Source organism: Erinaceus europaeus, chromosome 19 (assembly GCF_950295315.1).
Source record: "Erinaceus europaeus chromosome 19, mEriEur2.1, whole genome shotgun sequence".
Taxonomy (NCBI): domain Eukaryota; kingdom Metazoa; phylum Chordata; class Mammalia; order Eulipotyphla; family Erinaceidae; genus Erinaceus; species Erinaceus europaeus.
The window spans coordinates 19,058,762-19,130,850 of NC_080180.1; the positions used below are offsets into that span (position 1 = coordinate 19,058,762).

A 72,089-nucleotide genomic window follows, 5' to 3' on the forward strand; every position below is an offset into this window, starting at 1 on the left:
TCTCTATCTCCCCCTTCCCTCTCGATTTCTGGCTGTCTCTATCCAATAAACAAAGATATTTTTTTAAAAAAGGCAGTAAGCTATAAAGCAGGACAAATTACTTAATAAATAGGAACCTAGAGGTAGGAATAGAGCAGATGAAACCAGGGTTCTTCATGTACAAAGAAGCTAAGAAATGTATTTTAGGTATGTTCCAAGAGGCCCATGACTTCAGCCATTTTTGCCTGAGTGTAATAACTAACATGCAGGTGGGCTAAAAGTATTCTCTGGGAAGATGTCAGAGTTTATAATAGCATTAGAAAGCTGTATTAGGGCAGAGAGCAGCTCCTAAACATGAGGAAAGTACATAAATACCGTTAACTGTTAACCCCATCAGTCTGACCCATGTCTATTCATATTTAGCATAGGAGCCTGTGTAGCCTCTGAATCCTGTCAATCTGAGCTCGAAATCCATGGTCACAGCTAGAAACATTCTAGGCTGCACTCATTCCAGGACCAGTCTCCCTTAAGTGACAGAGTAGACTGACCCTCTTCAGGGAGTGGGACAGTCCCTGTCATTGCTGCTCTACAGTGAGGGCAAGGTCTTGGTGAGGCCTGCAGGAAGAATTAGGGTTAGGAGCTGGCACTATGAATCCACCACTCCTGGCAGTGAATTTCTCTCTCTTTATCTGGTTTTTGTTTTTTCTAGCAGGGGTTTAAACCTGGGTCCTTGTGCTTGGTAATGCGTGTGCTTAATTGGGTAAACCACTATCCACCACCTCCCCATCCCCTAAATTACTTCTTAATGTTAGCTAAAAACATGAAATGAACATGAAATTGGCCCAACCCTTGTGGAAAACAATCTGGAGAATATCTTACTGCCTTTCAGCCACCAAGTTGCAGATCCTACTATGATTCCATCCTGACTTCCCTGGGCAGACAACCTCACCAGTGTGTCCCAGAACCTCAGCTCTCCAGAGCTCTACTCCTCTAAGGAAAGATGGGACAGGCAGGGGGTATGGATCAACCTGTCAATGTCCATGTCCAGCAGAGAACCAATTATAGGAGACAGAGCTTCTGCAGACGAAAAGAATTTTGGTCCATACTCCCAAAGGGAAGAAGTGATAGGGGAAGATGACCAGAGGGCTCTGAATCCCAGTTTCACTGGGACTTAGAACATTTGTCACCAGGGGTCTTTTTTTTAAAAAAAACAAAAATTTTAAATATTTTTATTTATTTATTATTGGATAGAGACAGAGAGGAATTGAGAAGGGGAGGGGGAGATAGAGAGGGAGAGAGACTGACAGAGACACCTGCAGCCCTGCTCCACCACTCCTGAAGCTTTCCCCCTGCAGGTGGGGACCAGGGACTTGAACCTGCAACCTTGCTCACTGCAATATGTGCACTTAACCAGGTGCACCACCACCTGGCCCTCGGGTCTTTTGTTTTTATCCCATCACTGAAAGGGAAGTGAATTTGGAAAAGACCAGAAGAAGCCAGGTACTATTTCATCTATCTGAAAAAGAAGAGGAAAAAGGAAGGACACTTGGAAGTAGTGATAGGAGTTGGTGTGACTTTCAATACCATTGAAGTGAACAAAAATGGACACATACACACACACACACACACACACACACACACATTCAACCTATATCTATGATCTTGGAAGAACTATTGTAATTTCTGCTGGAAAGGGGATGGGGACACAGAATTCTAGTGATGGTAACAGTATGGAATTATATCATTATTATTTTGTAAATCACTATTAAAAAGAATGTTTTAAAAAGAAAAAGAACAGTCTGTTGACTTTTCAGAACACTATAAATGGACCTACCTCCTGGGGTTTACCCAAAGGAAACAAAAATACCTGTCAGAAGTATCTATTCTCATTGCATAATCTTTAATAGCCAAAACTTGGAAGCAACACAGATGTCCAACAACAGATGGCTAGAAAAACTGTGGTATACAAACACAGTGAAATACTACTCCACTGTTAAAAACAATGTCATCTCCTTTGCATCATCTTGGATGGAACTTGAAGATATGATGTTGTAGTCCAGGAGGTGGCGCAGTGATAAAGCTTTGGACTCTCAAGCCTGAGGTCCCGAGTTCGACCCCTGGCAGCACATGTACCAGAGTGATGTCTGGTTCTTTCTCTCTTCTCCTGTCCTTCTCATAAATAAATAAAATATTTTTTAAAAAAAGAAGATATGATGTTAAGTGAGATAAGACAAAAAAAAAAAGACAAATACCAAATGATCTCATTTATAAGCAGGATTTAATCAACAGGGACAGGGAGGAAGGACGAACACAGAGTGAACAGTGGACTGGATATGGTGACCTGCACCAAGCAAAGGACTATGGGGAAGGAGGCGGGGGAGCAGTTAAGGAGAACCTTGGGGTCTGGTGGATGATGATGTAAAAGGACTTGGTTGTGGGTGAGTGTTCTGTAGAAAACCTCCACAGGGAGGTGAGAAATTGTATCCATACATCAATGACTGCACTGGAAACCATCCCCCCCAATAAAAATGATAAAAAATAAAACATGAAGTTTTGGTTAACTTCAATATTTATTCTTTTCTTAAAAGAAATTAAGCTGGCTTCAAACTCTTGATGTCATATAATAGCCCTAGATCTATTATCAAAGTGGAGTCAGAAATTACCCAAAATATACCAGAGAGCATTGTTTGGCAGCTACAGATGTCTCGAATATTCCACTAGTGATTTTTAATTTAGTATTTAAGAAGCAACAAGTCCCTTCACTTAACCAAGTTAGTTCTCAGCCAAAACAAAGGCCAGAAGTAAAATTAATTTAAACAAAGATTTAATTGAGTGGGCCTGAGGAGTTTTGGGGTTTTTTGTTTCTTTGTTTAAAAAAAAAAAGTCACACTGGGGCCGGGTAGATAGCACATCTGGTTGAGTACACATGTTATAATGAGCGAGGACTTGGGTTCAAGGCCCTGGTCCCTATCTGCAGGGGGAAACTTTACAAGTGGTGAAGCAGTGCTGAAAGTATCTCTCTGTCTCTCTCCCTATCTCCTCCTTCCTTTCAATTTCTGGCTGTCTCTATCAAAACTGCCATTTGATTTTATCACTGAGTTGCTGCTAGAGCTTGGTATCTGCATAGCTCTGCTGCTCCCCGTGGCTACTGTTTCTTCTCATCTTATACAGAGAGTCAAAAGATGGAGAGGAGAGACAGAGATAACATAGCACAGATTTGTGGAGCTTCTCCCTTCCATGTGGTGGGGACAGGATTAGAACTCAGGACCTCATACATTGTAATGTGTACACTCCACCAGATGAGCTACCTTCCAGTCCCCTCCATCTTTAATTATGCTTGAATCCTGAATTCATTTCCTTAATAGTGACTGGTAAGGTTACATAAGTGTTCATCCCCCCCACCCCCCGACACACACACACACAACCCTCCTTTTAATGCAGTGCCAGAGATCAAGCTCAAGGTCTCATGCATGCCCATTATCCAGCCCAAGTTAAATTTTTTTTTCAGAATGACAGTGTGTAAACCAGTCTAACATCTGTGGACTACTTCTTGCTGCTTCCATGGAATAAATGGAAACTGAGCCTGGGCCCTCGTGTGTGGGACACAGGCACACTACCACTGAGCCATCTCCCCAGTCACAGCTTATCTAAACAGTCCGATAGCTCTCTCCATCTGCTCCTGAACTATGCCAAGAGTAACATAGTATCTAGAGCCATTTCTCTACTTGTGTGGAGAATACTGCTTTTAAAAAAAAATTATTTATTTATTTACTTCCTTTTCGTTGCCCTTGTTTTTTTTTATTGTTGTTGCAGTTATTGTTGTTGTCACTGTTGGATAAGTCAGAGAGAAATGGAGAAAGGAGGGGAAGACAGAGAGGGGGAGAGAAGGATAGACACCTGCAGACCTGCTTCACTGCCTGTGAAGCAACTCCCCTGCAGGTGGGAAGCCGGGGGTTTGAACCAGGATCCTTACTCCCACCCTCGCGCATTGCGCCACATGTGCTTAGCCCACTGCGCTACCACGACTTCCGCTGTGAGGGGCTGTGCACATGGAGGGTTACTGAGCCACATCCCTGGTTTCTCTTCAAGTTGTGAGGGGAAGAACTTAAAACTCACTCTAGTACGGTCCATGTTATGGGAGGTAAAACTGCTCCTGGCTGAAAACCACTGACCTAAGGTCAACCCTGTGGTGTCTTCACTTCCAGAACAATGTCTGCTCAAGTTCACTCCCTGTTTTCAGTGCTCAACCCCTTATGGTGAGAATTACAGACACCACTTCATACAGGGAGAAAATCCAGATGCAGGAAGATAAAATGACTCCAGTCAATGTTGGATCCAAGATTTACAATTAGGTCAGACTATAAAGTTTTTCATATAGACCTTTTCATAAAGCCCCCAGACCTCAGGGACTCAGGGGGTGGGGATGAAAGGGGGGCATAGCAGAAGCATTAACAGAACCTGTAGGACTTAGAACCATTAAAGATTTTTACCAAGTGCACCAGTAGTGAGTCTTCGTAGAGGGCAGGCCACTTCCTGCCTCTGCCTAGTTTTCACCCAATACTCCTTCACAAGTGACAATATGGACTCTTGACTTAATGTAATTACCAGCAAGGACTTTTAATACTTGAAGTTGGACTTTAGCACCCTAAGATCGCTTTGCTGATTCCCTCCCCTACCTCCTTCAGGTTTTTGCTCTGTGGTTACTCTCACCTGCTAGCCTCTTTATTTTCCTGCCTAGCATCTAGCCTACCTTACTTATTCTGATGTACTTATTCTGATGTTCATCCAGTTACACTGAAATTTTATTTTGTTTTGGTTTTTTTGCCTCCAGGGTGCTCAGTGCCTGTACCACGAATCCACTACTCCTGGAGGTCTTCCCCCTACCCCCTTTGTTGCCCTTGTTTTTTTATCATTGTTGTGGTTATCATAATTATTGTTGTTATTGCTATCGTTGTTGGACAGGACAGAGAGAAATCAAGAGAGAAGGGGAAGACAGAGAGGGGAGAGAAAGATAGACACTTGCAGACCTGCTTCACCGCTCATGAAGAGACATCACTGCAGGTGGGGAGCTGGGGGCTCAAACCGGGATCCTTGTGCTTCACACCATATGCGCTTAACCCGCTGCGCTACCACCCACTGCCCTACACTAAAATTTATGAGAACATATTTTTCTTCTTTATCACTTAGAATAGCAGTCACTGGAACATGATGGCAGAGGAGGACCTAGTGGGGGTTCAACTGTTACGTGGAAAACTGGGAAATGTTATGCATGTACAAACTACTGTATTTACTGCCAATTGTAAACCATTACTCCCCCAATAAAGACATTTAAAGAATAGTGCTCATCACATATTGGGTACTCAGGTATTTTCTCTGTGGCTTAAAAACAAATGGAACCAGTGCTTATAACCATGTGTAGTGATGGCTATTAATAAAGCATCTGTCCAATGTGGTGATCATTCTTCTATCTATCTATACACACACTCGTACTGTAAACTAATACATGTTAAATGTTGTCACCAAAAATGAACGAAACAGAAAACACACACACACACACACACACACACACACCAATGAGATCTGAATTAAGGACTTGTGGGAATTAATGGATCTTGAAGGTTTATTCAGTAAAAGTGAGAGACCAGACCAAAGTTAGGGTTGATTTCCAGCACAGTATGTACTGGAGTGATGCTTGTGTCTTATGTGAAACTCATATATGTAGTAAATTTTAAGAGAAAAATTAAAAGAAAGAAATGAACCCTATCCACTGAACCACCTCTCATCCACAAGAAACTACAATAATCGGTGGATTGTGATTAGAGGTGACAAAGGAGAGTCAAGAAGAAATTAATGGATCACGTGGGCTTTAGGACAGTGTGTCTCGTGTTGTAATGCGCCCAAGCTATCGTGCAGAAATGTAGCTTCTGATTTAGTACCAGAGGGTGGGTCTGAGATTCTGTGTGTCCAGCACGTTCCTGGGTGATGCCAAAGCTGCAGATCTAGAGTGTTGCCAGGCCCTCGACAGCAGAATGAGTCTGGGTAGAATAAAACAAGTTGATGGGGCCAGGTAGTAGCACAGCAGGTTAAGCGCACATGGCGCAAAGCTAAAGGACCCGCTTAAGGATTCTGGTAAGGGTCCCCACCTGCGGGGGGGTGGGGGGGTAGTTGCTTCGCAAGCGGTGAAGCAGGTCTGCAGGTGTCTTTCTCTCCCCCTCTATCTTCTCTTCCTCCCTCGACTTCTCTCTGTCCTATCCAGCAACAACAACAATAATAGCAACAACAATAATAACGGCAACAAAGGGGGAAAAGTGGCCTCCAGGAGCAGTGGATTCGTGGTGCAGGCACCGAGCCCCAGCAATAACCCTGGAGGCAATAAAATAAAATAAAACAAGTTGACTCCAAGGTGGGTATCAGATCTGTGGCAGGCCAGCTAGATGAGTTTCTTGCTAATGACAAGCACAGGTGTACTTCTCTGCACTGCCTGCTAGAAGGCAGAGGAGTTACTAGGAAGACCTCATGAAGAATCTGCAAGTCACAGCACTGGATCATCTTTTACACTTACAGGGCATCTTTTTCATAATGCAGTGATCAGCTGTATAAGTCTTGGCTTGTTTTGGGAGCAAAAAACTGAAATATTTAACATGAATGTATATTTAGCTTAATTTCTGTCGATCATATGAGCTGTTAAGTGGAAAATACTGATGACAAATGTATGAATTTAGCAGATTAGCCAAAGTTTTCCTTTGTTTAAAAAATTACTTATGAGGGGAGTTGAGCGGTAGCGCAGTGGGTTAAGCGCACATGGTGCAAAGCACAAGGACCAGTGTAAAGATCCCGGTTCGAGCCCCCAGCTCCCCACCTGCAGGGGTGTCGCTTCACAGTCGGTGAAGCAGGTCTGCAGGTGTCTTTCTCTCCCCCTCTCTATCTTCCCCCCCTCTCTGGATTTCTCTCTGTCCTATCCAACAATATCAATAACTACAACAAGAAAGCAACAAGGGCAACTAGCATGAGGTCATACCTCAGGCGCATGACTCCTTGAGCTCTACCTGCACCACCGGCACGCTGTCCTCTCTGCGAGAATCACTCTGCCTCGAAGCTGCGCAGTGCAGCACACACAGTCTCCGAGTTTAGAAGTTGGTAGACTATAAACAGTTGACAATTATGAGGCTAACAACAGACAATGGAAGAAACAGCAATACATTCCAAGTTCAAGACTAGGCAGCTGACCTTTCAATTTGGATAGTAATGTAATCAGGACCCAAGTGAAGAGACACAGTAGGCATCGCCACTTCCTTCTTTACCATTACACTTACTTTCGAGTACCTCTGCAAACAGTAAAATGCTCGATTTTATTACAAAAGGCAGTTTGAAGGAAAACCAGGGAAGTATAGCTATGAAGTCATCAAAACATTCACTTAATCTCTTCATAATTCAAAATCAAGTGATACTCTATTTACAAAAGAGAAAAAAAGAGGACTAGGCCAGTCGCTCAGCCTGTCAGAACACAGAACTCACACGCCTGAGGCCACAGGTTTGTTCCTGGCACCACTGTCTGCCAGAGAGGAACAGCGTTCTCTTCCTCCTCTCTCTCATGATAAATAAGTCTAAAAAGCATTTAATAAGTAAAATATTTCAGAGAAAACTAGTAACCCTTGCAGACTCATTTATGGTACACGAGTAAGTTGCAGCTAATGGTTCATAGTAGTAGCAGAATTGTCATTTTTAGACATCCATTTCCAAAGTATAAACTATACTGATGACTTTATTCAAATACACCAGTAATCACCTACGGGAAATTACTCCATGTGCTCACAATATACTTAATATCTAATCTCTATCTTTCAGAAAATATTTCTAGTTTCAGTTTTTGAAAAGAAAGAAATCATTGACTTCACCCTATAAACCCAAATAATCGCTATCTAACATTTGAAAGTCCCCGAAGAGTTGAGACACTGGGAGATCTTGGTTATGTCTTATACGATCACAAATTTAAAGCTTATACGATCACAAATTTCAGAAATTACATGTTCTGTGAGGCTCAATTTTCTAGGTGTTTGTCAGAAATGAACTTTTTCAAAAGTCAAGTCAAGTCAGGTTCAGGCACTGGTATGCTTCCAACTGATAGGCTAAATTTCTTTCCTTTGTCTTCACAATTTAATAGCTCTAAACACATTAATCTTATTTATTGCTGAGCAATGTCCCCACCATCTGCTCTGGCGACTGTTCCATGTGAAGATATAATTCCTTTTTATCTATGTTGGGTCCTAGTAGTTATGTGTTCTGAGTGTTTTATTAGAAGGCAGGTACATGAAAGAGAGGAAGATGCGGGAATAAGCCCGACCATCTAGATAATTATTTATGAAAGTGTTATTAAGAAAATGATTAAATTACAAAAGGCAGTTCTACAGTTATTTTGAATTTCTGCTCTCATATTCAGCTGCCAAAATTCCAACTGATATTTCAGTACTAAACATTCTTAACAAACAGTACTTTCCTATCGTTCAGAGTGTTTTTGTACTTTAGTTCCAGATGGAGTATTGATTCAGTTGGATACTTGACTGAATATTATGCAGTGATAATGTTTTCCTTTCCTTTTCTTTTTTTTTTAAACCAGAGCACTGCTCAGCTCTGGCTTATGGTGGTGCGGGGGACTGAATTTGTGACTTTGGAGTCTCAGGCAGGAGAGTCTCTTTGCAGAACCAGTACGCTATCTACCCCCCGCAGATATAATGTATAAAAGTATAAAATATAAAGTATAAAAATGCCCATTACTGGGAGTCGGGCTGTAGCGCAGCGGGTTAAGCACAGGAGGCGCAAAGCACAAGGACCGGCATAAGGATCCTGGTTCGAACCCCGGCTCCCCACCTGCAGCGGAGTCGCTTCATAAGCGGTGAAGCAGGTCTACAGGTGTCTATCTTTCTCTCCTCCTCTCTGTCTTCCCCTCCTCTCTACATTTCTCTCTGTCCTATCCAACAACGACAACAACAATAAAACAACAAGGGCAACAAAAGGGAATAAATAAATTAAATAAATATTAAAAAAGAAAAAAAAATGCCCATTACTTATTTGGTACTTATCAATCAGGAAAAAATTTATATCACCAAATTCCATGGAAAGTTCTGAGATTACTTCATAATTATATACAACCAACTCTACAAAATATTACTTGCACACTGTATAGAATTCCAATTATATACTTAATGAACGGACAATATTTAAAAGCTTCCCATGATAATTCTCTACTACCTGATATTCATGCCTATATATATTTTGTTTGTTTACCTCCCGGGATATGGCTGGGACTTGGTGCCTGCACTACCAACCCACTGCTCCTGGAGGCTAATTTTCCCCTTTGGTTGTTTATCATTGTAGTTGTGTTATTGCTGTTCTGTCGGATAGGATAGAGAAATTGAGAGAGGAGGGGAAGACAGGGAGAGGGAGAGAAAGACAGACACCTGCAGACCTGCTTCACCACTTGTATAGTGACGCCCCCCCCCCCGCCCCGGGGGGGGGGGGGAGCCAGGGGCTCGAACCGGGGTCCTTATGTGTCAATCCTTGGGCTTTGTGCCATGTGAGCTTAACCCACTGCGCTACCACCCAGCCCCCAAATTTTCACTTTCTATTACAAACTAGTTCTTTGTGGGAGTGCTTTTTCTTTTTTCCAAGTTAAGATATTCACCTATATTGCATTACAGTAACTCAAAATTTCAAGTTTCAAGAAAGAAAAATGTAAACATTCTTATTAGAAATAAGACATTCCTTTTTCTCTCATCTGTTCCTAAATACTACCTTTTCACTGGTCACGTACACTAGCATATCACCGACAAAAAGCTTTCACTAATATTCCTTTTCCCTCCTCCTTCAATATTTCAGAAGTTTAATAATAAAATCAAAGAATGAAAACAAAATGAAGTAACTTAAAAAGTTAAATGTAATAGTTTCTCATTATTCTGAAAGCCCATGTCGGTGAGCTATACTAAAACAATTTTAACACGCTTGTTGAAAAATAGTTACAGAAGTGAAAAGTAGTACAATGTAAATTTTTGTTTGTTTGAATGTACTTCTACAGTGCTGAGTTTTGCTTGTTTTGAGTGTTGTGCTTATGACTGAGCAAAATGTTGTGTTAAATGCAAGTATTTTCATTCCTGTACCTGACCCATTTGCTAGATGAAAGCTCCAGGCTTGCTTTCTAGTCTTTACTAAGTGCGTTTGTTGTTTTGGGCCATGAAATAAGAAACTGCAGCCCCAGAAATTATTTTTCTCATTCCATGCTAAAGTAGTCAAGGTCACGGGTTGTCTATTCATGGAGACCCACAAAGGTACCCATTTACAGTTCTCATAGTTCTCTAGTGAGAAGCAACTCTCAAGTGTTTGTATTTGGTTTCCTTGTAGGAAGAGCCTAGCTTATGTGCAACTGAACATAGAGTATCTAAAAATGTCACTTCCAGACTTTTAGTAGTTGTATTTACACCCAAGTCTAAGGTTAAGGCACTAACTCTCAATTAAAACTTTAACTTTCCAGTAAGTAATGCTTAAAAAACAATACTCTTATTTACAGAATGAACAAATGAGCCGGTCACATGCGAAAATTAAACACTTTTCAAGGCAAAACTTAAAATAATTATTAGGGAGTTTCCAATGTTTTACAATCACTCACACTTTTCCTTTGTCTTAACCCAATGTACTTGTACTGGTATGCTTTTTTTTTAAGTGAGTTGGGGATGTGGATTCAGTTTTTATCTTAGTTCTTATTTTCTGTACATATCTGAATACATACAGCAACCCTGCAACTTTGACTGTTTTGGTAAGAAACTTTATCCCATGAAGGTTGTGTGGCCTTATGAGTTACAAAAGACAAGATTAAATATATAAACACAAAGATTAGCCATCTTTTTCCTAGATTGGGAATGTAAACAAAAGTTCACCAGTTGTCTGTTTAGAGTTATTTATTAATTATTCCAAAACAGTACTAAAGTTCATACCAAAGTGCCAAAGGAAGCCTGAACTGAAAGGCAAGTAAGTTTTTTTTTACACCCTTTCAGTTAAGCTTTTCAGAATTCACATGAGAATTGGAATACATTTTATATTCTTCCCCACTCCCAAGACCTAGTATTCCCTTTCTTCTCCATTCTAAGAGTTGTTATTTCGCGTAATACATAATTCCACTCACACTGCTCTTTTAGTCCTCCAAAGCACAGGTAACAAAATTTCCTGTTTTGAATAAAAAGGCCCAAGCCACATTTTTTGCTACTTTTCTCCATTTCTCAAAAGATACTTTATATTTCAACATATAATATACTCTGCAAGACTTATCTTGCAATGTATTTCAACCTAATCACACATGGGATATATTAAATGCTCTTAATGTTCTTAAAAACCCAGCATTACCATTTCCAGGTTAAAGAAGGTGTGGGTTGAGTGTGTGATTTCATTTTTATTCATATAGTTCTATCTGAAGCCATTTCTGTGCAGCTAAAGAACAACAGTAATTGACTGCAGTTATTATTAAGTGTTAACTCATATCTTTGTTGACTGAAAATACTGAGCTACTGTCAAGACGAGCATCTCTTTGGTACTTATTATCGAATGAGAAACTGCAAGGAATTTTAAAGTCTATTCAACTTATTTGACCATCTTACAAAACGCCACAGCTCTACGTAGCCACAAGTATATTAAATGCTAATTAGTTAAACTGCAGATGAAGTACTCTTAACATTTCATGTAATTTTAGGTTAGGCGTTGACAATGTCAATTAAAATTTGACTAGCTAGACATTTCTTCATGGTAGGAATTCTTAATCTGGAGTCCATAAATGAAGAATTTATCCAGGATGCAGGGGAGTCTTGTAAGCTAATACACTGTCTGATCTTGTGTGCAGACATATTTCTACAAAAGTACGGAGTTGGGATGGTGGTGGTGGTGGTGAAGGGGGACACTTTTCTATCATTAGCTGCTCAAGGAGTATGGCCTAAAAATGTTAAGGCAGTTTTTCCCTAGAATGAGTCAACATAAAAATAATCTACTTAAGTTACGTACTCTCAAATAGAGTCAGTACTTTTTTTTAAAAAAAGCAAACAACTTTCAAAACATATGCCCTCTTTATGACTAAACTCAGGATTTTTTTTTCAGAAACACACACACACATGTATTTATAAAGGGTATGGCAAAGTATAAGCAAATGCTATATTCATGGTAATGATCATTTAAAAATTAAGGACATAAAAGTATTAAGTGGAATGAACACATTCTTCCTCAAAACCTATCCACTGAGAACATCTCATAAAGGGTGCAAACCACCATGAGTCTCTCGAGTATCAGGAGGGCTTCCATAACAAACATCTGTGGGCATTTCTGATGTAACCTCGAGCACAGCATGATGCATGTGTCATAGCACTAACAAAGGACTGTTGCATCACATTTTAAAAACGGAGCCCTGGCATTGTGTGTCATAGGAAGCACGTGGACCATAATACCCAGAAAATCACAGTTTTCAGTTTACTCTACACAAGAACTTATGAACTGGGAAACTAAGGACTGTACGTCCTGACAAGGTGACACTGCTCAACATTACATACACACCGTCATCCAGTTCAGGCTGACGTGCTACTAATGGCAATCACCAGAAATGGGGGGCAGGGCAGGGCTCTGCTTCTCTCATGTGGTGACACGGAACTAAACGTAAAGGAAGAAACACATCATTGTAAGCATTTTTTTTAAATATTGAAAAACATTGTAGTATTCGTTAAGGATAAAGACAGACATTTAGAGGGAAGGGGGAAGGTAGAGGGGGAAAAGAGGGGGCTGGGTGGTGGTGCATTTGGATGAGCGCATGTTACAACGTGAAAGGAGCTGGGTTTGAGCCTCTGGTCCCCACCTGCAGGAGAAAAGCTTTGCCAGTGGTGAAGCAGTGTTGCAGGAGTCTGTCTCTCCCTATCCTATCCCCCCTTCCTTCTTGATATCTGGCAATCTCTATCCAATAAATTAAATAAAGATAATTTTAAAAACGGAGGGAAAGAGACACCTGCAGCACTGTTTCACCACTTGTGAAGCTTCCCTCCACCCCTTGCAGGTGGGGGCCAAAGACTTGAACCCAGCTCCTTTCACGTTGTAACATGTGCTCCCTACCAGGCGTGCCTAGTAACACTGAAAATATTTTAAGCACATTATTTTGTAAGATCATATTCAGACATACACTTTCCACAGAAGGAAAAGAAATGGCTAGGTTAAAAAATTACTGTGTCTGTGTCCATCTACAACAGAGAAATAAGTCATCTGTGCAGAGAAACTGGGTTGGATTTCAATCAGAATCAGTGACACTCTGCCTAGCACTCTTGTTTGAGAAAATGATCTGGGCAAAGGAAAAAACTAATTTACCATTGCTAGGCATATATATGGGCGCACACACTGGCATTCCTCTACAGTGAAGTCCATGTCTGTGCATAAGACACTCATCATTTTCCTCCATGGGCAAAGCATCCACGATGTAGTCTGCCTATCCTTTAGTATTTCTACTACCTCTGACAAAACTCACCATTTGTGGTCACTCAATTGCAGAGCACAATTTTAACATTTTCTATGGTCATCTACAACTTTTTCTCTATCTTTAAAAGTTAACACATTCACTTATAGGCACCATTTCTGTCTCTTCAATACTCACTAAGTCAGCTCTTTCCTTCTGAAATCTATACTTTTAGATTTTTTTTAAAAGCTAACCATGACATGATGACACTTCTACAAGTATTCAGGACCATGTTTTGTGTGCCATTCTATTAATCTATTACAATCTCTTTGAGACAAAAGGATGCACCTAGAACCCAGGTACTGGGATGTGATTTTAAGTAGTCTTAATAATTACAAATTGAAGATCTCTCTGAAATAGTATTTAGACTGGTTAGGCCAATTTTAGTAAAATGTTCTAGCTTAAAGGAATATTAGATTTCTATTCCTCCCACATAGCACCAACACAAGGAAAATATTCAGCCAACATGGAACTCAACTTATAAACATGAATTCTCTCTCTCTCTTTTTTAATTACAGGTCCCTAAACTTCACTGATATCAACAGTTTATGAAATGTTACCAGAAAAGTTCTGAAAAATGTGACTGTGTATTAAGTGATATTCTCCTTTCTTCCATTTTGTGATTAACAGGTCTTTTATTGGTAGTAAACTAGAGCAAACAATCAGAATAATACATATGCAGTATTCAGTACACACAATAAAAGTTAAAGAAATTCAAAACCTGCGTAAAACAAAACACTGGAGAAAAATCATACAGCTTAAGAGATACAGTGGCAAAGGTCCTCTCCATCCTCTTGATTACAGCTTGTACTCCTGTACCAATAGAACTTACCGCACTTACCAAAATAATACAGACTTTTTTTTAGTGCTGAGTGTATTTAAGAGGATTAAACATATTTTCTAAGAATCTTGCAGTGAGAAAATGGGTGACCCTTTAGCTGGTAATGCAGACTTAAGGGTGGAAAGTGGGGAAAGAAAATTAACTAGTATTTTGTAACCATTTTTAATAATTTCTTATTTTCCAAACACTGCTTTCATAACAGAAGTGTTTTACACTTGCACAATATTAATTACTTTATTATACATGGAAGCCTGTGGGAGGCTGATTACACAATAAGACTGCAAACAACCAGTGGTACTTTTCTGACGCCAGAAGAGTACATAAGACTGAAACATCACCAAAAGTACATAAAAAACTCATCAGCATAAACATCAAAGTACATTAAAAAATATAATCAGGAAAAAAATACAATTGCTAAAAAGTGGTTTAGAGCAGAGCCACTGTCTATCAGTAGCTTCAAATGGCAATTAGCATTCATAGCAAGTTCTGATGACTTTACAAGACCCCTGTACAATACTGACTAATGCATCCTTTGAAAATGTACATTAAAGGGTGCAATTTCACAAAGAGGTTCTGATGTCATGACTAAATGCAGACACACTCTTATCCCTCACACTAGCTCTGTCACCAGTCCAAATCATCTTATTAATAGCTATAGCTCTAACCTGTGAGGTTTCATTATACATGGAAATCTGTATGGGCTTTGTTTAAAAAAGAAAAAAAAAAAGTAAAAGATAGGGAGAGGATGTGTATCCTATTGTTTAGTATTTGGATGCCCAAAGGCATGTAAAATGCATAATACATTACCTACTGGAATGTAAATCACTCTAAAATCCAAACTGTCAAGACAGGGAGAACAAGGAACAAGGCAGACGCAGAACTCTAAGAAGGTAGGTTAGAACAAGAACATAAAAAACAAAAGTGTGGGCTATATGTAACAGCGTAAGCAAGAGAACAATTTTTTGTAGGCCATGTATAATAAATAATGCATACCCAAATTCCAGAGAATTATTTCATTCCAACTTGGTTCTAATACTAGAACCGACCAACCACTTGGGCTTCAACCATGGTGCTGGATGTCAGCAGCAAGACTCTTAATGGAACTACGGCCCTGTTTCATTGGGATAAAGAGAGGATTTTGTTCTCCCTTTTTCTTTTATTAAAGCTATCATTCCAGGCTTTGATCAAAGATCCAAGAATATGTGTTCTACCAGGCTGGAATGAATGTAGTTTGGAAGTTCAGAGTACATTTAAAAAGCTGCAACACAATACAGGTAGCCAACATCTCCGAATTTTGGATCAGCCCAGCTGGAGACAGCAATTTGAAATGTTTTCGATCCTTTACGAAAATGATGAAATGTATTATCAGCCCAAAGAGAGCAATTTGAAATGTTTTCAATTCCTTACTTAAAAATGTATACCATACTATCTGTAAATTGGATATTCCAATACAGTGATAACGTACAGTTTCCATGCGTTATTACACTTTCCTGAGAGTAAAACAATTAAGTTTACCTTAATCCTAGCAATGAAGTTTTTTTGTTTGTTTTTTTTTTGTTGTTGTTGTTGTTTTGTGTTTTTTTATAGGTTTTTTTTTTTTTTTCATTTAAAACTTTTGGGCTATTCCCTGACAATCTATACATGTAAATTTGATTGCTAAACATTGTCACTTTGAATGTCAAACTATTTTAGTCTATTGATTTTGATTAAAAATCATAATACAAACAGAGCTAACATCACGCTAACAAAATAAACTAAATATGAAAAGTTGCATTGAAAGGGCATTACATTATTCTTAATAGGATCGTGTAGAAACATTCCAATGGCAGTGTTCTCGAAATAAAACAAAATTACATCAGAAGACCTCCAGCCTGGTCGCTCTGGGGACCTTACCTGTAACTCTGGCTGGTGGGCGTCTTTACTCTTGTACTACATGGCTCACTTACATCAGACATCATGTTTGTGTACCCTGAGAAATCTGACACTGAAGTCCTTGCTCTATGGTCCACTTCTCCATTAGAGTTAGTGATAAAAGTCATTGGCACCCTGCTGCCCGACTTAAACTGAGAACCGAACGCTTGTGCAAAGTTCTCAATCTGGTACGTTGTTCTAGGCTCTATGTCTTTCTGAGGATCTATCTGGCTAGCTAACTCCTGAGATGGAATCTGAAAGCTTGTTGAGGACTCTAAGTTTTTCTGCTGTTCCTTCTGGCCAGCCAGTTTCTGAGATGACTGGAAGGCTGATGAAGTCTCTAAGTTCTTCTGCGAATCTATCAGATCATCCAGCTCCTGGGAAGGTGTCAACTGCTGATGTGTAGCATCCAAAGCAGATAAATAAAGACCTGGTTGAGATCCAAACAACATCCCAAAAGGAGGCTTTGGCAATGACGATGGCAACACTGAGGTAACAGATTGGCCGAAACCACACTCCAAAGGAGACGTAGTGTATATCTGTTTTTCTGGAAATAAAGTGTGGTTGTGGAGAGGTGAGGACAAACCGACAAACTGGAAACTGTGTCCAAGAGAAAAACCTGCATTGGAAGATTTTTCAAAAGCCTGTTGGAGGTATTTGGAGTATTCTTGCAGCACGACTGCCTTATCGTTTGAAGGCGTTTGGGCGCCCGGACTCAAATTTCCTTCCTGAACCAGTTCCGAGTGTTCTCCTGAGGTGTGTAAATCCACTCGTGGTTCCGCTATGTTGAAAGGATCCTCCTTCTGGTTTTCGGTCTTGTTGGAGTACTGATCCAAAATACTTTGTAAAACCTCATCAGGAATTCCAGACTTGTCATGACAAGACTTGATCTCAGCACTGAGCGCTGAGGAGTCAATAAGTGACAATGGGGCCTCATTGTCCAAAACACTGACACCTGCAGACTGAATGACGGACTGTTGGGAGACCATGTGTCCTACATTTATAGAAAAGGCACTGTTGCTGCTGGCAGTTGGTAAGTATCTTCTTTTCTTTGAGAACTGCATGGCATCATCATAATTACTACTCATTTGACCTTGCTTGCCGCTTGTACTTTGGAGAAGACCGACGGCCTCCACGCTATTATTTGAGCCGATGCCAAGTGAGCCACTTGGCTTCCCAGACAAGGACTTCTGCCCAACTATCTCTGGCAACGGCGACACAAAATTAAGGTAGCTTTTATCTGTATTCTTTCGGCTCCCTTTCTTAAAGATCAGTTTTGGCACCCTTTTCTGTAGTTCATCGATGCCGGTGCCAAGGATGCCTCCGCTGGAAGACACGGTGGGCATCTCCACGGAGTAACTCTGCAGGCTTATGTTGTTGGCCAGTTGCGATTCGTTGGCTTTCCCAGTCTTATGCTCCTTGTTTTCAACAGCGAGGCTTTTCGACTTCGTCTTCCTCCTCGAAGAACTTGTATTTCCCTGAGACAACACAGCCAGGCTTCCCATACTGGTATGGTTTGATGACCCGGGTTCTGCACCAGCGGCTCCTTTAGCTATGGCTTCACCACACGTGCGCCTGTGCTTCAACAGCCGGTCAGTCCTTGAGAAATACTGCTGGCAAGTGTCACATTTATATGGCTTTTCTCCACTATGCGTCCTCTTGTGTCTCTCCATGTGGTACTTCTGGATGAACTTCATGCTGCACTGGTCACACCCGAAGGGCTTCTCGCGGCTGTGGATCTTCTCGTGCCTCTGCAGCAGGTATTTCTGGATGAAGCCCATGCTGCACTGGCTGCACTGGAAAGGCCGTTCGCCCGTGTGGATGAGGACGTGCCTCCGCAGGTGGTAGGAGCTCCGGAAAGCAGCGCTGCAGTGATCGCAGATATGAGGTTTCTGGCTGGGCGAGAGGATGGCCCCGTCTCCCTCCCCGCCCCCGGGAGGTTTGGAAGATGCGCTCGGCTTCCTCTTGGCCTTGATTCCCTGAGATTCTGGCTTTGGCCTCTTTGCCTTTTTGACGCTGGCGTCCTGCTTTGGCTCGTCGGGGCCAGGGTGCTCCTCAGTCCGGCCGCCGCTGCTCAGCAGCACGTCGCGGGGGTGCGGGGCGGGCTGCTGAGGGGCGTGCGGGTGCAGCAGGCTGAGGTCCTGGATGACGCCGTGGCCGCCCCCTTCCCCGCCTGCGAGGCCCGGGGAGCGCTCCTCGGCCCCGGCGAACAGCCCCCCGTAGTGGTGGTGGTGGTGGTGGTGGTGGTGGTGGTGGTGGGCCTGCGGCTCGTCGGGCTCGGCGGGCTTCTCCTGCTTGATGCTGGCCAGGGACGGCAGGAAGCCCCAGGAGGTCCTCTGCGCCGGGAAGGCCGCGCCGGGCGCCGCCGGCTCCTTCTTGAAAGTCATGTCCGGGGCCGGCGGAGGGGGGGGCTCGGCGGCCGGGGCTGCGGAGGTAGAGGAGGGCAGCACGCACTGCGGGGGCGGGGGCGGGGGCGCCGAGCCGGCCGGCCGGGTGAAGCTGGTGACCGGGGGGAGCCGGTGGTTGAACATGACCATCCCCTGCGGGAAGCTGGGCTCCATCTCTGCCCTCCTGCCGCCGCCGCCGCCGCCGGAGCCGGAGCCCGAGCCGGAGCCGCTACCACCGCTGCTGCCGCCGCCGCCGCCGCCGCTCAGGAACCCGCTGCCGATTTTCATACCCCGGAGGAGGCCTGGCTGAGGAAGGAGCGGGGAGAGGGGAGAGGGGGAAGAGGAGGTGGGACCGGGCCCCGGGCCGGGACCACCGCGGCGTCCGGGACCCCGCCGCGCCGCCGCCCTGATCGCAACGCGCCCAGCACCGACTCCCTGCCCGGCCGCCTCCGGCAGCGGCGCGCATGGCCCTGCGGCTCGTCCCCGGCCCTCGCCCGCGCCCTCTGCGACCCTCCGGCCACACTTACGGGTACCGCCGCCGCCGCAGCCGCCGTCGCCTCCAGTTAATAAAAATAACGCCGTCCTCTCCACAATGGAATTAAAAGCCTCCCCCGGACTGCGCAGCCGCGGCGCGGTGTCTGCCGGGAGCCCCTCGACCCGGCCGGAGGGGAGCTCTGCGCCTCCAGGGCGCCTGCGCAGCCGCTTCCGCCCGGCCGGCCTGTCAATCACCGGGACGGCTGGGTTGGGGGAAGGCCCTGGACGCGAGGGGAGGGGACCTGGAGCCCCTCTAGAAAGAATCTGCCGGGGCGACTGGGCGCGATTGGTGGGCCGCCTGAAGGAGGTGGACGTGGGTGAGGGCTTTGGAGGAAAAGACGTTGAGGAGGTGGACCCCGAGGGGCGGGAAGTTCCGCGGGACGGGGCTGCAGCGTGGCGTGGGAGCTGCGGTGGGACAGGGAGGGGGGACACTGAGGACTAAATACTGGGGCTTTCCTCCCTCTGCAGATGGCAGCCGGGTAGTGAGTGGATCGGAGTCCGAGCCCCAAAAGTGGATCGCTTAGAGCCTTTGCAGTCTCCATAGAAGCACTCAATTTCCAGTGCTCCACATTTAATCAGAGCAGATTGCCACTGTTCCCCCTCTCTCAGTTTGGAGACATTTTTAGGGATGAGGTGGGATCCTCTTGTAGAAGAAGCCAGCTTTGCAACCGCAATCGAGGTACCGTTGCAAAAAAAAAAATTGTCTTACTGCCAACCTACCTGAAGGCTACTGGGAAAGGAAACCGCGTGTAATCCAGGTGCAGCAGCCCTGTAAAACACACCCCCGCACATATCAGCAGGTATTTAAATGTTCTAATGAGTCTGGTTAACATGTTACGTGGGTGCTTGGCCTCTCACGTTAATTGTCAAAAACTGACCTCCAGGTCCTTTGTAGCATCCGCCTTAGGATGCCCTTTTCCCTCCCGCTGTGTGCACTAACTGGGATATGTTGGCAAAAGTACAAATGTTTCTCTAAAGGGGAAATTACAGTTAATTCTTACAAGTAAAGTCAGAGCAACAAAAAAAATGAGCATTTATTCAGTGCCTAGAGTACACAGGACATTCACAGTTACAAATCGCCTGCAAAGAACCTAGCAGGCTGGGGAGATACATAACAGACAAAAGACTTTCGTGTATGAAGCTCCAGGTCCCAAGTTCAATCCCTAGCTCTGCCATGAGCCAGAGCTAAGCAATGCTCTGGTCTCTCTGCATCTCCCTCATTAAAATAAATAATAAAGTTTTTTGGTTTTTTTTTTTTTTTTTTAAAAAAAAACAACCTATAGCTGTGAGATACTTGCATCCTTAATGAAGATGCCAGTCAATTTTCTCACAAGTTTTCATAGTAGGTAATAATTTTTCTGAGAAATTACATAGTTGAAAACATAAAGATTATTAGCTAATCCTTCTGAGCCTTTCCTGACCCTGCTTAAAAGCTTAAGAAGATGATGTTTTATGAGCATTTTAAGATAGGAAGTTTTAATGTTTTTCTAACTTCTTGCAACCATACATAAGCGTTCCTCCTCCTGAAGTCTGAAACTCCAACAATGGTAAAAAGTAAGACAGAAAAAGCCAAAAACTCGAGGCAGTGATAAAATATTAGTCATTGTTGCTTATGAGAAATGAGACTGTCTCTTTATTCATGGAGTCAGTGTTTAATGTAAGCTGGGATGCATATAAGCTAGCCCAGGCTTGAAGGGCAGTAGGACACTCATGTGAAAAGCCAACTTTGTTCCTCAGTTATCAAGATAAGAAACCTGTCATTTCTCTCCTTCACTCTGTCAGCCTTGAGATCTCCAAGCAGGCTTACCTCTGTGTTGAACATCCCATATATCAGGAAGATGAAGAGACCCTGTAAAAGAAAATGGAAGGGGGAAGCTGTTAGTGATAATCATTTAACAGTAGAAATATCTGGAATAAACTTTCCTGGGAACAGACAAAAGAAGACACACTTCATCAAGGTCAATTTCTTTTTCTATTTTTCAACATTAGGAGCCATACCTTGGATATCTGTATGGTAACATACCCACACATCACTTAAAATGGTTGTGCTATTCAATTTTTTAGACATTGAAAATAAAGATGCTGTCCCAAATACATAGAATATTAATTAGAAAAATCATTATGTCTGTCTCTGGAAAGTAGCTGGGTAATGAAGAAATTAAACTCAGAATGGGTTAACAAAGGTTAATCCTAAGAGGTTAATAAGTAGCCCTAAGAGTTGTAGTTTCTAAGCATTGCTATAGCAGTTAGACTAAAATATGGTCTTCAATGGGGGCAATTATTTTTTTTTAAATGCTCTAAAATATAAGTAAAAGGATAAGCTTAGGATAATGAGTATTTTGTTTATTTATCTTTATTTATTTATTTATTTTTATTAGAGCACTGCTCAGCTCTTATGGTGATGCTAGGGACTGAATTTGGGACCTCAGAGCCTCAGGCATGAAAATCTTTTGCAGAACCATTATGCTGTCACCCAGCCCAAGTGTGAATACTTTATTTTATTTTATTATTTACTTATAAAAAGGAAACACGACAAAACCATAGGATAAGAGGGGTACGACTCCACACAATTCCCACCACCAGAACTCCGCATCTCATCCCCTCCTCTGATAGCTTTCCTATTCTTTATCCCTCTGGGAGTATGGACCCACGGTCATTGTGGGATGCAGAAAGTGGAAGGTCTGGCTTCTGTAATTGCTTCCCTGCTGAACATGGTATGTGAATATTTTAAAATAATATTTAAGGTTATCAATTCAAGTTAAGGTAGAATGTCACATTGTTAGCTGTCATATAATCACACTATCATCTCTTCTGTAAAGTAAATGTTCTAATGACTTATTCTTTGTCTTTAGTTATAGAAAATGCTTAACTATAAATGTTTAGCAGTAGTATTTAAGATACCAAATCTCACTCTTAACCTGAAATTTTAAACTTAAAGCGAATAAGAAGGGCTGGGTGGTGGCACACCTGGTTGAGTGCACACATTATAGTGTACAAGATTTGGGGGTTCAAGCCCCTTGGGGTCCCCACCTGTAGGGGGGAAGCTTCACAAGTGGTGAAACAGTGCTATAAGTGTCTCTCTTATCTCTGTCTCTTCCCTCCTCTCTTAATTTCTCTCTGTCTCTATCCAAAATAAATGAAAGTATTTTTTTAAAGTAAATAAGAGTGATATGGCTTAAACTTTGACAAAAATAGTCTCCATGAGTGAGCAAGATAGACCGGAGTGCAGTTCATCTCTGACATATGCCAGAGCCAGGGATTGAATGTGGAACCACCGAGGCCTCAGGCACGCAAATCTGGTGTGATACTATCTCCTTGACCCTGGCTTAAACTTACTGGAGGTAATATAAGAAACTTTCTATGTTTTGTTTTTAAGAATGGGAGGTAGCATAATGGGTATACAGAAAATCTCTCATGCCTGAGCTTCCTAGGTCTCAAACTCAGCCCCTGGCATCACCATAAGCCAGTGCTGAGCAGTTGCTGTGGTAAAAAAATTAAAAAATAAATAAATAAGAAAGAAAAATCTCCATTTAATTTTTTCCGTACAGAAAAAAAATATATATATATTGTATTATTCTTGTTAGGTATCAATAAGTTAAACATCAGTTTGAGATTTAGACTAAAATTTGGAAATGGTTCTTAGGAGTTAGGTAATAGACATTTTCAAAGAGTCATATTATAGGAGTGTTACAGGGGCCAGGTGGTGGTGTACCTGGTTGAGCTCACATGCCACAATGCTCAATGACCCAGGTTCAAGCCCCCAATCTTTACCTGTAGGGGAGAAGCTTCACAAACAGTGAGGCAAGTATGCAGGTGTCTCTGTGTCTCTCTCCCTCTCTACCTACCCCAGTTCTCTCTCCTCTATCCAGAATAAAGAAATAATATATTTTTAAAATATTTATTTATTTATTCATTCCCTTCTGTTGCGCCTGTTTTATTGCTGTAGCTATTATTGTTATTGATGTCATTGTTGTTGGATAGGACAGAGATAAATGGAGAGAGGAGAGGGAGGCAGAGTGAGAGAGAAAGATAGACACCTGCAGACCTGCTTCACCGCCTGTGAAGGGACTCCCCTGCAGGTGGGGAGCCGGGGACTAGAACCGGGATCCTTACTCTGGTCCTTGCGCTTTGCGCTACCGTGCGCTTAACCCGCTGCGCTACCGCCCTACTCCCAATCTTAATAGTTTTTAATACCACCATATCATTTCAGGGACCAAACCCATATCAGTGTGTGTATTAATATTAGTAAAAATTAATAAAGAGTTTTGAACAAATAGGGGTCAGTCGGTAGCACAGTGGATTAAGTATACCTGGCGCAAAGCACAAGAACCGGCATAAGGATCCCAGTTCGAGCCCCCGGCTCCTCACCTGCATGGGGGTCGCTTCACAAGCGGTGAAGCAGGTCTTCAGGTGTCTGTCTTTCTCTCCCCCTCTCTGTCTTCCCCTCCTCTGGATTTCTCTCTGTCCTAACGACAACAACATCAATAACAATAATAATAACCACAGCAGTGATAAAACAACCAGGGCAACAAAAGGGGGTAGGGGGGAAAGAGTTTTGAACAAACAAAAAATTTCAGCTTGGTCAGTCACCTTTAAAAATTCAAGGACTGAGAGGTTTTTCTCCCACTGTGTAATTTAATGTCCCAAAGCTCTCCACTAATCCTCCATCTCATCATTCAGATAGCCTACAGAGTGCAGAATGAATTCAAACTGCTTGATTTCATTACTATTTTTTTGTTTGTTTCTATGCTGAGGATCGAACCTATTTTTTTGTTTGTTTGTTTGTTTGTTTCTATGCTGAGAGCCCTATATATGCAAACCATGTACTCTACTGCTGAGAAACCCAAGTGGTGGTCATTTTATAGGATACATGTTTATCCCTATCCTGGATGACTCAAGAAAATAACATTCTCTGATTTGTAAAAAAATAAACTGTAACAATTAGAATGTTCTCTTTCATTTAGTGATTACTTATTCTTTATTTCATGTTATTACATAGGTCTGAAATTTTATTTTGTGTAATAAATTAGTTCCTGGCTAAGTGAAATGTTTCTTGCCCTGTGTGCCAGATAATTTCTTCATGTTGAGGAACTCAACTGCCTATAATCTATACAGTGCTTTGATAATCAAAGCACATTCTATAATGTGCAGTATGTAATCACTACCACAACTTAACGTATTTTAAGTTTGGTTTTCTCTATCTTTCCTTGGTATATATATGTTCTGATACTTTTTCAGAGAAAGTGAGGAAAATATGAGTATGCCCATTTTTTTAAAGATTTATTTATTTATGAGAGAGGGTTTAGGAGAGAGAGAGAAGACCAAAGCATCATCTGGCATATGCAATGGCAAGGATTAAACCCAAAATCTCATATTTGAGAGTCCAAAGCTTTATCAACTGTGCTGCCTCCTAGGCCACTGGCCAAATAATTTATCTGCTTTATTTTCATGTTACAAATGTTAAAATTTAATAAATTTCACCCTTTAAAGTACTATAAAGTAGAGAGTCAACAACAGAACTCCCTTTTGAAAAGAGGACTGAAACTGAAAAGAGATTTTAAATACAAGTAACTTCCATCTCAAAATAGTTTCACCTTCTCCCTTTTCTTCAATAGATGTACAACTAAGCATATTACAAACAAGTCCCTAAATGATGACTTCAAAGACCCTGATAAAATCTGAAACTTGAAATCACTCCTAAGACTCTCTGCCTTTCTTTCTCATGGACTGTCTTGTCTACTTGATGCCCTCATAACCAGTTGAAAGGTAACACACTAATGATAATAATTAATCTACTTGTATGTTTCGAACACAGTGACTTTTTCCTCCCCACTGATTTTTACCAGCTATTGACAGTTGTAATAATTTAGACTTAACTCTAGGATTTTATAAACGGTTCCTTACTGGTTAAAAAAAAAAAAAATCCGATTTACTTTCTCTTCCAAAAGGAAGAATCAAAACAGACATAGTTGAATGTAAAAATCTGAATGAAAACTCTTATCAAACTGTGAGCCATTTGTAAATCCTTGCAGAGAGAATACCTTTAAGAACAGCTGGAAGGAACCAAATGCCAAATTTCAACTGGCACTGAGGTTTCTGGAACTCCTTTTACCCACACTCTGTGCTACCAAAGACGTAATTCTGAAAGTATACCATGTTTCTGAAATGAACAAACCCTCATGTGTTAGACAGTTTGAGCTCTCCATTCATAAACATAGCCATCCGTAGCATATATATGAAGTATGTATCTGTAATGGGCCAGTTTCTCAGTGTTTTGGTCACAGGAGAAATACCAGTAATTGGGCAGGAAGCATCCCAAGGGTAGCTGGGTTCCTGCAGCATGTGTGTGCTTTATGAGCAAGAGCCAGGGCTAGGAAAGAACGCCAGGATATTACATCTGATACTGTACAGGGGTTAAAAATAGAAACTTAAAGGAAAGAGCAGGAGGAGGTGGTGTCGAAATCAGACTCTTATTATTTTACCCTCCCGTACCTATGAAATCTCAAAGCCTGAGCCAGCTTCGCAAATGTTTTCACCGTTAACAGAAATTCATTGAACAATATCTGTCAGTAGGTTCAGTGGCTGGCACCGAGTCTTATTTTTATATTGGTTATTCTGTACTGTCACCGTGTACTTCTTGGCTGTTGTGAGGATAAGTGGTGATATGTTCCTGGTGATACAAGGATCACCAGCTACACTGCCCACTCACTGTTAATATCAGCAATGTTAATACACATGTAGTTCTCGCCAGGCACCTTCATTTACATAAGTCCATTTCCTCCTCACTACAATACTGTAACATAGATAGCAGGAATATTGGCAGCTTTTATTCTGGATGCGGGAAGTTTGAACTGATTCAAAGTGCTGCAATGCTGACAAGTTGGCAGAGCCAAGGATTATTCGTTTTCTGACTCCTGGAATAATTAATGCTCTTTCACACACATACAGTCTACCTTCAGTAGGCACTTTCAGAACTCTTAGAGCACCAATTTCAGTAATACAGGGCTGGAGAGAGAGCTCACTGGGGAGGGTGCACGCTTTGCCATGTTCAAGGCCTGGCTTTGGCCTCAGCACCACATGGGTTGTGTTATGAGCCTGGCAAAGTTCTGGTGCTGTGGTGTCTCTCCTTTCCTTCTCCTCCTCCATCTCCTCCTCTCTCTCTCTCTCTCTCTCTCTCTCTCTCTGAATGAAAAAGCTGGCTGGAGCAGCAGAATCAATCATGGTTGAGGCCCCAGTTCAGAAAGAGAAAAAGAAAGAAGAAAAGAATCGGAAAGAAAAAGAATGTAATTGGTGAGGCCTTTCAGAGGTAAGGTTTGTTGGAAGCACATTGCAATGTGATTAGCTCCTAAGACCGGGTGCTTAGTATCTAGCAGGAGAATACCAAAGAGCCCTGGTCCCTCTGTCAGTCTCAGAGGGCCTAACAGACAACAGGAAATGTGCTTTGCAGCAATGATCCTCAGCTGCCATGTGCTAGGTTCTGTCTTTTGTACTTTCTTTACCAATTCTCATTCAAAAGATGTATACGTGCTAGTTGCTGGGAGACATATCTTTTCTCATCAAAAGGCTGCTAGGCAACCACATAGCCTGATATTCTTGTCACAGCTATCTTTTGCTGCAAGTCTTTGAATATATAGCACTATGCGGTGTGCTTTTGTTGATTTCTAAACCATTGTGCTCCAGCCTACCTTCTGAAACAGTTTCCATCTAGAGGATTAAATCCCAGAAAAACTAAATCATTAATGTGCAAGGGTGTGTATGTGAGAGGCTGCTTGTTGCAACACTTTGTGGAAACAACCTGAATCACTTTTAGGATAGGGATGGTCCAATAAATTCTGGTGTCGTCCCTTAGGATAGCAGGCAGCTAACAGAAGAAGTTAGAGCCGTGTTTATTACCCTGGGGAAATGTCTATACATTGTTAAATAAGAAAAGCAAGAGGAAAAGTCCCATGAACTCTAGATTCTTTTTGTTGTTGTCTTGTTAAAAAAAAAACAAAACAGAACAACAGAATCCTTCCTTCCTCCTCCCCAAATATAACTGATTAAACAGAAGAGAGGTGGTGAGGCCTCGCCACTGGTTTCCTGGTGGAAAGGAAGAGAGGGGAAGGCAGTCCTGTCAGAAACAAGTGAGACAGAAGCAAACCTGAAAAACCTGTATGATGTTATCAGCACAAGAGGGGGAGTGGAATTCTAGAGGGCACGTTTTTTGGTAAATCTCAGAAGACAGTCTGCACACAGGATAAGGACCCAAATAGAAGATGGCCAAAGAAAATAATGGTTTGGGGACAAGGCAATGACTGTTTTTTTTTTTTTAATCCTGTTGTTATATTTATTTATTTTTTGCAGAGCAGTGACCTTGTGCATGTGTGATCACCTCACTCTGGGTCATTTTTTTCATTTCTGTAGATAGAGAAGCAGAGAGAGAGAGAGAGAGAGAGGGAGAGGGAGAAAACCTCACACTGGAGCGTCTTCTGGTGGCATAAGGCCTCCCATGTAGTGAGGAGGTCTTAACCTGAACTAGGCACATAGTAAGGCATGTGCCCTAGCCAAAGGTAGACTTACCTCTCTGGTAAGTCCTGCTATTTTTAATATAAAAACTACAATAGATTTGAACAGAAAAGATGTAAATGAGTTTTTTTAATTTTTTAAAAGATATTTATTTATTTATTATTGAATAGAGACAGAGAAATGGAGAAGAGAGAGGGAGAGAGAGAGAGAGAGAGAGAGGAGAGAGAGAGAGAGAGAGACCTGCATCCCTGCTTCACCACTTGTGAAGCTTTCCCCCTGCAGGTGGGGACCAGGGGCTTGAGCCCAGGTCCTTGCACACTGTAATGTGAGTGCTTAACCAGGTGCACCACCACCTGGCCCCCATAAATAAGTTTTTAAGTAAATTTATTTTGTTTAAAATTGTATCTATGTATGAAAGAGAATCAGAGCATCACTTTGGCACATGCAATGCTGGGGATGGACACTGAGAATTCATGTTTGAGAGTTTGTTTTATCCCTTCCTGAAGCTACAAGTACATTCACTTTTAAGTAATGTCTCAGCAGCAGAGCACAGGACTTGCAACATTGGATCCTCAGTACTGCATATGCCAGAGCTGAGCAGTGATCTCTGCCCTCTCTCATACCCTCTTCTCTCTCGTATAAATAAAGTTAAAAAATTTAAAGTATATAAATATATATCCACTTTAATTTAATTTTAAAATATATATATTAGATTCCTTGTGATAGTAGGCTGAAAAAAAGTCATTTTTACAATAAAGCAGTAAGTTTTGCCAGGGCGAGAGGGTGAATCAAGGATGGACAACTAAAACTTATCAAGCAATTGCTTATTTACGCTGTGCTTTTATTTGCTACTTTTCTGAAAATCCGATTCCTGAAAGTATAGAAAGAATGATCAGAGAAACAGATGGGTAAGATGTAGCAGAGATAAAGACTGAAAAAAACACCCGGGCCTTGTGAAAGCACAAGCTGTCCCAGACACCCTGTGAGTTGCTCGGAATCACTGGAGCAACTGGTTTTCAAGTGAGACGGGAAAACAGATGAAACCCGAGAGGGGGCAGGACCAGAGCATGAAAGGTCTTGCATGTCCTGTCAAAGAATTCAACTGTGCTTCTCTAGGAAAAAGGAATGGTGACAAAGTTTTAATTGAGAATATGATGGCATGAAACTTTTTCCTTTTAAGTAGCTCTAGCTAGCGTGGGAGATGGATCCAAACAACACAGGCGAGAGGCGCTGCAGCAGGACATCAAGCTCCAGAGGAAGAGAGTCAGAATAAAGAAACAGCTGGCAAGCATCTGCAGACTCTTAGGAGACTGTCAACTGGATGCCAATACAAGACCTGGAGAGCAATGAAGAAAGCCAAGTCCCAGATGATTTCTAGATTTCTGGCTTCAGGGATTGGGGGGGTAATGGTGGTACCATTTCCAAAAACAGAGAATTAAGGAGGCTGGATGGTAGTGCACTGAGTTAAGCACACACAGTGTGAAGCCCAAGGACCAAAGCAAGGATCCAGGTTCCAGCCCCTTGGCTCCCCGTCTGTTGGGGGCTGGAGGGGGTCACTTCACAAGCGGCAAAGCAGGTCTATCTTTCTCTGCCCCAGTCTGTCTTCCTCTTCTCAATTTCTCTCTGTCCTGTCCAACAATAACAGCAACAACAACAATGGAAAAAAAAGATGACCACCAGGAGCAGTGGATTCATATTGCAGGCACTGAACCCCAGCCATAACCCTGGAGGAAAAAAAAAACCCAGAGAATTAAGTGGGGGAAGAAAAACCCCAACATATTTGATGGGGAAAATGAAAATGCATTCTTTATACATGCTGGAGGTGAGTGTGGTCTGGTTAGCTATCGGGCACAGAAGTTAGAATCTTTAGATGGATATTTGGGACATACATGTGGATTTGAAAATTGGCTGAGTTTGGAAAGTGAAGTTATCAGCCAGGGAGTGGTAAAGTAAATAAAGGCAGGTATCTTGGACAGAGTTCTAAGAATGCCATCTCTGCTTTAGAGGTGAACAGAAAAGATAAGAAGTAGCAGAGAGAGAGGTTAATAGAGGGTATTTCTTTTATTATGATTATTATTTTTTAAAATATTTTATTTATTCCCTTTTGTTACCATTGTTGATTTATTGTTGTAGTTATTATTGTTGTTGTTGAATAGGACAGAGAGAAATGGAGAGGGGAGGGGGAAGATAGAGAGGGGGAGAGAAAGATAGACACCTGCAGACCTGCTTCACCTCTTGTGAAGCGACTCCCCTGCAGGTGGGGAGCCAGGGCTCGAACCAGGATCTTTACCCTGGTCCTTGTGCTTTGCACCACCTGTGCTTAACCCACTGCGCTACAGCCTGACTCCCAGTAGAGGGTATTTCTATAGAGGCCAATAGAATGGAGTTTCCACGAAGAAGAAACAATTAGCAGCAAGCATAGACTCAAGGCTTAGACTCAGAAGCTAGGCTGCCTGGGTTCTGGACCTAGCTTTGTCACTGTTGAACTGTGGGAACTTGGGTAAATTACTAGATCTCTCTGTACCATCTCTGTTCCCCCTCCTCATCTATAAAGGATACACAGTAACTATAGGTGTCTCATTGGGTTGTTGTGGGAACTAAGTTATTATTTGTAAAGTGCTCAGAACAGCACCTGGCATAAGGTAATTGCTTTACAAATAGTCTATGGATTGTTACAGGCAAGTCAAATAAGAAAGGCCCTGAAAATGCCATTGAATATGGAAGTTCTTTGTTCCATGTGTATTTGAATGCATACTATATGTCAGACATTAAGGACATGGTCATGAACAAAGCGTTGACCTTGTCCTTGACGGAGTTCCAATTCTGGTGATTAGTGTTTACTGGCTATGTACTGAATGCATTGTTCTAATCACCCTTCAAACACTCCTTAACCCATTCCTCACAATTGCCCTGAAATGTAGGCTCCATATCTCTGTTTTACAGACAAGAAGATTTGGGGGGCAGGGGGGTAGAGGGCTGGGTGGTGGCACTTGGTTGAGCGCATATGTTACAGTGTGCAAGGACCCAGGTTCGAGCCCCTGGTCCCCACTTGCAAGGGAAAGCTTTGTGAGTGGTGAAGCAGGGCTGCAGGTGTCTCTCTGTCTCTCTCCCTCTCTGTCTCCCACTTCCCTTTCAAGTTCTGGCTGTCTTTATCCAATAAATAATGATAATTTTCAAAAATTAAAAAATAAAAGATGCATATAAAAGACCTTTTTTTTAAAAAGTCAAGTTTAAATGACGTGAATGATGATAACTTCCTTGGCTGCAAATGACAAGCCCAGTTCAAACCACATCAAACAAATAAAAGGGGAGCTTTATTGAGAGAATACTGGGGGATTGATTAGAACTGAATGGGTAGTTGAATAATGGAAACTCAGAGTGGCAAGAAGAGCAATAAACAAAGAATTCTTTGCTTCTCAGCTGTTCTACCAGATCATTTCTTTCTGGTGTGAGATAGTGTCAGAAAGGCCCAGGCTCTCATTCTTACAGTTCCTCTGTGTAAGGGTGAAAAAGGACTTTCCCCCTCTGTGGTCCTGGTGGTCGTGAAACAGGTAGAACATGGGGTGTGAGGTTCAATCTCTCTCATCACAGGTACTAGAGTGATGCTCAGGTCCTCTTTCTTATTTATTAATGAAATTAATGGATAGATTTTTTTTAAAAATGACTTTTCTCCAATAGCAAAATTTTTTAATTTTCTGGTTTTTATTGCCACCAACGTTATCTCTCGGCCCTTATGTCTGTACCACAAATCCTCTGCTTCTGGAAGCCATTTTTATCCTCCCCTTCCCCCTTTTATTTGATTGGACAGAGAGAAATCGAGAGGGGAGGAGGAGGTAGAAAAAGAAGGCGTAGAGACACCTCAGGGGCCAGGCGGTGGTGCAGCGGGTTAAGCGCACATAGTATGAAGCGCAAAGACCCTCGAAATGGTCCAGGTTTGAGCCCCCGGTTCCCCACCTTGTGTCGCTTCACAAGCGGTGAAGCAGGTCTGCAAGTGTCTGTCTTGCTCTCACCCTCTCTATCTCCCCTTCCTTTCTCAACTTCTCTATCTCTCTTATTCAATAATAAGTGGAGGAGAGAGAAAGAGACCTGCATCACTACCTTTGAAGCTTACCCCCCTGCAGGTGGGGAATAGGGACTTGAACCCAGGTCCTTGTTCATGGTAGGATGTATACTATACAGGGTGTGCCATCACCCAGCCCTTCTCCTTCAACTCTTGTAGGGTTTGGCCCTGTTAGGGTTGCGTGTCCCAAAAATGAGATACTGCAATTAAACCCGTGTGCTTTCAAGCCTGCCCTTTAACCAACTCTGATCAGAAAAGCAAGATCATTAAAAAAAAAAAAAATGAACAGGGGGGTCGGGCGGTGCGCAGTGGGCTAAGCGCACGTGGCGCAAAGCGCTGGGACCGGCAGAAGGATCCACCGGCTGGAGCCCCGGGCTTCCGACCTGCAGGGGAGTCGCTTCACAGGCGGTGAAGCAGGTCTGTAGGTGTCTCTCTTTCTCTCCCCCTCTCTGTCTTCCCCTCCTCTCTCCATTTCTCTCTGTCCTATCCAACAACAATGACATCAATAACAACGATAATAATAACAACAACAATAGTAAAAACAACCAGGATAACAAAAGGGGGAAAAATGGCCTCCAGGAGCAGTGGATTTGTGGTGCAGGCACCGAGCCCCAGCAATAACCCTGGAGGCAAAAAAAAAAAAAAAAGATGAACACTTCTGTCTGACTACTTAGCCCTTAGCCAGAGCCAGAGGAGAGAGTGGATGGTACACAGTCTGCTGAGAAATGTCAGCTCCCCAATTAGTGTTTTACTCCATACAGTAAACACTAGTGAACACTGTCCTCAGGACACCCAGTGAGGAGAGCAAAAGAAATATTTGTGGAAACAAAGACATGTAGATTATGATGTTAAAATACATTGTTAAATACCAAAAGATTTCTGGAGAACTAGAATTCTGAATTTTAAAAAATATTTATTTATTTATTTATGGGATAGAGACAAAAAGAAATGGAGGGAGGGAGGGAGGAGCGCAAGCAAGCTGCAACACTAAGTCACCCTTTGTTAAACTTTTCTCTTGCTGGTTTGGTGCTCAACCAAAGGCACCACTGCCCAGCCCCAAATTCTGAGTATTGAAAGGGAGAAAGTTCTAATGACCAATGAGAGGTTAGACTTCAATGATTAGGGGCTGTCTGTTTTCACCAGAGCACTGCTCATCTCTGGTTTATGTCCATGCTGGGACTGAATCTGGGACCTCTGGTGTCTGACACTTGAGAGTCTCTTTACATAATCATTACGCTAGCTCTCCCGCCCACTGGTTTGTTCTGCTTGTTAGTGGCAAAACCAAAACTGAAATTCAGACCTCCTGTCTCCTAGATTCATGCCTCATTTGCAATATCACACCCCATCTTGCATGTTTTTAAAAAGATTTCTTGTTGGCCCAGGAGGTGGCACAGTAGATAAAGCCCTGGACTCTCAAACATGAGGTCCTGAGTTTGTGCCAGTCTCCTCCTTTCTTACCTTCTCTTTCTCTTTCATTAACAAAATTTGAAAGAGAGAGAAAGAGGCTGCTTAGGTCTCAATACTAAGTAAAGCTGCTTTCTGAGCCTAATGTGATTTTCATTGTAAGGAAACTTCTCTTTCATTTGCTTTGGCTGTTGGATGCACAGTCAAATTGGTAGAATCCCAATAGCAACTTTGTAGCTTTGTCCTCATTTTTCAATATCTTTATAAACTATCTCAAATCCTCTTTGAAAAAGGTCAGAAATAAATGTACATGTGGGATATATTTAGAGTCTAACAAGGCGCCTTTGGTTATGAATGATTACGTCTTGATGTCTTATTGCAATTGGTTATTTAGTGATATAAATGTCTCAAATTATTTCATTGTTTCTTGAAAATTAATATAAAATTCCAGACTCCTAGATCATTAAGGAAAGAAGTCAACCTAGGGTGAAGGGTAGATAGCATAATGGTTATGCAAAGAGACTCTCGTGTTTGAGGCTTCAAAGTCTCAGGTACAATCCCCTGTACCACCATAAGCCAGAGCTGAGCAGTGCACTGTTAAAAATAAATAAATAAATAAATAAATAAATAAATAAAATAACAACAGGTTTAGATAAAGTAACATAGGTATGTATAGCATTTGGCATAACTAGATCTTCAACTTATTAAAAAAAAACAACAAAGAAAGAAGTCAACCTTAAGAAACATTCCTGAATAGAGGAATAGTTAAACAAATGTGAAGTATTGATGTGATTTAACATTATGCAGACATGAAAATAGTTTTCAGAAAAGTTTTTCAATTATATGGGAACTTTTCAGATATGTAAGTTGAGTAAAATAAATTTTAAAAATTCTGAGAGTGCAAAAAAAAAAAGTATTTTAAAAGAAAGGAAGAAGATTGAGAAATAACACTGTGGTAATTCAAAAGACTTTCATGCCTAAGGCCCCAAGGTCCCAGGTTCAGTCCCCAGCACCACCATCAGCCAGGACTGAACAGTGCTCTGGCATCTCTTTCTCTCTCTCCCCCCTCATTAAAATAAACTTTTTTTTTTAAAAAAGAAGACATTAGAGGGAGAAAAAAGGAAGGGATATGCTCAAGTATTAATGATAATTACTTTTAAGTTGTAGGATCATGGAAATTAAATATTTTTTTTGTGACCTGGAAGATGATGCAGGGACTAAAGCACTGAATTTATAAGCATGAGGTCCTGAGTTTGATCCCTGGTATGTGCCAGAATGATGCTCTAGATAGATAGCTCTTCTCTCTTTAATAAATTTTAACAATCTATAAATTAATTTTTTATATCACTGTATATTTCCTTCCTTCCTTCTTTCCTTCCTTCCTTCTTTCTTTCCTTCCTTTTTCTTTTTCTTTTTTTTTTTTTTTTGCCTCCAGGGTTATTGCTGGGCCTTGGTGCCGGCACTATGAATCCACTGCTTGCTCCTGGAGGCTATTTTTTCCATTTTAATGGATAGGACAGAGAGAGATTGAGAGAGGAGGGGGAGATAGAGACAGTGAGAGAAAGACAGACACCTGAAGACCTGCATCACTGCTTGGGAAGCAACCACCCTGCAGGTGGGGAACCAGGGCCTTGAACCCAGATCTTTGCGTGGGTCCTTGTGCTTCCTACTATGTGTGCTTAGCCCAGTGTGCTACCGCCCCATCCCCTTACTGTATACTTTTAGATGTTCTGTTATCAGAAAGTATTTTCCAAAAATAGTTTGTGTTTTTTTTTCAGTCAGAAAGTCCATTTATTTATATTTTAAGACCCTCACTGTCTCCTTTGCTTTTTTCTTTTTGTATGCTCTTCCTTCTCCATCCTCCCATCCCTCCCAGGATATGGATCCTAGGAGGTTTTCCATTTCCTTCTCTGCCACAAGGAAGCCAAGCATCTGAGCCGATCAGCCAGCATTTACTGTGACTGCCCAGCCCTTTGCCTTTGCAACTCCCCCAGTGATGCATAATCCCTTCCTTCTCCCCAGAGCAGATAGCGCACATAGGACAAGGATACATCTTCTGCTTCCAATGAGTCTGCTGATGTTTGACCAGCCCAGAGAATGAACTAAAGAACTTGCTACCAAAGCCAGTTTTTAAAAAGATTTTTTAAAGGGGTGGGTGACATATCACCATAGTCAAGGACCTGGTTTGAGCCCCTGTTTCAGGATCCGTGAAACATGTCTGTAGGTGTCTTTCTCTCCTCCTCTCTAGCTCCCCTTCCCTCTCAATTTCTCTATGTCCTGTCCAATAAAAGAAAAGAAAAGAAAAGAAAAGAAAAGAGAAAAATGTGAAAAAACTGGCCACCAGGGAGCAGTGGATTTGTAGCGCATGCACTGAGCCCCAGAGATAGCCTTGGTGGAAATATATATATGTAATTATATATATATATAATATATAATATATATTTAAAATAATATATATAATTTATATTTAATAGGGCAATAAATATTCTATGCTGTTAATTTTTATAATTTGCATGTGCATTTACATCATACTAACAGCTGTGTTAAAGTACATATAGAAAAATGGACACAAATTTAAATGTTGTTACCATTGTAAAATTTAAGGAAATGCCTCTTGTCTTTTTAATTTTTTTCTCATGTTTCTAGTGGTTTTGTATTTCTTTATAATCAGGACCTCCAGATAATTTAAATGGAGCTTCGCAAGCACCTAATAAATCTGAAATATCCAGAGTAGCTGCTATTTTTTATTATTTACCAACTATCTCTGTTAGCAATCTGGAATTTCACTTTATTTTTTAATATCTTTTTTAGATTATTTTCATAAGAGACAGAAAGCCGGTGAGAGTAAGAGAGAGAGAATATTCAGATTTGGCTGGAGATAGAATGTGGGGCTTGTGGCACCTCAGTGGAGTGCTCACCTGCTAAAGGCTCCCTCCCCGAGCCCTGGAATTTTGTTTGTTTGTTTGTTTGTTTTGTTCCCCTCAAGGATTACTCTGGGGCTCAGTGCCTGCACTATGAATCCACCGCTCCTGGAGGCCATTTTTTTCCATTTTTGCTGCCCCTGTTATTATTATTGTTGTTGCTGTTGTTGTTAGATAGGACAAAGAGAAATGGAGAGAAGAGGGGAAGACAGAGGGGGGAGAGACAGATAGACATCTGCAGACCTGCTTCACCACTTGCAAAGTGACTCGCTTACAGGTGGGGCCTGGGGTCTTGAATAATAACAAAGTCAAAGGTTCAGTCCTTCCCACCGCTGTAAGCCAGAGCTGTACAGTGCTCTGGCAAAAAACAAAAACAAACTTTGTCAGGACCTACATGGATTGAACATACACTGCGGAGAGCTCGCTACACACGTACATGGCCTAGTCCCTGAAGTGCCTGGATATTCACTTTCAGAATTCCAGCATCCAGAAATCACCGCATCAAATCTAGGGTCTCCTTTATTAGATATACATCACTTGCTAGACAATTTGATATGTACTGCATAAAAAGGAATATTTTTAAAGTAATGACTAAGTTTAAAATTCAGAAAATTAACAGAGATGACACAAGGTCAAGGTGTTTGAGACACCACCACCATCTCTACCATGTCTAGTGCTGGTCACAGTATTTCTAAGAGCTAGAACTCCTAAGACTAGTCTTGTACAAGTTCTACAAGTTCATAAACATTTGCATGGTACTTTATACTATGTAAGTTGTTTGTTTTCTTCTTCTTTTTTCCTTTTAGAGCACTGTTCAGTTCTGGCATATGTGGTGATGCTGGGGATTGAACCTGGGACCTTTGGTGCTTCGGGAATAAGAGAATTATGCTATCTTCCCAGTCCTCTAAATTATTTTTTATAGAGCATGCCCTCCTTTGGCCTCATTATATCCCATATAAATAAACAAAGAAATAAATAAATAGAAGGGAGTCGGGCGGTAGCACAGCAGGTTAAGCGCACATGGCGTGAAGCGCAAGGACCAGCATAAGAATCCCAGTTCGAACCCCGGCTCCTCATCTGCAGGGGAGTCGCTTCACAGGCGGTGAAGCAGGTCTGCCAGTGTCTATCTTTCTCTCCCCCTCTGTCTTCCCCTCCTCTCTCCAATTCTCTCTGTCCTATCTAACAACGACAACATCAATAACAACAACAATGATAACTACAACAACAATAAAAAAACAAGGGTAACAAAAGGGAAAATAAAATATAAAAAAAAATAAAAGGATTTGGGGCCAGGTGGTGGCCAGATCAATCAGTAGCACATACATATTTTAATAATGTTCAAGGACCTGGTTCCCACCTGCAGGGGGAGTTTTCACAAGCAGTGCAACAGAGCTGCAGGTGTCTTTTTCTCTCTCTCCTCTGTTTCTCTCTCCTCTCTTAATTTCTGTCTGTGTCTATCCAAAATAAATATATAAAATATTTTGAAAAGATGTATTTATTTAGGTGTTTTACAAGAAGCAGAGAGCGAGATCAGTGCATAGATACAGCACATGTAGTACCAGGGCGAAACTCCCAGGCCTCGTGCTTCCAGGTCCTGTACTCCATTGCTAAGCCTCCTTTCCAGACACGACGATTTTACGGCTTGTTTGTTTGTTGCTGTTGATGGGTTTTTTGTTTTTGTTTTGTTTTTGAGACAAATAAGTGATTTGCCTTGTGGTACAAAATAAAGTAGTTGCAGGAGCGTAGAAGCTAGGATTGATGACACTGACTTCGGCATGAATTCTTCTACAGCACATTCCCACTTAACACATAAAATAGCTGACTCATGTTCGCTTCTCTTCCTTTTATGCTTATTGTGCTTGTCCACTTTATATGGTAGGCCAAAAATTAAATCCTGAATCTCTTCATCAGTTACAAAAGATGGTATATAAATACAAACTGCTTAGATGGATTTAAGATCTTACTAATGTATCTTTAAAAAGTAAAACTGACTAACACTTCTGCCAGATAGTCTTGAATTTTGTTGTCATATGGGAACCATTTTTTAATATTTATTTTATTTGTTTATTTCCTTTTGTTGCCCTTGTTTTATTGTTGTAGTTATTATTGTTGTTATTGATGTCGTTGTTGTTAGATAGGACAGAGAGAAATGGAGAGAGGAGGGGAAGACAGAGAGGGGGAGAGAAAGAGAGACACCTGCAGACCTGCTTCACCAACTGTGAAGTGACTCCCCTGCAGGTGGGGAGCCGGGGGCTCAAACCGGGATCCTTATGCTGGTCCTTGTGCTTTGCGCCACCTGCGCTTAACCCGCTGCGCTACCACCCAGCCCCCCTGGATTTAACCTTTATCCCAGCTCACCTCCCAGAAGGTGGTGGGGGTGCTGGGTGGTGGCACACTCCCGGGAACCTTTTTTTTTTTTTTTTTTACCAGAGTACTGCTCAACTTTGGCTTATAGTGGTGCGGGGGGGGGGGGGGGGGGGAGGTGTTTGAACTTGGGACTTTGGAGCCTCAGGCATGAGAGTCTCTTTGAGTAACCATTATGCTGTCTACGCCTGTTTAATGTCTTGAATTTAATACTTCACAGATTTTTAGACTCAACCTAAAATCTTACTGGATTAAGCATCTCTGAAGAACAGTGGGTTTGGGTTCTCTAGGTAGGATGCCTGTATGGTCATGTGCATTACCCAGGTTCTTGATTTCCTGGTACCACATGGAAAGTGCTATTGCAATGGAGGGATGGCTCTCTCTTTCCCTGATTCTCTCTCTCTGTTTCTCTCTCTCTCTGGCTTCATGGCCTAGAGCAGTGAAATCATGCATGCACAAGGCCCCAGTTCCACAAAAATGAAATAAATGAATAAAATTAAAGAGCAATGAGTTCACTGTCGCATACATCCTGTTTGATCTCACTGTGATCTTAGCAGCATAACTTTCAGTTCTCGACTCCATAAATAGCCACTAAATTGTCCTTGGACTATTAGTCATCCTTTTTCAAAACTTGCAGTACATCACTGCTGAACTCAAAATCTCGTTTGATCTTTCAGAGTATAAATTAAACTTTTGTGGTGGGTAGCTTGTAACTTACAGTATTAAATAGCAACAATCTTACTCAGTGTGCTGAGTGAAGGTGGACATCTTGGCTGATGGTCTGGAGTGTCCTCTCTCACCTGCCTGCTGACTTCAGGCCGGCTCACCCTGTCAACTTCGAGCAGGGAGTGAGTGTTGAGCATCAAACAAGTCACAGCGGGTATTGTGTTCAACAAGAGTTCCTTTCACGTTGAGACAATGATGACTCTGCTGACAGGATCATACTCCAGCGATCAGGAATGAATGCCTGTGTGACTGACTTCTTGAGAGTTCGGTTCAGCTGCATTCTTGAGGTCAGAGTCAATATAACATTTCCTGTGTTTCTACCAGAAGAAACTGGGCTTCTCGATAGCTCTCAAAATATTCAAATACTTAGTTGCAAGGATCTCTCTCCTACACTCGTGTACAAGTGTGCTGGCCCACAATTGCAATGGTAGACAGAGTTTCTGAGTGTGACCCAGCAGGACCATTCTGCCTTATCTATCTGCCTTCTTTTTTCTACTTTACTAGAGAGTAAGGAGGTTTTAATGGCTTATAGTACAGTTGTCAACATATAGGTGTCTGCAAGACACTCTCTCCCTTAACCTAAGTCCTTTTCCATTATCATACACTAGGATTCAGCACTTCTCCATCCTCTCACCTCTCTCCCCTTTCCCAGAGTCCTTTGCTTTGGTGCCATACACTACACAGTTTCACCTTATGTTTTCCCTTACTGTCCTTGTTTCTTCATTTCTACCTATGAGTGAGTTCACCCAGTATTCATTTTCTTTCTGGCTTACCTCACTTAACATCATACCTTTGAGGTCTATCCAAGATGTGGCAAAGGAGATGACTTCATCATTTTAAAAAATTATCTTTATTTACTTATTGGATAGAGACAGCCAGAAATCAAGAGGGGAGGGGAGATACAGAGAGGGAGAGAGAGGCACTGTTTCACCACTTGCAAAGCTTTCCCCCTGCAGATGGAGACTGGGGGCTTGAACTCAGGTCCTTGAGCATTGTAATATGTGCACTCAACCAGGTGTACCACCACCCAGGCCTGACTTCATCATTTTTTTTTTTTAACACTTACATGGTACCATAACTGTCCTAATCAGTCATCTGTCGTTAGGCATCAGGGTTGCTTCTAAGTTTGGGCTATTACAAACTAAGCTGCTATAAACGTTAAGTGTACATAGATCTCTTTGAATGGATATGTTTGTTTCCTTTGGATATATCCCAAGGAGAGGAATTTCCAGGTTGTAGGGTAGGTCCATTTCTAGCCTTCTGATGAGCTGTCAAGCTGTTTTCATCAGGGGTTGAAACATGTTACATTACTACCAGCAGTGAAATTCCTTTCCCCCTACAGCCTCTCCAATAGTTGATGTTTCTGTCTTTCCTAACATATAGCATCCTCACATGTACAAACTGGTATTTCATGGTTGTTTTTATTTGTATTCCCTGATCATCAGTGACTTTGATCATTTACTTCATATGTCTGTTCTCCCTTTGGAGAAGATTCTGCCCAAGTCTTCCTCCAACCCCCTCTTTTTTAATTATTTTTTTTAACCAGAGGACTACTTAGCTCTGGCTTATGATGGTGTCAGGGGCTGAACCTGGGACTTCGAAGCCTCAGGCATGAGAATCTCTTTGCATAACCATTATGCTATCTACCTCCCATCCACCATGTTTTTTTTTTTTCATTGTTGATTTTGGTGCATTCTTTATGTATTTTTATTATTAGCCTTTTGTCTGACATTTGGCATGTAAAGATTTTCCCCCACTCCGAGGGGAGTCTCTGTTTCTGTGGTGATTCTTTGTGCTGTGCAGTTGATCTGCCTCTTGAGCTCTTTGGAAACTCTTTCATCAGCAGCACAGGACATCAACTCCTCAGGCACTTGACAGACTCCCCACCCCTGCGTCCTTGGACTGCAGCCCTACACTTGCCAAAGTCTTTGAGACTACCTGTTATTTGCGAGAAGTAGTGTTGAGCAGAATGTGAATGTTCCTGGGTTCTGTGAGTGTTATGTCTGTATGAACCACAATCCTCAGAAATAAATATTTAGATTATATCAACACAGCCCCCTCATAGAAGTGCCTTCAGTGAGTAATAATATTATCTACATTAATTCTTTAATCTAATTTTTATGGTCATTGTTATGCCCACACATGGTGGTAGGGGCAAATAGTTTTGCAAGGCCTGCAGCAAAGTATATATACATATATACACACATACACATACATATACATATATGTTGAGCAGTGGTGCACTTGGTTGAGCACACACACGTCTGTGCTCGGGGATGTAGGTTCAAGCCTCCCCCCTCCAACCCCTCCCTGCAGGAGGGAAGCTTCATGAATGGTAAGAAGTGTTGCAGATATCTCTCTTCTCTGTCTCTCTTTCACTTTTTCTCTATCTCTGTGTCTCTCTCATCTTTTATCAAAGAAAAAGAAAAAAATATGGGTGCCTGGAGCAGTAGAGTTGTCCTACAGGCACCAAACCCCAGCAATAACCCTGATGTCAAACAAACAAACAAAAATTAGTGAATTAATTAATTTTTTAAAATATCTTAAATTTTAAGGTAACTTTTAGGACTTTTTCTACTCTCTGTTAGGTAAGTGGCACATGCTCATTGAGACTCCTTTTCAGGTGATCCATAAATTAGAAATTAGAATATTATTTTAGGGCAGTGGCTCATATGGTTCAGTGCACATTACAATGCAGAAGGATCCAGGTTTAAGCCCCCAGCCCTCACTTGCAGGGGGAAAGCTTTACAAGTGGTGAAGCAGTGCTACAAATGTCTCTCTTTCTCCCTTCTCTTTTTCTTCCTTTCCCCTCTTAATTTCTCTCTGTCCTATCAAATAAAAAAATCTTTTAAATAGTACTATTTTTAAAAACCAAATTTTACTTAGCTATTTTTTTTTATCTGTGATTATAGTGGGTTACAAGATTGTAGGGTTACAGGGTATAATTCTACACCACACCAAACACCAAAGCTCTGTGTCCCTACCCTCTAACCTCCCAAAGATAACCACCAAAGTTTTCACAAGTCTTAGAAACAGTTTGCTTGCTTTTACAACCTAGAGATAATTACAATCATCAGTTTGGTGCTTATCTTTATAGTCTTTTTTTCTTTTTTTTTAACTTGTTTACATACACTCTGAAAGGGAGGGTGAATTCATCCCAGAAGTTCCTTCTGCCTTATAACTTACTCCTTTCACATGACACCTTACAAACATATTTGCATCATCTTTAACTTCAAGTTAAATTGTTTTCCTTTCTGAGTTTGATCTCTGTTGTACTTTATGTATCAGGTTGCCTCATTCAGATAGCTTAGAAAAATTTAGGGGAAAACCATCAAGATTGAACTTCAAAACATTTCTAAGGAAATAAAGCTAATAACCTGATTTTGAAACAAACAATCATTCTTAGATACGCCTGACCTTTCACAACTTTACTGGCTGAGAAATGCAACATAAAGGAATCAACAGGGAACTTGGGGTTCTACTACAGGTGATCATTTTCAGTCTTTCAGTTTGAAGAGATACAGAATTTGATTTTAACAAGATTGTGCCTAGGATGACATTGCCCAAGACATTAGACAAAGGGACACTGTCCTAGACTTGATTAAAGGAGGGAGAACAATTTTCTGGAGACATGATGGTCTGCGGCGTCCCCACCACATGGAATGTTTCTGAAGACCTAAAGGGAAGGACATCCATCATAAACATCTGAGGAACAAGCTGACTTCAAAGTTGGGATGTGAAGGAAGGAGGTTAATGCTCTGGAGGCCAAAGAGAAATGGAGAAGGAACTGTCCCCATAGGACTCACTGGACTTCTGCTTGGGCTTTTGGGATAAGAGAATCATTAAGTAAGTGTCTCTTCTGTCTGCAGGGAAGTCAAGTACAGCAGGTGGGAGGAAGAAGAGGAAAATAAGCAGATCCATGGGGCTCTAAACACCCGGCTTCTGCTATCCTACAGCATCTCAAGCTTTGAGGCGTAGGTGTGGTTTTAGCTTTGAGACTGTACTTCTGCCTCAGGGACCTCCACATGCCTCCTCCACGTTCTCCTGTCTGAAAAGACTATTTCGGTCTCCATCCTTCACGGGACGGATTTGGAAGCCCACCTAGAAATGCTCATCCCAAAGACTCCATCACGTGAGTCCACGAGCCCACTAGGTGCTTCAGGTAAGATGCAAGCAGAATAGACAGTCAGAAATTCACCTGAGGTCAGTTGAGATCTTAACAACCTTGGACTCATGAATTTTCCACTTGGTTTGCTTGGTGGTCTCGTTTATTTATAATTAATTCATTTAATGTTTGTTTTACATAAAAAGACCATCACGGGGAGTTGTGCGGTAGCACAGCGGTTTAAGCACACATGGTGTGAAGTACAAGGACCCACGTAAGGATCCCGGTTTGAGCCCCCAGCTCCCCACCTGCAGGGGAGTCGCTTCACAGGCAGTGAAGTAGGTCTGCAGGTGTCTGTCTTTCTCTCTCCCTCTCTGTCTTCCCCTCCTCTCTCCATTTCTCTCTGTCCTATCTAATAATGATGACGTGAACAACAACAACAATAACAACAATATAAAACAACAAGGGCAACAAAAGGGAAAATAAATTTTAAAAAAGACCATCACTGGGAATCAACATTATTATAGTGCTCATTCTTTACAATTAAGTAATGGCAGTGGAGGTCTTTTGTTTGAGACTGAAGAAGGAACAGGAGACTTACATTGGTTCTAAGAAAATTAGAACCCACCCAAGGAATTTTGCACTTAAGAGGGCTAGGAACCTAAATTATTAGATGCGTGTGTGTATGTGTGTGTGTGTGTGTGCGTGCGTGTGTGCACATGCATATATATGCACGTGCCAAAATGAAGGTAATTGTGTCTACTTGAATGTGTTCTATGTGTATGCAAACATTCCAGACTAAAGGAGTTTGATGTTAAAGAGCAAAGTGATTCATAAAACAAACATGTCATGGTATCTTCTCTCAGCTGTTCAAATAAAAATTGAATTTTATTTACTATGCCAACAGGGAACATACTCCCAAAATAACCCTTTTGTAGTTAAGGGTCACAGAGAGGGGACCTCACTTGCTGAGGGTCACAGGTTCATAGGTAACAGATTTAAACCCAGGACTGAGTGTATTTTCTGAGACCATATAATCTTTTCATGGAATGAAATGGAAGCATGAGGGTACTGTATAGTCATGGTGCACTTGTGAGTACAGCACACACTTGACATTCAGAACAATCACATGGGGGGGCGGTGAGACCCAGTGGCACTGTGTCCCAATTATATGCGACAGTCTCAATTTCTGCCTCACCTAGTGAGCCAGCTGTCCCCGATGCTTAATGTCAGCTGAGTTTTGGTTTTATGAAGTCTTGCCACAGGTGGCCTGGGAGGCAGCATAGTGGCTGGAGATTGCAAATCTGAGGTCCAGAGTGTGATCCCTGGTATTGCATATGCCAGAGTGATGCTCTCTGATTCTCTCTGTTATCTCTATCACAAAAAAGATAAAAATACAATCAAAATTGTCCACATCGGGATAGGTTATCCTAAATAGCAGATTCAATGATAATGACTCCTTTTTATAACTCAGGACATTAAATTGCATTCCGAGGAGAGGATCCCTGTGTGAGAACACAAGGATCCATCCTGTGGTGATCTGGATGAAGGGCAGACATGTCCAGAAACGACCCAACTGCCATCAGCTGGCCCCACAAAGGAGCACTTGTTTGGGGGCTGAAAATGGAAGTAGTGTCACAGAGCAGTGCTGAGACATAGGAGAATGACAAGAACTGTTCCTCCCAGCAGAAAGGTTTCCTTGAAGGCACTCCCTTTACTGCAACCCAACAAGTCCAGGAATCTTGATATCTAGATAGTTGGGGAGAAAGACATCATCTGTAAAGAGAGGTGCCCTCCATTCATTTGGGGGTGTCTTGCAGTCCAATTCCCATTGTAGGTGTGGGTACACTCCCCACCATCACTACCCCAGCAGAGTCTCAGCCCCCAGCTGGGTGTCCGAGGATTTCACTTAGTTCTGACACCGTGTACCACACAGAGGTGTCAGATTCTGCAGGTGAAGGGCTCAGTCTCCCCAGACAGGGCACTCATTGGCACCCATAGCATCCTGGGCTGTCCCTCATGCTTCTGACTGGTGGCTATACCTCAGAGCTCCCCACAACCACCCCTTCAAGTTCTATTGATTCTCGCTAGCAATACATGGAGCTCAGGGAAAGTAGTTGACTCACCAGTTAAATCACTGACTTATCACAAAGGAGGCAACTTAGTAAGAGATAGAAGAGATGCAAGATAGGGATGAAAGGACACAACTTCCTGCCGCCCCCAGGCCGGAAGCTCTGTAGCCCTCCCTCACTGCTCCTCCCCCCCCAAGCCTTCTACACCATGATTGGCTGAAACATTGGCCCTTGGCAATTGGATTTAACCTTTTTTTTTTTTTGTCTCCAAGGCCATTGCTGGGGCTCATTGCCTGCACCTTGAATCCACTGCTCCTGGAAGCTATTTTTTCCATTTTGTTGCCCTTGTTGTTTATCGTTGCTGCTGTTATTATTATTGTTGTCATTGCTGTCGTTGTTGGATAGAACAGAGAGAAATGGAGAGTGGAGGGGAAGATAGAGAGGGGGAGAGAAAGATAGATACCTGCAGACCTGCTTCACCACTCGTGAAGCGACCCCCCTGCAGGTGGGAAGCTGGGGGGGGGGGTCTAGCCAGGATCCTTATGCTGGTCCTCTGGTTTTGTGCCATGTGCGCTTAAACTGCTGCACTACCACCCAGCCCCCCTGGATTTAACCTTTATCCCAGCTCACCTCCCAGAAGGTGGTGGGGGTGCTGGGTGGTGGCACACCTGGTTGAGTGCATGTGTTATAATGCACAGGGACCTGGGTTTGAGCCACAGGTCCCCACTTGCAGGGGGGAAGCTTTGCGAATGGTGAAGCAGTGCTGCAAATATCACTCTGTCTCCCTTCCTCTCTATCACCCCTTCCCTCTCGATTTCTGACTGTGTCTATCCAATATAATAATAACAATATAATAATAAAGAGTGGTGGGGAGCACAGACTTAAAGACATACCCTCCTGAAGGACTTGCCTTAGCCAGCACCCTCCTTATGCTTCTAAGCCTCCCTTCATTCCACAAGAAACACTTTTAGCACCAGGTTTAAGGACTCGAAAAATAGCTTGTGTTGTGAAGGTTCCATTGCAGTGTGGAGCACACATGACACCCCAAGTTCCCTCCCTGGCATGGCATAAGGAATAATTGTAGCCTGGCAGGTGGCGCAGTGGCCAGAGCACTGGACTTGCAAGCATGAGGTTTCAAGTTCGGTCTTGGCACCACTTGTGTCAGAGTGGTGCTCTGGCTCTTTCTCTCTCAACTTAGTAGATACGTCTTTTTAAAAGTGATGATGATGATAAGGTCAAAGAATAGCTTACGTCAAAGCACAAGACACTCATACCAGGTTCAATTCCTGCTGCTGACAGCAATATACAGTAGTGCTCTGGTATCACTCTTTCTCCTTGTGAAAGTAGACGTAAAATGCTATTAAAATGAAGAAGTAATCCCCTCACCCCTGCGTAGACTGCATGCTGTGCGGCCCAGTAGTGGTATCTACCCTCGCAGTACACTGCTCCGTGCTGCTAAGTGATGCGTGAAGTGGGCACTGCTTCCACGCCCTCCTCCTACCTCCCTTCTTCCCTCAGCATCTTCCTTTGTAGAGTTTTGCATTTAAGAGAGGAGACCCAGAGAAAGTTGAGGAGAAGTTGTTTCTCCTGCCTAATTAAAGCCTTCTAAATTATTTCCAAGGAAGAGAGAGAGAGAGAGAGAGAGAGAGAGAGAGAGGAGGGAAAGACACCACAACACTGTTCATGTAGCTGTGACCTGGAAAGCTGACGGGAGACAGAAACTAGCTAACATCTATCTATATTGTTAAGATCAGACTTTGGTCTTAAGAAAGAGATTTTAATTTACACCTGTTAACATTAGTGGTGAGAAAGGAATTCTGGTCTGGATATTGGTGTTTACTGTAGTTTGAATAGCTATTGGAAGAAAACAGCTGTTAACTGTTCAAAACGCCTGGCTTCATTTTTTATTTTTACATGTGAGGCTCTGAAGTCATATACTTAGACAAGAGGAGAAAAATGATATGATTGAGAAAGATAAGGAGGGTAGAGAGATTTGAGGAGTATATCTCCTTTCCCTTCATTGGCTGGTGGCTTTCTCTTTTTCTCTTAAATACAGTTTTATTTTTAAATAAATAAATATTATTAAAATAAATAATAACACACAACCATTGTGTTATTATTTATTTATTTTTTAATATTTATTTTATTTATTCCCTTTTGTTGCCCGTGTTTTATTGTTGTAGTTATTATTGTTGTTGTCGTTGTTGGATAGGACAGAGAGAAATGGAGAGAGGAGGGGAAGACAGAGAGGAGGAGAGAAAGATAGACACCGGCAGACCTGCTTCACCACCTGTGAAGCGACTCCGCTGCAGGTGGGGAGCCAGGGTTCGAACCGGGATCCTTATGCCAGTCCTTGTGCTTTGCGCCACCTGCGCTTAACCCGCTGCGCTTCAGCCCGACTCCCGTTATTATTTATTTTAATAATATATTCTTTTTCATAACTTTCTCTTGGCATGCATGGTGCTTCCATGTTAGTGGCCTGGTCTTCAACTTGGGTCCTCAGGCGTGGTAAAGTCTTCTACTGGGTAGGGTAAGCTATGTCCCAGCCCTCACATCCTACACACTGATTTCTGGTGGCCATTCCTTTTTCTCTTCTTTTACTTTTTGACAGAGAGTGAGAATCGAGAAGGAGGAGGACAGGGAGAGAAAGAAAAAGACACCTGCAGCATTCCTTCACTGCTTGTGGGCTTCCCCCTGCAGGTAGGGACTGGGGGCCTTGAACCCTGATCGTTGTGTATAGTGATGTGTATGCTCTACCTGGTATGTCATTTCCCAGGCCCTGGGCCCCATATCCTTTTTCTGTAGATGGGAGAGGATGAGATCTGTCATGGAATGGGGACAAGGCTCAGGGATGGGCAAAAGATTGAGTAGGGATTTGAAATAGATTCAAAGATGGCATGCCATGTAGGGGTTGGAATATTTCTTGCATAGAATACTTGATTAAAGTCGTCATCATCTTTAGCAGCTGGGAGGTGTCACAGTGACTAGAGCTCTGAACATATGAGCAGGAGGTTCTGCGTTCAGTCCCCAGGATCACATGTGCTAGAGTGATGCTGTGATTCTCTCAAATAAATAATTTTTTTTGGCCTCCAGGGTTATTGCTGGAGCTCAGTGCTTGCACTATGAATCCACTGCTCCCGGAGGCCATTTTTTCCATTTTGTTGCCCTTGTTGTTATTGTTATTGCTGTTGTTGTTGTATAGGACAGAGAGAAATCAAGAGAGGAGGGGAAGACAAAGGGGGGGAGAAAAAGATAGACACCTGCACACCTGCTTTACCACTTGTGAAGTGACTCTCCTGCAGGTGATGATCTGGGGGCTCGAACCAGGACCCTGTGCTATTTCTTATACTTTGTGCCACGTGCGCTTAACCCGCTGCATTACTGCCCGGCCCCCATAAATCTTCTTCTTCTTTTTTTTTTAATGGTCAACTTTTTATTTTATTTATTTATTTTTTTGCTCCTCTTAATGATCAACTTTAAGTAACTCTGTTAAAATTACCTGACTGTAATTGTTACAGCTATCAGTGGTTGACATAAAGTTCCCTTGCCAAGAGAGTATGGTACAAACAACAGGAGAGAGGTTATGGGTGATTTTGATGGTCAGAGAGGGAAGAGACTTGAATTACCATGGTTAGTCTAGCACAGCAACCTTCTCTTGGGAATTTCTTCTAGTGAGGTGAATCCTGTCTGTGAGAAGTTCCGAGGTTGCCCAGCAAGATACTCTGGCATCAGCTCATCCTGCAAACACTTCCCAGACAGTCATTCTGGCCTCAGGCCACAGGCTCCCCTGACTCAGAGAAGTAAGAGGTTGTCAAGTAAACTGACTAGGCAGGGAATACAGCTCATGTGTGAGACCTGGGGCTCCACTGCTGGCACCTTAAGGAAAAATAAAGTGACACTGATAAAGTGAAGATCTAGCCAGGGGTGAACACAGTAAGGGGTGAGTGAGACGTGTATGTATGGAGGGAAGATAAACATGACGGGTCCTTCTGTGCGATCTGATCAATGTATTCTATTAAAAAAAAAAGATGTATAGTTCATTTCTGGCCTCAATGAAACCTACTCCTTTGCCACAGCTGTGCTTTTGGAAACAGGTAGAAAAACTCTGTGGTGGGCAGTGGAGAGAGCATAATGATTATGCAAAAAGGCTTTTGTGCCTGAGGCTTCGAAGTCCCAGTTTCAATACCCGCCACCACAACTATAAGCCTGACCTGAGCAGCGATCTGGTCTCTACCTTTCTCTGTATCTCTCTCTCTCTCTCATTAAAATAAATAATAATCATATATTTAAGAAGAAAGAAGGAAAGAGAATAAGGAAGGAAGGAGAGAAAGAAGGAAGGAAGGAAATAAGGAAGAAAGGAAGGAAGGGAGGGAAGGAGGGAGGGTAGAAGGACGGAAGGAAGGGGAAGAAAGAGAAAGAGAAAGAGAAACAAAAGTACTGTCTTTCCCACGGTCAGTTCACAAAGTATTTGAAGGAGTCAGACATGTGGTCTCTTGCACCTTCTCTGTTTCAGGCTGACTGTTCTGAATTCCCTCGATATTGATCTGTGGAATGTTCCTGATCTCACAACAGCCTAGATTTTCCTACTTTCTATTCTAGTGCAGAACAGAACTTCAGTGATTGGCATGCTGTAATTCTGTTCATGGAGCCCCAAACTGTGTGCCAGTCATGACAACAGTTATCATCATGCAAACAATGTCATGTCAGTATCAGCCTGGGATCTGCCCGGTATGTGTGTAAATTAGATGGATTAACCCCAAGATCTTGTTCACACGAAACTGCCAAGTTGCCCCTCCCCCTGCTTTGTGTCTTATTTGTAGGGTATAAAATCAAAACTTCACATTCATCCCTATTTTGTTTTACCCTCTTTGATTTGGTATATATGAAAAAGGAGTTTTTTTTTTAAAAAATATCTATCTACTGTAAAAGAGAAGTTGAGTGGTAAAAGTACAAAGTAAAAATCCCTCCAAATACTGTTACACAGGAGTGACTACATCGTTAAAAAAAAAAAAATCAACGAATTCATGTTTACAATGCTATCAGAGAGAGCTGGTAAAATAGCTCACCTGGGTAGTGCACTGTATTGCCATGTGTTTGGCTCAGGTTCAAGCCCAGCCCCTGCTGCACTGAAGGAAGCTTAGGTGCTCTGCTGTCTTTCAGTGTCTTTCTCTGCCTGTTCTCTCTGTCTCTACCTAAAATAATAATGATAAGCTTAGTTCATAATAAGACGTCTACAGTCGTATTTGATAATTTTTGTCACTTTTTTAACTACAGAAAGAGGACTGGAAAGTAATGTATTAAAACATACAAGTTGCCAAATGAAATAATCCCCTTTATTTTGATTAGAAATGAATTCCATGCATGTTGGTATGATTGCACAACTTTCTTAGATGGGACCACACTGCACTCCATCTTGCAACATGCTTTTTTCTCTCAGCAGATGCATCTTTCCAGGCTACAGATATTGAACTACAGGACTGCTTTTGATGGTCTTGTGGGATCCCATTGCAGTTGTGAGCCATGCTGATTAGTCAACAAAGTCACTTGTCCCCAGATTACACTCTTAGAAGCCGGTCTATTAAAATAGCTAAGCCTTGCTCAGTTTCACTCTGATAAACTCTCTCTGCACAAATTCCTAGAAGCTTTACTGTCACAGTTTTTCTGCCTTTGTCCTTGAGCTTGTAATCTGTCTTGTCTTTCCAAGTTTGTTTTTTTTTTTATCTACAAATATGATAAGCACACCTTTTTTCTAATCCTGAGTAGCTGATAAAAATGTCAAACTCCTATCAAAGGTTACTTCCTCTATAAAACCTTTTCCAATATCTCCCTTCCTCACACCTAGGACTAACTGCCCTTTGTTTTCCTCTCTAACACCATCCAGATTTTCTATAACAAAGCGCTGTAATGTTCTGTCATTTTATTCCTGAGGCTCCCAAACTTCAGGTTCAATCCCCAGTACCACCATAACCCAGAGTTGAGCAGTGTTTAGGAAAACAAACAAACCAACCAAATGCCTGGGTAACTTTTACCACCTCAGTGCCATGGGACCGGGTGCTGGGTACCTGGTTGAGGGCACAGGCTACCATGTCTAAGGACCTGGGTTCAAGCCTCTAATCCTCACTTTCGGAGGGGAAAACTTCGCAAGCCATAAGGCAGTGCTGCAGGTGTCTCTCTGTCTCTCCCTCTCTATGCCCTTTCTCTCTTAATTTCTCTGTCCTGTCAAAAAGAAAAAGGAAAAAAAAGAAGAAGAAAAAGACAACCAGGAGCAATGGATTGTCATGTAGGCACCAAACCCCAGCACACTAACCATAGTGACAGAAATTAACTAACTAAATACATAAATAAATTTCTGGTGCCCTGGCCATATTTAAAGCACTCAGGTGGATCCCAAGTTAAGTTCTGAAAATCATTGGTATGAGAGTCCTCCAAATATTCCTGAAAAAAAGGAAGACAACAGATGCACTCTACCACACGGCAGAATGCATTGTAAAGTTGTAGCAAGTGAAACAGTTTGGCAAATATACCAGATCGCTTAAAAAACAGTGCCTCCAAATATATTAATAGACAGTAGTATGGCCCAGCTGAGTAGTCATTTGAAGCAAACTTGAATCTCTGTTTCGATCCTTATCATCAGTTCCTAGTGACTCTTCTGTCCTCACCCCATGCCCTGCTAATCCACTTACACACTAGCCTGAGAGTAATCTTCAAACTCAGGATCAGATCCTTCTCCCTCTGGCAGCCCTTGGGTAGTTTTCTAGAGTATTCAGAATGAAATCCCAGATTCCTGAAGGTTGCTTTCCAGCCCAGGCAGGTTAGTTCCAGCTTCCACATGGGAAGACCTGCCAGCCTGGTCACTGACAGGTGCTCCGCTGACGTTTGCTGCATTAGAGAAAGTTTCAGATGAGGAAGATGCAAGCCTGAGGGCGAAGCAAGTGGCCAGTTCTTCATCAGCAAAGCCTTGCACTGGTAGGGTTACTGTAGCAGAGCATTTAATGCTCTGTCATTTCAGGCCCGAAGTTCCCAAGCCAAGTTCAGTCCAGGAGAGAGTGCTTCTGAGCTCTTCTAGGCAAAAGGTCTGAGCCTGTCAGCATGGTTCTTTCCTGCTAAGAGCATAAGAGCTATCCCCAGTGTTAGAGTCAGTGTTCTTTATTTTTATTTTTATTTTTTTATCTTTATGTATTTGATAAAAACAGCCAGAAGTGGAGAGGAAGGGGGAGAGACAGTGAGACACCTGCAGCCCTGCTTCACCACTTGCAAAGCTTTCCCCCTGCAGGTGGGAGCTGGGGTCTTGAACCTGGGTCCTGGAGCATTGTAACATGTGAGCTCAACCAGGTACACCACTACCCGGCCCCAAGAGTCAGTGTTCTTCATCTTTATTTTAGTTGGTCTGCACTGCTCCAGACTGATTATTTTTTTAAATTTTATTTATTTATGTATTTATCTGTTTATTTATTAGGATATCTTCGCCCACCCTGTCCAACACTTGACGTCTCGTCACCCAATCTGGTCCCCTATGCCTACACTGAACTTCTCTGTTCCAGTCTCTTGGAAACAGAGCTGGCAGTCAGCTGAGGTAAAGAACAAACACCTCATCACAGACCCCTGCAAGCGTCAACCCGGCTTTGACCTAGCACGTTATGACTGGGCCCTCCTCAATCGCTATCGAACAGGCCATGGCCGGTGCGCCGCTATGTTCCATCGCTGGGGAGCCAGAGACGACCCGAACTGCCCCTGCGGCTCCAGACAGACTATGACCCACATAGTCAACGACTGCCGCCTCTCCAGATTCAAAGGAGGTCTCAAAACTTTACATCAGGCTCAACCTGATGCTGTTGACTGGCTACGGAAGAAGGGCAAACGCTAGAAGAAGAATTTATTAGAGGAATAGGAGGAAAGAGAGAAAGAACCGGATATCACTCTGGTGCGTGTGCTGCTGGGGATCGAAGTCAAGACCCCATGCTTGAGAGTGTAACACTTTTATCCACTGCGCAACTTCCCAGACCACCAGACTGATTCTGCTAGGGAGTGTGGGGTGAGCACCAAGATTATTTCTAGGGCTCAGTGGCTGCATGACGCCGGTGTTCCCAGTGGCTCTTCTACCTTCTTTCCTCTTTTTTTCTCCATAGAGGTGACAGACAGAGCAAGATAAAAATAAATAAGTAAGTAAGTAAGTAAGTAAGTAAGTAAATAAATAAATAAATGGAGAGGAGGCAGACCTGCAGCACTGCACCATTTGTGAAGATTCTCTCCTGCAGGTGGTGACTGGTGGCTTGAACCCAGCTCATGGTAATTAACCTGTGAGCTCTAACAGATGTATCACCACCAGGCCCCCCCATAGTTTTTAAGATTTTATTTTTATTTAACTCATATTAGAGTTTCACATGAAAGAAAGGGGCCAGGACACCATTCTGTAATGTGTGACACCAAGGATCTAATTAGGAACCTTAGGCATGTGAGTCTGTCACTCTCTCAGGTAAACTATCTCTCCAGAGACACCACAGCTCATGGCAAAACTGACACCCTCCCAGGTGAGCTATATCTGGGCCTAGAGTCGGGTTTCTTAGCCGATTTCTTTTTCTTTCTATTCTATTTTATTTGATAGGAAAAAAGAGAAACCAAAAGGCAAAGGGAAGATAGACAGACAGACATGCCCCTACAGACCTGCTTCACTGCTTGTGAGGCATCCCCTCTACAGGTGAGGAAGCTGATTTTTTTTTTTTTTAACCTGAGTTCTGCTCAGCTCTGGTTTACGGTGGTGCCAAGGATTAAACCTGTGACCTCTGGGACCTCAGGTATGAAAATGCAGTGTGTAAACCATTGTGATACTCCCCTGGCCCTCTTAAGCTATATATTTTTTTTTGCCTCCAGGGATATCGTTGGGTTCAGTGCCTGCACTACAAATTCACTGTTCCTGGAGGCCATTTTCTCCCATTTCTGTTGCCCTTATTATTGCTGTTGGATAGGACAAAGAGAAATCGAGAGAGGAGGGAAAGACACCTGCAGACCTGCTTCACCACTTGTGAAGTGACACCCCAGAAGGTAGGGAGCCTGGGGTTCAAACTGGGATCCTTATGCCAGTTCTCTACTTATTTCACTAAGCATTATCCTCTCCAGTTCTATCTATTTTGTTCTTTTTTGATTGCTAAGTACTTTTCCGCAGAGTATGGATTAGCTGCTGTTTCCTAAGCAGAGGCTATTTTCCTTGATGAAAACAAAGCAGCAGGTTAACAGCACAGTTTTGATTTCTTCCTACTTCTAATTAATGGTATCAATTAAGAGAGCTCTGAGTGCTAGACCTCACAGATGTCTCCAGCCCCATCTCCTAACCCCTCTAAAAAAACAGTCCAGATGAGGAAATAGTGCCTGTGGAGGTCCGATGGCTTTTCTGCTGACGGACAGCACTGGGGTCTCCATCTTCCCCCAATGCAGCTTGGACCCTTTACTGCAGTAGTATGATCATGTGACACTGTGTCACACTTTAGGAAAGTCACGTTGAGGGGGCTGGGCAGTGGTGCAGTGGGTTAAGCACACATGGCACAAAGCGCAAGAACCAGGGTAAGGATCCCGGTTCGAGCCCCAGGCTCCCCACCTGCAGGTGGGTCGCTTCACAAGCAGTGAAGCAGGTCTGCAGATGTCTATCTTTCTCTCCCCCTCTCTGTCTTCCCCTCCTCTCTCGATTTCTCTCTGTCCTATCCAACAACAATGACAGCAATAGCAACAATAATAACAACAACGATACGCAACAAAGGCAACAAAAGGGACAAAGTAGTTTCCAGGAGCAGTGGATTCATAGTGCAGGCACTAAGCCCCAGCAATAACCCTGGAGGCAAACAAAAGAAAAATCACTTTGACAGCAATTCATTTTGGTAACTTAAAAGTATTGGGCCACAAGATAGCATTCCAGAATTTCATGCCTGAGGCCCCAAAGAGCCCCAGGTTCAATCCCTGTTACCATCATAGGCCAGAGCAGTGCTCTGGTTTCTCCTTCACTGTCAGGAGCATCAATCAATCAATCAATCAATCAATCAATCAATCAATCAATCAGTAATAAATAAATAAATGTTGAAAAAGAAAAAGAGAACTGGGGGACAGCTCAACCTAGTAGAACACCAACTTGCAGCAATTTGAATGGGTGAGACAGTCTTGCCATTTCCTGGACTCCTCTCTCACACCCCATTCAACCCGAAGGGCGACCAAGGAGGAAAGAGTTATGGGAGGTTTTTGGTGCCAGAAGGTGACCTTTGGCCTGTGTTTCACTGGAGGCAATGAAAGCATTGTGAACTCCACCGGCAACAGACAGCCAAGTTATGTCACCAGCAAGGGTGGATGCCCACGAGCACCTGCTAAGCAAGAACTCAGGTGAGACTGTTCTCTTCAAACACCTGTCTTTCAAAATAACTGTTTTTCTGTTTCTGTGGCTTTTCCAGCTTAAGGCTTTTAAGAAACTAGCTATTTTTAAAAAACAGTTACTCAGTTTACTGTGGTTCTTGGGACCAGTGTTGTATTAATGGCTACTCTACTCCACATTTAGAACATTTAGAACATTATTCTATTGATGTTTTATCTCTGCCTTTCATACCAAGCAGCGCTTAAATCAAAAGATCTGAAAACACTTCTAGTGAAAAAAAAACAAACAAACATCTAAACCTTCAGAGCCTGTGAATAAACTGTGTTTTGGACTGCAAAGTAGGTGAATACATTCTTAATCATCAAAAGATAGTTACATGTTGCCATCCTGTCAGACAATGTAACCTTGAACTCTTTGCTTTCCTATTCTTTTCAAAATCAAGTTATGAGAAGTGTTATTAATGGATGATTTCCAGAAAGATACGGCCTAGCCATTCCTCGACAGTCTTGACTTAGCTTGGTGACAAACCCAAACATTAGAAGACACTCCTTAGATGTACCTTGTGATTTTTTTTTTGAGATGCAAATGCTTTGTTTGCAATACTCACAGAATCGTACAATGACAAGCCAATTTTAAAACATTTCTATCCCTTAACAATAACAATAAAGTGTTTTTGTTTCACCTCTCCATAATCTTACCATGTCTTTCAGTCCTAAACAACCACCAATCTGCTTTCTCCCCCTCCTTTTTGCCAGAGCACTACTCAGCTCTGCCTTATGGTGGTGCTGGGGATTTGCAGTTGGAACCCTGGAGCCTCAGGCATGGGAGACTTGTATAGCCATTATGCTGTCTTCCTGACTCTTAATCTGCTTTCCATCTCTGGAGGTTTCTACTCCAGACAGTTTATACAAATTGGATGATATAATTTGTGACTAGCATCTTCTATCAGTTAACATAATATTGTCAGAAGTCACATATGTTGTAATATAGATTTATAGAATAATATAACCACTGCATTTGTTTTTATGCTGCTGTTCCACTGCATGGATATTCCTCCCACAGTTCATTTTTGCATCCGCCAGTTGACAAACATTTGATAGTCTCTTCCTATAGGAAACTGTGAAGAATGCAGCTGTGGACATTCATGTAGTGCTTTGGGTGGACATCCCTGTTTATTTGGTAGATGTCAAGGAGAATTGCTGGGTCAAATAGTATCATTACGTGGAGAAACTTCTGGATTACTTTCCACAGTAGCTGTATATTAGAACTAGGAGTTTGTGTAGTTATGATTTGTCCACATCTTCTCTGACACTTGTTTTTATCTGATCCTGCTTCACCACTTGCAAAGCTTTCCTCCTGCAGGTGGGGACTGGGGGCTCGAACCCAGGTCCTTGCTCATTGTAATGTGTGCTTAACCAGGTCCCGCACTACCCAGCCCCAACATTTACTTTTATATCTTGTTTTTGAATTTAACACTTACTTTCAGGTCTTTGATCCATTTTGAGTTACTTTTTTGGTATCTGGTGTGAGCTGAGGGTCTTTGGCCTATGCCCCCCCCCCCAAGACTGATTGATTTTGCTTTACCACATTGAATCTTAGCATTATAATAAGTGGTGCTATGATGCACAACAAAGTATTTCTTGGAGGGATATGGCTGATAACTGTGTCCACTCTGTCACAAAAGTATCTCTTATGAGGACCGACACAAGAATTCTCCCTCAGGCCTTGGACCCAGGAAGCTTTATATATTATGGATACAGTAAATCTGTCACAGAGTGAAACACTTTTTACCTCTGGCATTTGAGAAGCCCAGGCCCAAATGTGTAACTTGCCTCTAAGTAACACTTTCTGCTTAGGTGGACACTTTGTGTGTTGTCCACTCTGATTTCATTACTTTGCTGCCTGCATAGTCCTCTGATTTCCTCATCTGTTTTGTTTTCATTCTGTGTATCACATGTAGAATTCAGTTTTTGAAGCCAAATGAGGAAAAGACAAGTAAATATTAAACAGCTTCACTAATTCTTGAGTTCTGTTTCCTACTATGGTTCTTTGTTAACACAACTGAATTCCACACTAGAATTCAAAGGCAAATAAAGTCTTTTTCATGTGGGATACCCTCCTCCCACTCTTCAACATCCCCCAAGAGGATATGATTGAAATGTATTTATTAAATGAGTAAATGAATTAGTGAGTGAATCAACAGCAGTAATGGTAAGTTGAGAGGGTGAGAGAGAAAGACTAAAGCACTACTCCAGTACGTGCCCTTCTGAGGATTGAACCCAGGGTCTCGCGCATGCAAGTCTTGCTGTCTACCTGCTGAACCACCTTGCTGGCCATCTGCTTCCCTTTTAGGAGCCATGGGAAAAGATCTAGCAGTTTAATAATCCAGCTACCCACTGGTTGATATGAAAACCTCACTGATCGTGGTCCAGGAGGTAGCACAGTGGATAAAGCACTGGACTCTTGGGGTTGGGCTGTAGCGCAGTGGGTTTAGTGCACATGGCATGAAGAGCAAGGACTGGTGTGAGGATCCTGGTTCGAGCCCCGGCTCCCCACCTGCAGGAGGGTCGCTTCACAAGCCGTGAAGCAGGTCTGTAGGTGTCTTGTCTTTCTCTCCCCCTCTGTCTTCCCCTCCTCTCTCCATTTCTCTCTGTTCTATTCAACAACAACAACACCAATAACAACAACAATAACCACAACAACAATAAAATTTAAAAAAAGCACTGGACTCTCAACCATGAGGTCCTGAGTTCAGTCCCCAGCAGCACATGTACTAGAGTCATGTCTGGTTCTTTCTTTCTCTCCTATCTTTCTCATTAATGAATAAATAAAATCTTGGAAAAAAAAAAAAAACCTTACTGATCTGAGTTGTTTTCAGCTACACAATTGAGGTACTAAATCATCATGCAGACTACTGGGCCTCTCCTAAGAAGGTGAGAACAGAGGCTGCATTCTAGCAAGGACTCTGGCACCCTAAAATTTGAGAAAAATAGCCTTGAGGTGCTACTGTCTAAGAAGGGTAGCATTTTCTTCTTCTTTTTCTTTTGATAGCAAAAACAATATCATCTGATTCAGTCATAAGCCTTAACTTTTTATTTGTATATACTAAATGAATTTTTAAAGGTAGAAGAAATTTACCAACTAGGTGATCTGTGAGCTCAATACACATCTATTGACTAGCACATTGTGAAACATCCCATCTTTTCATTTGATTTTTTTTTTCTTTTAAAGAAGGGTAGCATTTTAAGTGGCCATCTGTGCTTTATAACCCTGTATGAATGACTGGTGTGTCAAGAAAGGGAAGAACATTATAAGGATCCTAAAAACATAAATGCAGGACTCTCTCAAGATTCATTTTTGTCTTATTCAATGGTTTTCCTGGGGCTAGTTTGTTGGGAAATGAACAGGATCTAGTTAAAATTCTATAAACTTGAAGATGCAGGTGTGGTAGCTTACATTTCTAATAAATCCCGTGAATTTTGTTGGCTTGTAGTCAGAGCTAGCTATGCTGTAGGAAATATGACACAAAAGCAATACTGCCATATGCAAAGGTTGATTTTAGAGATCCTTCAATATATAGACCTAAGATGGCTGATGGCTTTGGAAAGCGGGTGATGGGTTATTTTGGCAACTTTCTGCTTTGGTGCTGATCCTGAACGGTGTCTGCCTGGAGGCCATTCCAGGGTGTGAAATTGAAGAGAAATACCAGGCCAGGGGCCAACATTTCAGAGATTGGAAGAAAGTCATTCTTTTGATTCGAGATAGTGAAACTTAGTTATCTCTTCTGCATTTGAAGACTTATTTTTGGCATAGTTTTCCAGCACTAGTAAATAACACTTTTCAACTGGAAAACCCCCAAAACAATCATCTAGAAACCAAACCTTACCATCTTTATTCTTTCCTTATGTCAGCATGGGTCATTCATGTTTTCAAAGCAGCTTCAGCAAAACCCCCTGGTTTCAATTTTATTAATATAGGTGTTTCATTCATTCTTTCTGATCATGTATGTCTGGGCCAATGCTTTATCCTACCCTGTTGTATGTCTCCAGAGAAGTTCATTTCTGTGGGCCCCAGCTAAGTAGACATGCATTTAGTATGCAAAATACTTACCATTCACAACCCCTACAGTGAAAGTTGTGTAAACTTTCTTTTTAAATTTTCATTTAAAATGTCATTTTTAATTTTATCATAGATTTTATTGCTATTTTTATTTTTCTTTCTCTCTTTTCCTTTCTTTCTTTCTTTCTTTCCTTCTTATTTCTGTTTGACAGGACAGAGAGAAACTGAGAGGGTAGAGAGAGATAGAGGGAAAGACGTTTGCATCACTGCTCATGAAGCTTCCCCACTGCAGGTAAGAACAGGGGATTTGAACCCAGGTGTTTGCTAATGTGTGCACTCGATCAGGTGTACCACTACCCAGCTCTATTTGCTTAAGCTTTCCAGGAGATATAAGAAAAGGACTGGTTGGCAGGGTGGTGGCTCACCTGGTTGAGCACACATGTTACAAGAAAAGGACAGGTTGACTTATTCAAGCTGAATTTTAAATAACAAAATCTATACTTTAATACTAAGCTAAAGTTTGTCTGTATCATAAACACACTATGTTTAAACCTAATAGAAAAATAATGGAAGCAGTTAAAGTGATCAGTTACTAAAACACTGTTTCATCCAAGTGGTAAAATATTGTGCCGTCATAATTTTGCATAGAATTTTTAGCATCTTGACATTTTGTTTTTCTTTTTTGCCTCCAGGGTTATCGCTGGGGCTCAGTGCCTGCACTACAAATCCACTGCTCCTGGAGGCCATTTTTTCCATTTTGTTGTTGCTGTTGTTGTTGGATAGGACAGAGAGAAATTGAGAGAGGAGGGGAAGATAAGGAAGGGGAAAGAAAGATAGATACCTGCAGACCTGCTCCACCACTTGTGAAGTGAGCCCCTGGAGGTCGGTAGCCAGGGATTCGAACTGGGATCCTTACACTTCCCACTGTGTGCACATAACCTGGAGCACCATCCCCCCCTCCTTTTTTTCTTATTACCAGAGCACTGCTCAGCTCTGGTTTATGCTGGTGGGGAGGGGGTATTGAATTTGGGGCTATGGAGCCTCAGGCATGAGAGTCTGTCTGCATAAACATTATACAATCTCCCCCCACCCCTGCACCTTGACATTTTGCATCTGATACAATCTTAAGAGGAAAAGAGTGTAAAAAGTGTGATGTCAGTTATATACATGTTGAGATTTGAATGCTGAAAAAAGATTGAGGTAGCCAAGATCACAATGAGGATTTGCTGTCTGTGGTTTTCATTGTCTTCTTTGTATTTTCCTCATTTTTTTCTTCATTGTTTTTCAAAATTATTTTATTTCTTCAGTTTTTGTTCGTTATTTTTAGTCCATGCATTAGCAAAACAAGGACTTCAACTAAATTAGGAAGAGCGAGCTAGAAACATTCACATTTTCCACTATGGTTCCTGTCAGTGCAGCCAGCCCCAGCCCCAGCCCCAACCAGCTCTTGTCTCTGACCTTGCCAGGGTTTCCCCACCTCAGTGTGTACAGGCATCACCTGGCATTTCCCACCCCCAAAAGTGGATGTGGCGCAGGCATTTATAAACCCACTTTGTTGAAGTAACATTCATTTATAACTAGTAGATTTCAGGTGAATAGCATAACAGCATCTCTATGAACTAATGGAAGCATTAGTCAGTCAGTCCACAATCATTGAGCACCTCTGATAACCAAGCTCTATGCTAAATATTGGTAAAAGAGACTTCAAAAATTATGAGTTCAGAAAAGGCAGGGAACTCGTACAATTAGATATTAGGTAATAAATGAGCTGGCTCTAAGCAGTTATGAATGAATAGTCTCTTGAGGCCATTCAGTTGTGACTCCAGCAAACACTGCCTCTCTAATGCAAATGCTTTTCTTTTGTTAGATGGTTAATTGGTGTCAGGTTACCATAAGTCTGAGGCAGTTGGACTTCATTTTAAAATAAGAGCTTCATTTTAAAATAAACATGCTCTCTAGCTCCAAGCCTGTGGTTTAACAGAGAAATTAGAAATTTCCCAAACCAATCTTGAATTTTTAATGCTTCTTCAGATTCTGCAATCACTTATTTTTCAGCCAAAGGTCGCAATTCAGAGCTCTTTTCCAATGTATTTCTTTTGGTGGATTGTCTTTGCACTTGCTAACAGGCCAGCCTTTAGTTGTCTTATATTATGAGTGATCTGATGTGTATTCTTCCCAATTTAGGAATCTACCTTAAATACCATGAAATCTGGTCAATTTAATTCACAAAATGCAAACATCTCAGTTTGGGGCTTTCTAAGAGCACTAGCTTGAGCATTACACGAGGCTAATAGACAAGTAAAATTAAAATTCTCATTCAGACAAGACACACTGGACTAAAACAAATTATGAGTGACAATGGCACACCTTCATGATGTTCACATGTTTTATATGGACTTTAATACTCATTTACTACAAGCAGTAGGGCTTTTACCAAGGCAGTTTAATGTGCCCTTATTGGGTCTTTATTCTGAAGCAATAATAATGAACACAGAGCTTTTAACCTCTGTGAATTTACAGTCTGACAAGAGAACATTCTGCCCTTTTGGAGATAAGACTCTGGCTTTAGTTCTAGAGCCTCTTTGCCCAATTTCATCTCTCCAGCCCTCCCCTTACCTCCTGCTACTTAAATCCAATTTGGGGGGGGGGGTCCCATTCTCACCTTCTTCCTCAGGAATGTCACTTTCCACCGTTTTTTAGTTTCCTTCTTTCACTCTACAAATATTCACCTCCTTTCTCAACTGAATCCTTGCCAAAGAGATGTAAGCAAATCTAGTCTCAGTAAAAACACATCAAAACAGAAAACAAAGAAAAAGCCAGCCTTCTTTAGGCTTTATATCCTTTCCTAACCTCTTTACAAATTTCTAGAGTCACCTGTGCTTCCTGTATTTTTTAACTCACTTTACCTGCCTATTGAAAGATTTATTTATTTGTTTTTATGAGAGACAGACAGAAAGAAACCAGAGCATGGGGGAGCCGAGTGGTAGCACAGCACAGTGGGTTAAGCGCAGTGGCGGGAAGAGCAGAACAAGGACCAGTGTAAGGATCCCGGTTTGAGCCCCGGCTCCCCACCTGTAGGGAGGTCACTTCACAAGAGGTGAAGCGGGTCTACAGGTGTCTATCTTTCTCTCCCCCTCTCTGTCTTCCCCTTCTCTCTCAATTTCTCTCTGTCCTATCCAACAACAGCAATGGCAACAATAACAACAACAAGGGCAAAAAAAAAAGGGGGGGGGGGAAATGGCCTCCAGAAGCAGTGGATTCGTAGTACAGACACGGAGCCCCAGCAATACCCTGGAGGCAAAAAAACAAAAACCAAAACCAGAGCATTGCTTACCTCTGGCATATGATGGTACCTGAGGCCTCAGGTACAAATCTGGCACACTGCTGCTATAAATCTTCCCAGCCCTCAACTCTGTTTTTTGTTTGTTTGTTTTGTTTTTAAAGCAGAACACTGCTCAGCTCTGGCTTTATGGTGACACTGGGGGTTAAACCTTGAACCTCAAAGCTTCAGGTATTAGAGTTTGTTTGCATAACCATTATTCTATCTCTCCCACCCTCAAGTCACTTTTAAACAACTTTTCACTTGCACACAGCTTCTACTAAGTGATCTTGGGCTGGAGAGAGAACTTAATGATTTATGCAACAGATTTTCATGCCTAAAGCTCAGAGGCTTTAGGTTCAATCCCTGGCGCCACCATGAGCCCAAGTTGAGTAGTGCTTTGGTCCCTCTGTGTCATAATTTTTTGTGGCCCAGTAGCTGGCACAGTGGATAAAGTGTTGGATTCACAGGCATGAAATCCCCAACACTGTATGTGTCTGAGTGATGCTTTAATTCTATCACTCTCTCTTTTTACTAAGTAAATAAGTCTTCTTTTTAAGGACATATTTTGAAGACGGAGAGTTGCCTTGGAAACATCCTCCACTCTTTCTGTCTTGCAACCCCTGACTGTAAATTTTAAAGGAGCACTCATATATGTACTTATATAAGAAGAAGGGGAGGGGGCCGGGCAGTAGCACAGTGGGTTAAGCGCACACAGCATTAAGAGCAAGGACCGACTTAAGGATCCCAGTTCCCAGCTCCCCAACTGCAGGGAGGCTGCTTCACAGGTGGTGAAGTAGGTCTTCAGGTGTCTGTCTTTCTCCCCCTCCCACCCTGTCTTACCCTCCTCTGTCCATTTCTCTCTGTCCTATCCAACTACAGCAATAACAGCAATAACAACAACAACAATAAGCAACAAAAGGTGGCGAAATAGCCTCCAGGAGCAGTGGATTCCTAGTGCAGACACCAAGCCCGAGCAATAACCTGGAGGAAGAAGAAGAAGGAGGGGGAGGGGGAGGGGGAGGGGGAGGGGAGGGGAGGAGAGGGGGAAGGGGGAGGAGGAGGAGGAGGAGGAGGAGGAGGAGGAGGAGAAGAAGAAGAAGAAGAAGAAGAAGAAGAAGAAGAAGAAGAAGAAGAAGAAGAAGAAGAAGAAGAAGAAGAAAAGGTGATTAGTGTCACTGTAATTCAGGAAATGGGAATTAAAATGGATATTTTTTTAAAAAACCAAATGTGTAAGGGTTTAGAAGGGAAGAAGGGCGTGCTCTACATGCTTTGAAAATCAGCACCTCATCGTTCAACTATAGATTATAGAACAACCATTTAGATACGTCTTGAGACACAAGTGACTCAGATCAGAGTTTTTAACATGAGATAAAGGTATTTTTCCATCAAAAGAAACAGTGCGGGGGGGGGGGGGGCAGGCAGTAGTGCAGAGTGCAAGGGCAGGCACAGGGATCCCAGTTCGAGCCCCTGGCTCCCCACCTGTGGGGGTGGGGATGGGGGAGTTGCTTCACAAGCGGTGAACCTGTCTACAGGTGTCTATTTTTCTCTTCCCCTCCCCTCTCAATTTCTCTCTGTCCTATCCAACAACAGCAGCAGCAGCAACAATAATGGACAGAAGATGTGTGACTCTAGCCTAAGGACGTACCTCTTTTTCTGTTTTCTGTTATGTTATTTTGTTTTTATTTTTGCTGCTTGGTTATTGCTGGTGCTGGGAGCCTACATGACTCCTCCATTCCTGGTGGTCATTTTTTCTTTCCTATGGGGATGAAAGACAGAGGGACAGAGAAGAGACAGCAGCAGCACTGCTCCACTGCTCATGAAACATCCCCCCTGCTGGTGGGGACCTAGGACTTGAACCTGGGTCTTCATGCATGATAACCTGGGTGCTCTACCAGGTACACAACCACCCGGCCCCAATGACACACTGATGTCTCTAGCCCTGATATTTACTTGAGCTCTACAAAGTCATTTCATTTTTTTAAAATATTTTATTTATTAATGAGAAAGATAGGAGAAGAGAGAGAAAGAACCAAACATCACTCTGGTACATGTGCTGCCAGGGATTGAACTTGGGACCTCCTACTTGAGAGTCCAGTGCTTTATTCACTGTGCCACCTCCTGGACCACCAAATTCATTTCTTTCCTCTCCTCTCCTCTCCTCTCCTCTCCTCTCCTCTCCTCTCCTCTCCTCTCCTCTCCACTCCTCTCCTCTCCTCTTTTCTCTTCTTTTTTGCTTCCAGGGTTATCGCAGGGGCTCGGTGCCTGCACCTCACTCGAATCCACTGCTCCTGGAGGCCATTTTTTTCCCATTTTGTTGCCCCTGTAGTAATTGGTATAGCTGCCATTGTTGGATAGGACAGAGAGAAATTGAGAGAGGATGGGAAGACAGAGATGGCGAGAGAAAGACAACTGCAGACCTCCTTCACTGCCTGTGAAGCGACCCCCCTACAGGTGGGGAGCTGGGGGCTTGTACCGGGATCCTTCCACTGGTCCTTGGCTTTACACCATGTGTACTTAACCCACTGTGCTACCACCCAGCCCCCTCTTTTCTTTTTTTTATCCCCCTCCATTTAGAGAGATACTGACTCACCACCTCTACTTGCCCATCAAAGGCTCCTCTAGTCCTCTATCAGGATCTCCTTTGTTAGGAAGTGATGCCATCACCACCCACCTGGCTTCACAAACCAGAAACTCCCTTCTCAGCCCTAATTACATCTCATCTTAAATATGAGCCCTGTCTGTCTGCTTCTTTCCACCACTTCATCTGATAATATTTCGTATAAGCTCAACACCACCTTAACTAATCCTTGAGAGTTGCCGAGTTTGTACAGAAAGTCAAGCCATGGCTTCCCCCTTCTGCTGTTGCTTTCTTCAATATTTTATTTATTTATTTTAAATTTATAGAGACAGAGATAAATCTAGAGGGGTGGGGAAGATACAGAGAACAGATATAGACACCTGTAGCACTGCTTTACCATAGGTGGGGACCAGGGGCTTGAACCTGGGTCCTTGTGCATTGCAACATGTGTGCTCACCCAGGTGCACCACTGCCTGGCCCCTATCTTCTGTTCTTCATACTGAGCAAATCAGATCACCCCTTCATCAGGAATGACAGCTGACAGTGTCCATTTCACTCTGGATCATTTCCTTTTTCTACCCACTGTTATATTTACCCCTTTAAGCAGAGATGCAATTGGAAGATGAGGAGAGGATGGTGTCTCAGTTGTGGTCTAAGGTCTACACACCCCAGCACCTCTCAGCCACCACTCTGCTCCTGTGAAGCTCTCCGCACAGTTGTCTGGGAATACTTGTTCCTCATCCTTTTGCATCTGTCACTCCCAGAATTCAGTCCCACAGCTGGTTACCAGCTGCATCCATGGAGCCTGGCACAAGAAAACTCTCAATGAATACCATGGACTGAATGAAAGCAATTAGCCAAGGTAAGAGCTTGGCAGAGGGCTTGCTGTTCTCTTGGCAGCTAAGTAAGTGATCTCTTTAGATGCTATCACTGCTGTATGTGAAACATCATCATTAAAGATCAGTAAAAACTAGCACTGTGCTATAGTTAAGTAATTATGTTGTGATTACACTTAAATGGAAACTAATTTAGAGCAACATTCATTCATTCATTCATTTATTTTTCCACCAGGATTATTGCTGGGGCTTGGTGCCTGCACGACAAATCCACTACTACCAGTGGCCATCCTCTCTCTCTTTGGTAGAGACAGAGAAATTATGTGTGTGTGGAGGAGGGGGAATGATAGTGAGCAAAAACAGACACCTGCAGCACTGCTTCACCACCTGCACCAAGCTGAGTAGTATTCCATTGTGTGTATAGACCACAACTTGCTCAGCCACTCATCTGTTGTTGGACACCTGGGTTGCTTCCAGGTTTTGGCTATTACAAATTGTGCTGCTAAGAACATATGTGTACACAGATTTTTTTGGATGGGTGTGTTGGATTCCTTAGGATATATCCCCAGGAGAGGAATTGCAGGAGCATAGAGTAAGTCCACTTCTAGCCTTCTGAGTTCTCCAGACTGCTCTCCACAGGGGTTGGACCAATTTACATTCACATCAGCAATGCAGGAGGGTTCCTTTCTCTCCAGCATTTGTTGCTGCATGTATGACATTCTCACTGGAGTGAAGTGGTATCTCATTGTTGTCTTTATTTGCATTTCTCTGACCATCAATGACTTGGAACATTTTTTTTTCTTATGTTTATTGGCCTTTTGGATCTCTTTGGTGAATATTCTGTTCATATCTTCTCCCAATTTGGATAGGGTCATTTTGTTTTTGTTGTTTTTGTTGCTGAGTTTGGTGGGCTCCTTATATATTTTGGTTATTAGCCTCTTGTCTGATGTATAGCATATAAAGATCTTCTCCCATCCTGTGAGGGGTCTCTTTGTTTGGGTGATGGTTTCTCTGACTGTGCAGAAGCTTTTTAATTTGATGTAGTCTCATTGTTTTATTTTTGTTTTAGTCTTTTTTGTAATTGGATTTGTATCACTGAAGGTGCCTTTAAAATCTATGCAGAAAAGAGTTCTGCCAACCTGTACTGTTTTATTTACTCTTTTTATTTACCTCTCCAGAGTGGGTACTATCCTTCTAAACCCACTAGTTTTCTTTTCTTTCTTTCTTTCCTTCTTTCTTTCTCTCTTTTTTCTTTCTTCCTTTCTCTTCCTTCCTTTTTAAAATCTATTTTATTTTACTTAATTTTATTTGGTATTTATATGTAATCATTTTTTTTTCTTTGTTGGGGAATTAATGGTTTACAGTCTACAGTAAAATACAGTAGTTTATAAATGTGTAACATTTCTGTTTTCTACATAACAGTCTAACCCCCCAGTTCCTCCTCTGTCATCCTGAACAATGCCCCCCACCCCAGCAATACACCGTATTTTATTTTATAGTTGTCTTTCTTTCTTCCTTCCTTTCTTTCATAATTTCTTTTTCTAAACAGAGCACTGCTCAGCTCTGTTTTATGGTGGTACTAGAGATCCAACCTGGCTTTTGTTGCCTCAGGCATGAAAGGCTTTTTACGTAACCACTGGCCCACCCTTTAGTTTTCCTTCCAGGAAGTGTTAAATTGCCATTCTGTAGTTTCCAAGCAGCTCTATAAATCTGCAAGTTCCTTAGTTCTTGTGCCTATCCAGAGAAGCGAGGTTTGAAAATATCTTAACACGAATTAAAAAGCTAAACATCAGTCAAGTCACGAAGAAAAGGAGAAAGAGGAGCAAGAGGGAGGGAGGAAGAAGATCCGCGGGCATCCACCACTTCTCGGAAGCGCCATTGTGGGCGCCTGTGAATTGCGTGAGTAACTGGAGGGACGTGTCCCAAAAGATAGGAGACTCCAGTCAAAGACCGTGGGCATTTGAAACACATGGCGACAACTAAAAGCACAGGGGACTGGGAAAATAGTTTCATCTATTGTGTGAAAGGCCATTGTTTTATTTAATGTTATGAGAGAGAGAGAGAGAGAGAGAGAGAGAGAGAGAAAGGAAGATACTGCTCCCTTCTGGTAAATGTGGTGTCAGGCATGTGAGCCCTGCACTCTACCCACTGAGTCACCTCCCCAGGCTCCTGATTATTATTAACAAAATCTTCCAGAGATGCTGAGATTATTCATTTCACAGGTGTACACTCACACACACACACTCACACACACACTCACACACACACACTCACACACACACACACACTCATACACACACACTCACACACACTCACACACACACACACTCACTCACACACACTCACACTCACTCACACACACACACACACTCACTCACACACACACTCACACACACACACACACTCCTAGCAAAGACTGGCACAGAGTAGACTTTTAAAGAAGTTATTAAACTGAACTAAATTATGTTAGCTTCTAATTTTAAAAACTATTTTAATATTTTTTATTAATCTATTTTGGATAGCAGCAAAGAAAAACTGAGAGGAAAGGGGGACATAGAGAAGGGATGAGAGACACTTGCAGCACTGCTTCACCACTCGTAACCAGGGATTTGAACTTGGGTACTTGCGCACTATAATGTGTGCACTCAACCAGGTGCACTACTACCCGGCCAGACATTTCATAAGAAATAAATGGAGGTAGGGGGCCTGGGTGGTAGCGCAGCAGGTTAAGCTCAAGTGGCGCAAAGCGCAAGGGCTGGAGTAAGGATCCTGGTTCGAGCCCCCGGTTCCCCACCTGCAAGGGCGAGGGTGGCTTCACAAGTGGTGAAGCAGGTCAGCAGGTGTCTGTCTTTCTGTCCTCCTCTCTGTCTTCCCCTCCTCTCTTGATTTCTCTCTGTCCTATCCAACAACAACAACAACAGCTATGACAACAATAACAACTACAACAAGGGCAACAAAATGGGAAAAAGTGGCCTCCAGAAACAGTGGAGTCATGGTGCAGGCACCAAGCCCCAGGAGGCAAAAAAAGAAGAAAAGGAAAAAGAAAGAAATGGGGGATTAGGGCCAGGCAGGGCCGGGAAGTGCAACATCCAATTGAATTCACACATTGCAGGGACCCGGGTTTGAGCCCCCCCCCCCCAAGAGTGGACACTTCGTGATGGGTGAAGCAGGTCTGCAGGTATCTCTCTCTCTCCCTCCCTCTCCCTCTCAAATTCCCTCTGTCCTATCAGATAAAATAGAAAGACAAAAGAAAAAGTGTGTGTGTGTGGGGGGGGGGCGAATATGGTTACCATGAGCAATCGTTCATAGTCTCACAGTGCTGGCACCAAGTGTTAGGGATAACCCTGGTGGGAAAAGAGGAGAGAGATAAAGGAAGGGAGGGAGAAACAACAAAAAATTTACCTCTTTCTTTCTCTCTCTCTCTTTCCTTCTTTCTTTCTTTCTTTCTTTCTTTCTTTCTTTCTTTCTTTCTTTCCTTCTTTCTTTTTCTTCCATCCAGAGGAGCACTGCCCAGAACTGGCTTATGGGGTAAAGTAGATTCACCCTGGGACCTTGAAGCCTCAAGCAACAGAGTCTTTTATTTATCTAAATTTTTATTTTATTTTTAACAGAGTACTACTGCTCAACTCTGGCTCATGGTGGTACTGGAATTGAACCTGGGACTTCAGAGCTTCAGTCATGAAAACATTTGCATAACCATTATGCTGTCTCCCCAGCCTCAAGCAACAGAGTCTTTTTTTGCATAATCACTATGCTAATTCATCACTCCAAAATTAAACTTTCTTTTTTTAAAGATTTTTTTTTTAATTATCTTTAGGGTGGACTGGGAGGTGGCACAGTTGATAAAGCACCAAACTCTCAAGCATGAGGTCCTGAGTTCAATCCCCAGCAGCACATGTACCAGGATGACGCCTGGTTCTTTCTCTCTCCTATGTTTCTCATTAATATATAAATAAAATCTTTTTAAAATTTTATCTTTAGGGGGAATCAGGCAGTAGTGCAGCACATGGCACAAAGTGCAAGGACCCACATAAGGATCCAGGTTCGAGACACAGCTCCCCACCTGCAGGGAAGTCGCTTCACAGGCAGTGAAGCAGGTCTGTAGGTGTCTGTCTTTCTCTCCTCCTCTCTGTCTTCCCCTCCTCTCTCCATTTCTCTCTGTCGTATCTAACAACGACGACATCAATAATATCTACAACAACAATAAAAAACAAGGGCAACAAAAGGGAAAATAAATAAATAAAAAACATTTAAAAAATTATCTTTATGTATTGGATAGAGACAGCCAGAAATTGAGAGGCAAGGGGGAGATAGAGAGACAGACAGACACCTGCAGTCCTGCTTCACCACTCACAAAATTTTTCCCCTGCAGGTGGAGACTACGGGGTTGAACCTGGGTCTTTGTGCATTTTAACATGTGCACTCAACGAGGTGCGCCACCACCCGTCCCCTAAAATTAAACTTTCTTTAGAGGTGAGCAAAAAGATGCCACGAAAGAAGTGTGTGCCATGGTGTTATAGCTGACGGAATACACTGAATTTTCTCCTCTGGCTGTTTTTGTTTTTGTCCCCACCACCCCCAATAGCTCGTGATTCTCTGTTATCACTAACAGACAAATCTGAGTTTATGTCTACACCTTCTGCTAGAAGGAAGATAAGTGGGGCCGGTGGTGGCGCACCTGGTTGAGTACACATGTTATAATGTGCAAGGGTTCAAGCCCCCAGTCCCTCCCTGCAGGGGGGAAGCTTTGCAATCGGTGAAGCAAGGATGCAGGTGTCTCTCTGTTTCTCTCCCTCTCTATTGATTTCTGGCTGTCTCTATCCAATAAAGATAATTAAATAAAAAAGGAAGGAAGATAAATGTATTTAGAAAGCTGTTAAAAATTACCTCAAGTAGGAATAGTTTCAGACATATTTCATCAATTCAGTTTTGCTATAGTTCAGCACATTCCTGCCCCTGAGATAAGATGGTCAGTATTCTAGAATAGAGACAATGAGGCTTGGCCACAGTGGGACTGGAGAAGGGAGACAGGCCAGTCACGTCTTTGATAATCCACCCACCACGGCAGATCTCTGTGTCCACACCTAGCTGGGACCTCCACAATGCTTTGTTTCAATAGAGTCCCGTGAGCCTCTAAATCTGTTATGATTCCAAGACAGTTGAGGTTCCTGGAAGGTGTCTTATCTCCCATCCCCATGAAGTTTTGTAGAAATTAATCTCATAGCAGGACCATTTCAGCTAGAACCATGTTTGCTTTTGACTAAAGAATATGGGATCAGGTAGGTGTATAAAACTCGGAGTTAAAATTGAACTACAAAATTTATTATGTGCACGACCCAGGGTCCAGCCTGGTCCCCACCCCAGTGAAGGAAGCTTCAGTTTCTTCCCTTTCTCTCTGACTATCTGAAAAAGCCTAGAGCAGTGAAGCCCCAGAGATGACCTAAAACAAATTAAATGCAAAGGAGAAAAGCAGAGAAGATTTAACTAAATTTAATATATAGCATATGGTGATATTTTAACATTAATTTTGTAAAAAAAAAAATTAGGGACCAGGTGGTGGCGCACCTGGTTGAGTGCACATGTTACAGTGTACAAGGACCTGGGTTCGAGCCCCTGGT

The 72,089-nt window shown here is 42.4% G+C and overlaps 1 protein-coding gene across 2 annotated transcripts; it reads right to left on the bottom strand.

The window, feature by feature from the left end:
* Positions 1-14,485: 14,485 nt before the first annotated feature.
* On the bottom strand, positions 14,486-19,300 carry ZNF281 (zinc finger protein 281). Of its 2 annotated transcripts, none has more exons than XM_007522064.3 (2): positions 19,165-19,300; positions 14,486-18,943 (listed from the first exon to the last, which is right to left on the bottom strand). In XM_007522064.3, the coding sequence occupies exon 2, from the start codon at positions 18,923-18,925 to the stop codon at positions 16,229-16,231; it is 2,697 nt and encodes an 898-aa protein (XP_007522126.2). In that variant the 5' UTR covers positions 18,926-18,943; positions 19,165-19,300; the 3' UTR covers positions 14,486-16,228. The 2 variants fall into 2 exon arrangements, with proteins under 2 accessions (XP_007522126.2, XP_007522125.2); XM_007522063.3 differs by having other exon boundaries at positions 14,486-18,939; positions 19,165-19,298.
* Between the last annotated feature and the right edge of the window lie 52,789 nt (positions 19,301-72,089).

Coding starts and splice junctions, on each gene's coding strand:
- ZNF281 (XM_007522064.3), bottom strand. CDS start 18,925: ATGAAAATCGGCAGCGGGTTCCTGAGCGGCGGCGGCGGCGGCGGCAGC.